We start from the raw sequence: 69,839 nt of genomic DNA on the forward strand, positions 1-69,839 counted from the left end.
CCCAGCCGCTCCGCGGCATGTGGGATCTTCCCGAACCGGGGCACGAACAGGCATCCCCTGCATCGGCAGGCAGACTCTCAACCACTGTGCCACAAGGGAAGCCCTGAGGTTGCTTCTTCATTTGAAAAATGATATACATCTTTCAGGATAGTTGGGAGGATTTGTTGAGACAGTGTGAAAAAGTTCAGAACTTAATAAATGTTCATTGTGTATAACTTAAATGTGAATCAAAATCACTCCTGTTTTTCTCGTAGCATCAGCTACTTACTGAACAGGGGAGATGGGCTATCTGGCCCAGTGTCTGATGAGAGGAGGATGAGAGAGCTGGAGCTCAGGGACTCTGCCAGGACAACTGTCCAGCACAACAAGACAAGGTGTACTCTCAAGGGGTAAGCCCAAAATACACAAGAGCATTAAAAAAGTGAAACATTCGTGGGTGACAGATTCATAATGGGATTATTGATTCAAACACAGATCCTTTCTCTTCCTTGCATTTTCCACCCTCCTCCCTCCAAAAATTGTTGCTGATGGCTGGGAGGCGACTCAGGGAAGAAGCTAGCAAGAGACAATGACTTGGCTGCAACTGGTGCTAAAAATGACCAGCATCACAGCAAAGGAAGGAGACGGCATCGTCCCTCATCCCTAATCTCCCTCCCTGAGCCTTAGTATCTTATCTGTAACAAGGGAGAAAGAACTTGAGAAGTTGAGTGGATTAAATGCCATAAGGGGTCTGACACCCATTAATAATAGTAGTAAGAATCGTGATGTCTGGAGTCCCCAGGGCCAGACACCATGTTAAATGCTTTAAAAACAGCAGCTCCTTCAATCGCTGGCCCGAACTCCACGAAGGCCGGGACTAGGTCTGTCTTGCTCCCTGGCATATTGTCAGTCCCAAGTATAGTATCCTCCTGCATGATGATGATAATAACCAACACTCCCAGGAACCTTATTTTGTAAACTCACAGTATAGCCTTCTTCACCATTTTCAGCACTGTACATTTCTAATCTTCATGACAGTTCTAAGGGGTAGGTACTACCATTATCCCCATTTTATGGATGAGGAAACTGAGGCACAGAAGGGAAAGAGAAGCTGGGTAACTTTCCCAAGGTCACCAAGCAAGTGATAGAGCTGGAGTCTGAACCTAGAAAATCTGTCTCTAGAGACCATGCCCTTGCCCCCCTGTGCTAACTCAGGGGGTCAGGGAATGCTCACAAGTCCAGTGTCAGGCTGTTTTATAGATAAAGCAATAGAAGCTAAGAGGGAAGTTAAATGATTGGCTCTAAGCCACAGAGCCATTAGGCGACAGACCCAGGATGTGGGTCCAAGGTGACCAAGCTAAATGCCTCTGAAAGGGTACAATTTACTCCCCCAGGCCAAGCCCTGGGGGCCAGCCTTTCCCTGTAGCCCCAGCCCTGCCCCCCGCGACCCCAAGTCCACAAATGTCCTCAGTTTTGGTCTGACCTCAGCTAGGCAGCTCAGAGACAGCCCTCCAACCAGGAGTCCTTCAGGAGTCCAATTCCAAGGGTGGGACTGGCTGCAGGCTGACGCTGGGCCCTCCCTTCATCTGTAGCCTCTGGCGAATGTGCCTCTCAGAGGCCCTGGGGTATTCCCCATTCCCAGCCTCCTAGGGCAGGGTGGAGACTGTCTCGCTGGGAGTGGGAACTGGCAGCTTCACACACAGTGTTTGGTCAAGAGATTTTTCATCCTCCTCTCCTGGCAAGAGCTGGGTTTCCATCACTCACATGCTTGCTTTCCATCACTCACTTCCTTGCCCATAGGCTGGCATCTGGCTCATGGTGGATGTCCCATGATAAGTCAGGGATATGACAGCTGCCGTTAACAAAACTTCCCCATTCAACTTCCCAGGGTAGGCTGGCATGTAGAGGAGTCCGAGGGAGGGATGGAATCAAAAGAAAACAGCTTTTGACACCAGACTCATTTGAGGTTGAGTCTGGCCTCTCTCTGCTGCTTACAAGCTAGGTAGCTTGGGACAAGTCACCGAACCTCCCTAGGAACTTAAGTTTCCATATTCATAAAATGGTGATAGAAATTCTTATCTGGAAGGCAAAGCCACTGCTCTGCACGGCTCTAGGGGGCATCATTAACACGGTTGTCTGTGTGAGTGGTGACACATGGAACCCAACTCCATAGAATAAAGGTGAAAGATGCCCCGAGACTGCAGATCCCTGAGTCTGTACCTTGCAAGTAAGAATAGGCCTGTGAACTTTCGAATGTGGAACCAAGATACTAACAGGGTCCTTGTGAAGACCTGATATTACGCTATGGAAAGGGGCTGGGGAGCGTGGATGCATGGTAGGCATGGCATTATTGTGGGATAAGGAGGCGGCCCTTGGAGTGAACAGTGCCCCGCTCCCAGACACCTGCCGCACTGAGGGATGTACCTGCCTAGTTCTGGATCTTGTGTGGACCAGCCCAGAGCAGATGAAGACCCACCACACAACAGCCCTTGAGGCAAGGCCTCAGCTTCCATGTCCTATAGGGTTTCTTCTTACTTCTCAGTTTGGCCTCACGGCAACCACAGAGGGCACTAGATATCCTGGCAGTGGGCTGGGAGAGTTAGGGGGTTTCAATCTATTTGGGGGGTTGCAGTTGACTAGCCCAGAAATTCTGAATGGAATTTCTCCCCAGCCTTGCTTTCCAGTCTCTGCCTAAAACAACTCACCCTGTCTTTATTTCCCCTCAGAGGGTGCCTTCAAGTCAAGACAGCTTTATTAGAAACCTACCACTGTATGCTATGCTAGGCACAGTGGAGAGGAAGGTGCCAAGGTAGATAGACAGTCCTTAGTCCCACAAAGCTCACAGAAGAATTAGCTGAGGAGGTGGAGTGCAGGGACTCCGGGGTCCATGGTGCACGTACGTGTGTGTGTGTGTGTGTATGTATAGAATCACCTTCACTTAACACTTGGACCCAAGGGAGCCATCCTCCCTGAAAGCAAGGAACCAGTAGCTCCACTGCCCACCTTTAGAATTTAAGCTTTTCTTGTTTCTCCAGGTGAGGGTCCTGCCTGCCTAGAGCAGTTCCCTGCAGCCTCTCACCACTTTTCAACTGGCCCAGCTGGCTGCACTTCTGCAGCTTCCAACACAGGAGTTAGTCAAGGGATCCCCATCGAATGGGCACAGAAGCTCACCTTTTAATTGCCTCTCACACCCTCCCTTCTCCCTCCTCCTTCCCTCCACTTCAACAATGCCATCCGCTTCATTTGTCTGTTCAGTGAACTCTGAGGTATAGCAGACCCCCTGACTTGTCTATCTGATTTACTGGGAACCCCTAGCTCCTTGCTCAGAGCTAGTAAGGGCTCAATACATATTAGTTGAGTGAATGGTTAGAAGAGTAATGAAATCTTTCCATGGAAGTTGGCAACCCTTCATGTTTATTCTAGGAAGATGTTCAGGTGTCCACCGGTGTTCTCCAAAAGAAGTCACCACCACTCTTCTTTCCCTCCAGGAACCCCTACTCCTGACCCCTTTATTCATTCATTCATTCATTGGGTATTTATTGAGTAGCTCTTCTGAACTAGGCATTGCATCCTGTGCTGGGGAGACAAGCTTTGAGCTCTCCCACCCCATCTCCCTCTTCAAATCCCCTTCTTTCTCCCCGTTGCCACCAAACACCCTGCCCAGGACACTTGCCCCTTCCTCGTTCTGCCTTTTTCGGAGTGGTCCCATATTTGGGTTTCTTTGACCCCGCCAAACCTGTATAGGATTGAGGGAGGGAGGGAGGGAGGATGGGAGGGAGGCAGCAGGACTCCCAGTCTCTAGCACCTGCCCTCAGTCCATCCCTCCACCCCACCCCAGGGACTGTCCAAGCCAGCTCTGCCCAGAATCCCCAGCCACTCAGCCTCCTGGAACGGCCCTGAACCTTGTTGTCTCATCTCAGCCTCTGGGGGCCCTGCCCATGGGCGTCCTGCAGAGCCCACCCGGTGCCTGGCCCCCAGCGCCCTGGCCCCTCAGTGCTGCCCGCGGCGGGAGCTGCCAGCTTTTTGGAATTCCTAATCGCTCCTGGCCCCGGTGATTGGCTGCTCAGCTCTGACCCCACTTGGGCTGCCGCCTGGTTGGATAAAAAGGGAATCTCCTTGGGGCTCCAGAGCATTAGACATCGGAGGGGGCACCTGGGACCAACTTCGTGAAGCGGGGAGCCCGGCGGGGGGGTGGGGGGAGCAAAAGACCTGCGGCCTCAGCCCCTTCAGAGAGCCGAGAGATGACGGGGAAAGCCGGGGAAGCGCTGAGCAAGCCCAAAGCCGAGACAGTGGCCAAGAGTACCTCGGGGGGTGCCCCGGGCAGGTGCACCGGGTTTGGCATCCAGGAGATCCTGGGCTTGAACAAGGAGCCCCCCAGCTCCCACCCGCGGGCTCCCCTCGACGGTCTGGCCCCCGGGCACTTGCTGGCTGCGCGCTCCGTGCTCAGTCCCGCAGGAGTGGGCGGTATGGGGCTACTGGGGCCCGGGGGGCTCCCCGGTTTCTATGCACAGCCCACCTTCCTGGAAGTGCTGTCCGACCCGCAGAGCGTCCACTTGCAGCCGCTGGGCAGAGCGTCGGGGCCGCTGGACACCAGCCAGACGGCCAGCTCGGGTAGGTGAGGGCGAGGCTGTGTGGCTGCCTGACTGGGGTGACAGCCGGGAACCCCACGCCGTCGACTCTCGCTTGCACCGCAAGGCCTCCTCCGGGTGCACAAGTTCGTGCCAGGCCGAGAGGTCGCAGAGCGGGCCTGGAGCCGGCGCGCCCGGGGCGGGGGCTCGGAGGATGCTCCCGGCTGCGGCCGGGTTTTGGCCTCCGCGTTTCCGGCGGCCGAGCTGTGCTGCGGTCCCCGCGTCGGGCCCGGCTCTGCCGCGGCGCCTGATTGGGGCCCCACTGGAAACAAGGCTTAGGGTGTCGGAGCGCGTGGGGCAGTCGGGGGTCTCCTTCCATTGCTCCACTTCGGCCCCGGCCTCTCGGAGGACCCGCGCTCCTAGAGCCCGATTCCGTTCCGGGCTTTGGCGGCCCGGGAAGCGGGTGCCAGCTTCGGGCCCCAGCCCTGGTGTCCAAAGTTGTCCTTTCCTTCCTCCTTTCTTCCGTTCCAAGCCTCCCGCATTGGTCAGCTGGGTTTTAATTTTCTCCTCACGAGCTTAGACCACCCGGGCACGGCGGCGGCCCAAGGGGTCGCAATCCGAGATGCCACCTAAGCGGCACAATATCTCGGATCCCGGCGCCTCGCGGGCTCGGGACCCCTGGACGACCCTGCCGCGCCCTCCGCGGGCAGTTTTCCCGGCCTCACGTCTCCGCCAGCTCGGCCCTCCGGCTCTGGTTCGCGCTCTGCGATTTCCCCGATTTTTCGCTCTCGTTTAATTAATTAATTTTTATTTGGAGGGGCAACGAAAAGTGGTGCGTCGCAGTCTCTCCAGTCCTGAGGGGGGGCGCATGGTGCGGGCACTGGAAAGGGGGTTGTGCCCGGGAGCCCCCAGCCCTTCCCGGAGTCCAGCTCTCCGCGCCCAGGCTCCGCTCCTGCGGGCCACCTTCCGAACCCCGGCGCCACGGCTGCTAGCGCAGGGCAGGGCGCCGAACCCGGGGCACCGCCGGGGGGCCCTGCGACCCGCGGAGGCTGTCGCGCCCCCCTGCTGTCCCTGCCCAGGCGTGTCTGGGCCTTTGCTTCTCAGAACGAAACAGAACGGAATGTGTTCACGACCTCGGGATTGCGGCGCCGGCGTGGGTAGAAACAGCCGCGGCTTAGGGATGGCGTAGACCTCACGGAGGGCTCTCCGGGGAGACGGAGCAGGCCCGGCTGCTCCCGGAGGCCGCCGGGGGTGGGGCCCCCGCGGGTTTCGGGAGCCTGACGCGCCCGGGTGCTGCGGAGCGCGTCCCCCATTCTGCCGCACGTGCCTCCGCCCGCTTTTCAGATTCTGAAGATGTTTCCTCCAGCGACCGAAAAATGTCCAAATCGGCTTTAAATCAGACCAAGAAACGGAAGAAGCGGCGACACAGGTAAGGCCCCTGCAGCGTTTTCTGTCACCTTCCTGCTCACCTATACCCTGCCGTCGTCCCCTGATCGGGGGTAGGGTCGCTCGGACCCGAATTTCACCGGCTCTAGATCTGAGGTCCGCTGCTGTGCCAGGACGGGGAGACCAGACATTGTTTGGGGACATCCGTCCGGGGCCCTGGCGTCCGGCCGTGCTGGGTGAGGACTTTGACCGTCCGCCGGGGAAGCGGCACCGTTTCAGGCTTTCTCCTGCTTCTCCAGGAGAAAGGAAAGCCCCCAACTAGGGCTAAACCCGAGCCAGACAGGAGCTGACGGCCCCCAGGCGCCAGCCCTGCATCGGCACATTCGGAGAGCCACGCACACCTCCGGGCGGGCAGATCGGCTCTCCCCTCCCGCCGGAGCCTGTTCCTCTGCCCTCTGCCCCGGCCCCTATTCCTCTCCCGCCGTCCCTGTCAGCGCCGCCAACACCCTATCTTTCTGCGCCCACCGTTCGCAAAATCTCGAGCGTGATACCCGCATGGATGGCAAATTTTCCTTTGGCTTTTGCTCCTCTGTGATCCGTAAGCTTCAGTTTCCTTGTCTGTAAAATGCGGAGGGAGGAGTGTGTGCACTGAAGGACTCCGCAAGCCCTCTCTGGAGTGGAGTGGGCTGCCTTGGAGGATACAGATTAAAGAGCGAGGGTTTTTTTGTTTTTGATTTTCTTTAAATATTTTAAAAATAGACATTACTTGCACAAAGTTAAAATACAGTAGGTGCCGAAAGGTATATCCTGAAAAGTAATTCCCCACACCAGACCCGCATTCCCTTCCGCAGCCGCTACCAATTCCTTGTGCAAATGTATGAGGAGGTTTTCAACAAATAAAGGAGTGAGAACCAAAAATCGACCTGACTTCCTGCGGGTGCTGTTTGCCCCTACGCTTACCCTAGCTTTGTTTTCCCAGATCTCTCTCCGCCCCAGTGCGGATGGAGCGCCCGCAGGGTTCCCGATCGCTGGGTGGACGTTTCCCCCGGGGGTGCTCTCCACCTCATCCTCTTCTCCCCAATTTGTTCTCAGCCTCTTTGCACACTTTCTCTGGGTGCTTTTCTGCGTTCCTCTCTTCCTTCACACCCGGAAATGACCCCCACGTTTTAAAACGGTTCTTCCTCACCTCTCAGGCCCCAACAGGTTCTGGCTTGAATGGGGGTGAACTTTGACTTGGTTTCTTGGTGATCTCGGTTTGTTCCCTTCAGGCGGCTGTTTGTTTTTGTTTTGTTTTGTCTTGTTTTATTGTAAATGGAAACGTTGTTTTTTTAGTCCTGATCCTGGGTCATTTTTTACATTCATCCGTCCAGCAAATATTCATTAAAACACCTCCGATGCATTCATATCATGCTGGTGGCAGGGTGGGGGTAATCCTGTCAGCCTCTGGAGCCTGGACAGGGACCTCCAGCAGGGACAGGGACCCGGAGGGCAGGCTGGAGTCCGGCTGACCGGCTTCTGTGCTGCTGACCGAATACAGGTGGGGGAGGGATTCCCACAGCCAGGAGAGCCCCGGACAAAGCACCCCCAGGAGCAGTGCTTCTGCATGGGGGCATCTCCTTGTGCAGCACTTGGAGCTGACTGACCCACGGCCGAAAGTCCATGCTTAAGTTTTCTAACCCTCTATCCTCACCTGATACCCTCTCCACCAGGGAAAATTGGGGTGCTTTGGAGGGTTCCCAGGGAGACAGGACAACAGCCCTAGGTTTCGGGCTATTTCTGGTACACGAAGGGAACAGATTATTGGAGAGAGGAGAATGGCTGCTGCAATTTTTAATTAGTAAAAAATGTGTTTTCCTGAGCCTGTCTCATTTGGGGAGTTCAGGTAAGAGACCCTGGAATATGGTGATGAGAGGCAAGCATCTCTCGATCACCCAGAAACACAAGAGGCTTAGCAGGGGTTAGAGAGGGGAGTGGGAATGGAGCAGCAGCCTTTGGAGTCGCTCAGGTTTTGCTCTTCCCTTTTCCTGGAAGGCTCAGCTCTGATAGACTGGTTACAATGGGAAACTGAAGGGTCTGGGGTTCTGCCTAAAGCCAGGAGCAGGGTTTGGGTCACGTTGTACGGGGCGCAGGGAGACTCCCTGGAGGGCACATCAGCATAAACACGTGGATTAGCTCTGAGGCAGGAACGAGGGGAAGTTTGGGGGATTTGAGGCATTGTTTCATTTTGTTTCTTTCTTAACTCCTGTCTTTTTTGTTTTGTTTGGTTTTTTTGTTTTGGGTTATTTGTTTGTTTTTAATGAGAGCCGAGGCTGACACTTGAAAGGTTCTGAATGACCTGCCATCCCCTTTCCTCTTTGGCTTTGACCACGCCCCAATAGCTGTGTGCCTCAGTTTTCCTAGTTTTGAAAAAGACTTGCATGTTTTGATTGTTTATTTTGACTGTTCAAGGACCCTTCGGTAAGTGGCAGGAGAGGAATAGAAAGCAGCAGATCTTCAAAATTCTGAAGAATTAACTTTCTGTATACATAAGCATTCTGTTCTCCCCAAGAGGATAGGAGAAACACTTTAGAATCAAACCAGTCATTTTCTATAAAGAGCAGAATCTTTCTTTCTCACACATCCCCCTCCCCCCCCCCCCCCCATCATCCTCCAAGACGTTAAAGCCAACACCAGCACAAGGAGTATACGGGGCTGACATTTGTACTTTTTCCTTGTGTTGGGAGAGGCGAGGGCAGCAGCGAGGGATTTTAAACCACACACCCCCCTCCCATGCTGTTTCCAGGGTCCAAATCCCGGAGACTCAAGCAGGGAAGGTACCATTGTTCAAGTGGAGTCTATGAACAAATCTGGACTATACTGCTCCCCAGCTTGTTGATGAGGGTGCAGGATAAAGGTCACCTAGAACCTGGTGAAATTCTGGTCTGAAAAAAGAATTTGTGTCTGTAAGTGGGTGTGTAGTGTATTTATTCAAGAAAGGGAGATATGAACCCCCTAATATTGGAGGTAAAACATTGTGTGTACTGGAGCATATCCATTTGCTAGGGTGAGAGGATGTGGCTTTTACTGGATTCTTAAAGCAGTTTATGACCCAAAATAGGTCAATGTGAACCGCTCTGTGGGCGCTGGGGGAGTGTGTGGGAAGGCGCTCTCGGGATGACCTGAATGAAACTCCCCTGAATGGGGCTCCCGCTGGGTGAGTGGCTGAGCCTGTGTGTGGGATGGCGGGGAGGTGACCCTTCACTTCTGAGCCCAAGAAGGGACAGAGCACCCCCTTTCCCATCTCCCTGCCCCCAAGACTGCGTGGGGCGGCTCTAAGGAGCCTTTAGGTCTGGGCAGGTGAGGAGAGTGGGGCGTGCTGAGGTAGGGTGAGCGGCTGCTAGAATCAGTTAGTTCTCTGCTGTACAGACGCTGGGGCTGGGGCGGCTGCTGCATTTGACCTTCTGGTGAATCTCTGAACTCTGAGTACGATTTAAAAGATCAACCCTCCTGTCTGTGGGAGGAGCCCAGGAAGCTGGGCCCGAGGAGGCTGAGGCACTTACTCACCTGGTGAGCCCTCCACGCTGTGCCTGGGAGAAGAGGGGCTTTCTGTAGTTTTCTAAAATTTGTGTCTGAACACCCTTTCCCCCCAAGCACTTCCAGGAAAATTCCCAGTATAAAATGTCACTGAGGGCTGAAATAATACTCCCCACCACCAGAAGGGTAGTGTGGGCCCTCAGACTTGAATGAAGAAGAGTTTAGAGGATGGGGGGGGCGGGCAGGGAGCGAGGTTGCATCCGATTGTGCTGGCCAAGCCTGGGTTTGGGGTCTGTCCAGGAGCCATGGGGGAGGGCCATTCTGTCCTCTCTGGGACAGCTTTTTCCATTTTTGGGGTCCTGACTGACTTTTTTTGCTCCCCTCAGGACAATCTTTACCTCCTACCAGCTAGAGGAGCTGGAGAAGGCATTCAATGAGGCCCACTACCCAGACGTCTATGCCCGGGAGATGTTGGCTATGAAAACGGAGCTCCCGGAAGACAGGATACAGGTAACAGCTCTGAGTTCCTCTCTCACACTTTCCTTACCCTCAGGGACATCGACTGCCCCAGGCTCCCAGACACCCATCTCCCACCCCGCAGCAGAGTGTGTGCTTGCCTGTAATCACGTCCTCATGCACAGCAGTTCATTTAAGCAGGCAGGTGTTTGCTGAATACCTACCATGTGAGATGGGCACTGCTGGGGGAACAAGAGACTTAGCGGAGGAGGCGAGGCCTGCTGCTGCACTGTGGGCTTCCTGAGGAGTATGTGAGACAAACCATGTGCCTGGAGGTGGCCCCAGGCCTCTCTGGGTGCCTGGGGGTGGGGGAGCATCTGTCTCCCTTCCTTCCACTGCTTTCCCTTGAGGAAGAGGTTGCCCCCTCCTTTCCTATCTACTCCCCACCACCTCCATCTACCTGAGCCTCCTGCCTCCTCACAACCCAACAGCTGGCCCTGCCCAGGGCTGCTGCTCCTTGACTTCTCCCAGATCTGGCCCATGATGTGCTCATTAAGCCCCTCCCCGTCACTGGAGAGTTTTGTGGCGGAACCAGCCCTGACCTGGACTGGGCTGTCCTCAGCTCTGCTGGGTGCCCAGCCTCCTTTCATCAGTGTCAGGATCCTCCCAAGTCCAGGACGCCCCTAGCTGGGCAGGAGTGGGCTGCTTAATCATTTCTTCGGGAGGAGATGAAATCTGATGATTCTCCAGACAGGGCCTCTAAGAGCAGGAAGAAGTGATGCGGTTGGAGGAACACTTCCAGAAGCTTTGGGGTTGCCTTAGTTGGATCAAGACCTTTAATCAAAGTTGCTCCTATCGGGACACCTGAGTGGCCCGGAGTAGTTGACGGCCCAGGCTGGAAAAGGGCAGAAAGGGTCCCGACTTCCTGAAACCCCGTCTGCTCCGAATCTCCTCCTCCTTTGTGTCTCCACGTGTGATGTGAGTTGGGGCGGGTAGGGGACAAGTCCAGAGGAACCGAATAAGGTGTGTAGGTTCCTTGCGCTCCCTCACTGGAGAACCAGAGAATGGGAAATGAGGCGTGAGCTCCTTTTCCAGAAGAGCCTGCCTCTCCACTGGAAGTCTATGGGGAATTTCAGCCAATGGCTTTAGACAGTGACACTAACAATAAGCTCAATTATTCATAAGCAGATTATCTGTTTGGCGTATTATCCATGGTGGCCTGGATCCATCATACCCCCCAGCTGAGTTCCAGTGGGAACAGGCTGGGTGTTGCTTCTGGATCTTGTGTGTGCGTGTGCGTGTGCGTGTGTGTGTGTGTGTGTGTGTGGTCATGACGAGCAGCGGGGGTGGGGTGAGACTCCCCGATTTCCCCGTTGGTTGGTCCCACATTTGCGCTACTGACCAGTAGGAAAGAACAGCCTGTGCCTTGCGGTGGCTCGTCCTGAAATCCCTTTGGCTGTGGTGGTGGTGGTGGGTGGGAGTGTCTGAAAGATCTGGGGAAGCTCGCCCTTGCCGTCGGCTGTCACTGCATTGCTGCAGATGCCCAGCCCGCAGACTCTAGGCTTTTTAAAATCGCCTGGGGCGTTGTCTACAGGGTGGTGTCTGAAGCCACCAGAACCAGCATGGATGAGCCAAGAGTGTGGAGTACATTGATTCCCTGGATTGTGAGGACTGGCTGTGGAATTTGCGGTTATGGGAGAACCAAGGCAAGGATCTCTCCAGCTCTTGCAGCACCGCCTGGTTCTTTGGCTAAATGATGCCCCCGGAAGGTGTTTGTGAGTTGTCAAATAGCCGTGCCCCCAAGCGTTTTACCAAGTGGCCTGGGAAAGGTCTTAACATCTATCGGTGGCAGTCACAGCTCTATCCCACAGAGCAGTTCTCATGTGCCCAGTGCTCTAACTATGGGACATGCACAGGAGAGGCAGGGTGGTGCAGTGGTTAGGGACACCAACTCTGGAGCCAGACTGTCCTGGCCTCACCAGTTACCAGCTGAGTGACTGTGGACAAGTTACCTCACCAGCCCGAGCTTCCCATTGCTCATCTGTAAAATGGGGATGACAGTGGCAGCTGCAGGTGTCATGAGCCATGTGTGTGGCGTGTTCCAGTGGGTCCGGCATGGGCCCAGCTCACTTGGTTTGAGCTCTGATCTCATTAAATCCTGGCGACAGCCTGTGGGGGAGAGAACATTAGCCTCCTTTTATAACTGAGGAAAGTGAGGCCAGACAACTAGTAAGTGGGGGGACACAGGGACCCACCTAAGGTCTCTTCAGGCTGCACCTAAAGCCCACTCATTCACCACCTGCCTCTTGGGTTTGAAGCCTTTGCTTTGACTTGAAGCTGGAGGAACAGAGATGATTTGATGTCAGGTGGGAGGCCTGTATCAAATCTTCTTTATTAAAAACCCCCCAATATTTATTGAGTACCAGATACTGTTCTAAAAACCCCCAAAACTCACTCATAACAAAATTATTCTTTGAATGAGCGAATTCAGGTACATGAGTTCAAAAGGGTGAAACGTGAGTCACCCTTGCCACTGTCCACCGGCAGTCCCTCCAGGGGTTACCAGTTTCCTTTGGTTCCTTCCAGAGATAGTTTATGTATATTCTTTTTTTTAAAAAAAATTTTTATTGGAGTATAATTGCTTCACAATGTTGTGTTAGTTTCTGTATTCTATTCCCAAAGGATCCTCAGAACGCCCGATGGACTAGGTACTATTACTATTCCCACTTTACAGGTGGGGAACCTGAGGCCCAGAGTTCAGACCTGAGTCCCTTTAGACTCCAGAACACTTACTTCACTACACTGCCACCCTTCCTCCTCATTTCCTCTCAGCATGTTGATTTAGTGGAACCAGTGCATCTAAGGATGGACCCTACCACTCAGAGCCAGTCCCCTCCACTCCCCCAGCTTTCAGGCCTTTGTCTATGTGTTGAGGCTTAAGGGGAAGGGCAGTTATTAGAGGCTCCAAGTCTGAAGTTAGACATTCTCAGGTGGAATGGAAAGGTTATTGGACTGGATATCCAGTCAGGGACCCAGATCTTAGTCCTGGCTCTGACACCCACCAGGCATGGCAGAGGCCAAGCCATCTGTAAAGGAAAGGGGGAATCCCTCCCAGAGAGCAGCCTCCTCAGGATCACCTCTCTCACTGGGTCCCTGGACTGCCATGGAGGAGTGGGACAGCCCCAGGTGGACAGCTGGGACACACACTTCTGCTGGGCCAACCCAAGTAAGCCCCTGGATGTGTCTGAGACCTACTGTCCAATGTCTAACGAGAACACAGTGTAGATGTGAAAAGTCAGACACACCTACTTCTAATCTTTGTTTCACTGCCAGCAAATCAAACTCTGAGCCTCAGATTACTCATTTGTGAACGAATAATAACAAAAAGTATCTAAAATAATTTAACAAAAGTATTGTTATTGGCATTATTAGTGCATAGCATTGTCCCAGATATTAAGTGCTTTCCATGCCCTTTTTCATTACATCCTCACAAAAGCTAGATGAGTTAGATGCTATTCTTATCCCCATTTTCTGGATGAGGAAACTGAAGGGCTGAGAGGTGAAGTAAGTGGTGGACTGGGATTCAAACCCGGTACTCAAGTACTATCTCAGGAGAGCAAATGAGGGAAACTGGAGCACCCATCTACAGAAACTGGAATAATTAATGCAAATTGCAGTGATGAGGGACCAGCCCCCTCAGTAGTGGCGATTCCCTCTGCCTTTGTGCTTTGAGGGCAAGCACTTCCTCCCTCTATATCTCTCTGGGTTGGAGTGTGAAGGGATAAGGTGCATTGCTGGGGGAAGAAGAGATTTCCAGTCTTCATATCAGACTCAGACATGAAGTCCTTTCTGTGTCTCTGAGAAATGCTAGGATATGGCATTCTGGAAGCCCCTGCCGATGTCAGCCCTGGGGAAGAGGAAATGGATTTCCAGATTGACTTTATTTCCTCTGTGTGGTCACTCATTCTCAGAGTTGTAAGACAGGAGAATATTAAGCTATTCACTTATGTTTACTGTATTTTTTTCTGACAAGAGTTGTATTTATTTAAAATGCCTCCATTGCAGAGATATGGAGGCACAAAGTGGACAGAGACATCTCACCTCCACTCTTAGCAGCCTGGTGTGTTTGGAAGGATGATATTTGGATTCTCTGACTAGCACTGTTCCATTCTGCCTCTTTTAAAGTGGTCCCCTCCCAAGGGTAGGGAACAAAGTTTTAGGGGATTATATTCCAGAAGTAAGAAGATAGCTGCCTGGATGGGAAAGGGTTTCCGTGTGTCTCAGCCCGGGACGTTTATGAGATCACAGGGCAGCTTTTTAAAATTACCCGTGCCAGCCCCCCACACCTAGCAATGCTAGGTTTGGTTTGATGTGGAGCCTGTACGTTTTTAAAGCTCTCCAGGTGATTGTGTGTAGCCAGTGTAAAAATGCTGGGTCAAGGGCTTCCCTGGTGGCGCAGTGGTTGAGAGTCTGCCTGCTGATGCAGGGGACAGGGGTTCGTGCCCCGGTCCGGGAAGATCCCACATGCCGCGGAGCGGCTGGGCCCGTGAGCCATGGCTGCTGAGCCTGCGCGTCCGGAGCCTGTGCTCCGCAACGGGAGAGGCCACAACAGTGAGAGGCCTGCGTACCGCAAAAAAAAAAAAAAAAAAAAAGCTGGGTCAGAGGCTCAGGAAAAGAGTTTCAGTGTTTCAAGTGGGTTAATATGAGTGGAAGAAAGTGGAGTACTGGGTAACCTGGTGGGATGACCTGTCCAGAGGTTCAGGGAAGGATGCTGCATGAGGCTGCCAGGAAACATGGGCAGAGCTGCCCCCTAGTGGACATCAGAGGCTACAGCAAGGCCAGGCTTTTCTGGGCCTGAAGCTGGGACTGGAAAGGGTGTGCTGAAATATGCTGTCAGAAGTGCTGAGTGGATGTGGAGTGTGAGGTCGTTAAATCACGCCAGCAATGAGCCCATATTAATCAGCTTCCAGTCAGAGGAGAGAAGAGAATCTAAGTGACTATGATGGCAAGTGCCACATGGCCAAAAAAGCCGGGCCCGATAGCCTGGGGCAAGACTGGAGGGCAGGGCCTGGGGTAGTCAAGGGGCCAGAGGTGCAGAGCATCTATCATGCAGGATGTCTCCTTTAGTGGGGCTATCCTGGAGGGACTGCAGAGGGAAGGAGGCCTGGGCACATAGTCCTGTGGGGATACAAGGCTGGGAACTCGTGAATGCAAGAGAAGCCCTGGTTACCCACAAAGGGAGAGAGACAGCTGACAGTGTTGCCTGCCGGCTCGATGGGTGCCCTGTGGCCGAAGAGCATCCATTTGGCGAGAAGCCCTTTCCTGGGTCCAGTCCATCCTTGGAGGCACAAGCTCTTGGGACCCTCTCTGCCAGGTGTCGACAGCCAGAGGCCTCCTACCTGGGCTCTCTGAGTGCTACTGGGCACCACCTGTGAGGGGAAGCGCACCAGGAAACCCAGGCTCTTTCCCGAGGTAGAAGATCTTCCCCCTCTCCTTTCCCTGGGACTACCAAGTTGGTGACCCTTGATGTCCCTTGTAGGCCGCTTCTCAGGCACTTGGAGGCCCTGAAGTGGAAGGCAGGGCTCTGGTCCTTGCTGGGGCCTGGACGCAGGCTCTCCTGAAGAGTTGCGGACCCGACTTCCTTGAGAGTGGAGCAGTGTCTTCCAGAAAGTACGCAGTCAGGAAAGTAGAGAGATTGGAGGAGTATTGTGGGCTTGCCAGAACCAAGAGACCACGCAGGAAAGGCCTAAATGCTGAAAAGACATGTCAAAGGTGGGAGATGGGAGGACCCGGCTTTATGGGAAAAGTGTCACTGAGCATATTTGCTTGAAAGCAAATCCTCATCTCGTAGCACATTTGTCCCCAGAATTCGCCCAGCATCAAGCCAACATTTTTCAGTTCTTACAACATGCCAGGCATTTCCCATGCACTATTCTGTTGAATTTTTAACAACAAACCTGCAAGGAAGTGGTACCATAGGGCAGAAGAAGAATCGGAAGCTCAGAAAGGTTAAGAAATGCACCCAAAGTCACAAAGGCAGTTGGAGATAGAGCAGGGGTCTCCAACCTAGGTCTTCTAGCTCCTGAGCATAGCCAGCTGCATGGGTGGTCTCTTGCATTTGAGCCTCAAGGGTCTGGGAAACATTAGAAACGCGGGAGAGTTGCAGGGGCATCTGTTTGGCCCCTAGAGGGGAAACTCGAGGCTATCTGCATTAAAATCTTACAGCCTGAAGGTTAGCTCTGTACCCCCATCACACCTCCTGGAGTTGTTACTGTTGTTATTATTATTATTTGTCAGTCCAGCCTTGCTGCAGAGCACGTGGAGAGGGCCAGGAGGGCAGGTAATGCCCCTGATTAACCTGACCCCTGCACAGACTCCCACTGACTTTCTGTGCCTCCACTGAAATAATAATAAGTAGCTTTTATTGAGCACCTTCTGTGTGACAAACACTGATTTTAGGCACTTTCATTAATCCCTGAAAAAGTAGGTATTCTTTTTTTTTTTTTTTTTGATATTCTTCTTTTATGCTTGAAGGGACAGAGACTGAGAGAGAGCAAATAACTTGCCCAGGATCACACAGAAATTTTTGCCACAGTTGGGAATTCCAGTTCAGGACTGGCTGCTTTCAGTGCTTCTTGAAAATGTTTAAGTTCTGCACACATGCTGGTTGCTTCCAGGAAGGGAAGAGAAAGGCAAACATGAAGAGTGGTTAGGGTTAATTCTAATTCCTTGTCCTCTTGCCTCCAAGGCACCAATGCCACAGCTTCCCTGCCAGCTGTCCTACAAAGAAATTGTTTTGGCTGTCCAGGTTTCCTCCATAAACTGGAGCAGCATCTGGTCTTCAAAGAGCCAGGCATTCCAGAAGCCCATAACCAAGGGTCTGGATGACTCCTGGTTTGAGCGACCAGCTGGCACCAATTCCCCTTGGAGCATCTGTGGGCAAAGTCTGATCTGCAGACCAGTTATTCATTTGTCCAAATTAGGAGACTGAGGAAAATGGTTCTGTTTACAGGCCCCGGAGATGATCTGAATCCCAAGTCTGCACCCTCTTCTTCAGTGTTCCAAGAAAGATGCTGTTTCCATCTGAGAGCCCTGCCCCCCCTCAAGCTCATGGAATCCTGGGGAAGCCAGGGCAATGCACCTTTCCAGGCACCCACACTTGGGGGGGTGGAGGGAGTGGGAGTGGTAGCGAGCATCTCTTCTTTTGTTTACTCCACAATCCCTTCTCCAGAATACCTGATGATATTTATTTTTATTTATTTATTTTTTTGCTGTGCCATGCAGTATGTGGGATCTTAGTTCCCCTCAGGGCTCGAACCCTCGCCCTCTGCATTGGGAGCTTGGAGTCTTAACCACTGGACCACCAGGGAAGTCCCCAGAATACCTGACTCTAAACCGTACTGAAAACAGACACTTCTTTCATCAGTTTGTCAACAGAACTCATTCTTGGCAAAAACCAGATCTGACCTCGTGCTCTTTATTTGTCCCTTATGAATATGTGTATGTTTTGCTGCAGAAATCAAAGCTGGTTTGACTATGGGGTACCACTGCTGCTGCTGCAGGATGTTACATAACATGTAATATATGCATCACATATTTTTTCTAAAATCCAAAACATTCTGGAGTCTGGTCCCAATGGGTTCCAGTTAAGGGCTTGTGGTCCTGTTGTTTTGTAATGCACCGTATTCAAGCAGGAAGGTCATCTCCTGCCCAGGAGGCAGATGGCTTACTTAGATTCATAAAGATAGCCTTCCCAACCCTCTGTGGTCAGACTTGGAATTCCACCTTAGAATTCCATCGCCAAGGGGTTCATTCTTTGCTGTCTTCTCTGTGAGGTGGTTGAAACCAGAAGTCACTTACACCTTTCTGTGGCTTAGTCCTTTTAGATTTTTCCTAGGTGCAAAAAAGCTTGAGACGAGTACTTGTAGAGGACGACCAAGTGCTAACGGGAAGGAAGATAGAGCAGGACAGAGGTCTCAGACAAACTTCAGGCTTTGGGTAGGGCAGAGGGCCTGCGGGACAGACAGGGCCGCAGGGGAGAGATCTAAACACACCGCAGAGCCAGGCCAGGCCGATGGCCGAGTTAGCCCGAACTCGCATGGTGCACCTATTTCCGCTCTTTAGTGCACGGAGCGCAGCCATCTAGTAGCCTTCACATTACATAAACCCGTTCCTTGGCCAGGTTCGCTGAGTGCGATTTGGGTCTAGACCAGAGGGAGGCCTTGCATTAGCTCCGCAGCTTTCCAGCAGGGACGGCAGGTGCTAAACCCGGTGGTGGCAACGGTGCGGCTCACCGGAGGCGGCGCCGCCCAGGGAGGGACGAAAGATCGTTTTCTAACAGCGCGGGCGCGGGTCAGTGTGAGGATTGAGAGGCCCGGGGTGTCTGAGGCCGCATCTCTCCCATTTTTAGAGTTTCCTAGTTATTTACAAATGAAGAAATGCCAAAACAGGTTACACACATTTGGGTCAACTTAAAGGTGTGCGAGGACCGTGCGGTCTGGAAGCAGCCCCGCAGAAGTCTGTGACCGCGGGGCTCTGGGCGCCTTGTGGGTGCGGCCGGGGCGCTCCCTGCTGGATGTGGCCGGCCGCGCTCCGCTGCAGACTCGGAGCTGTCGGGAGCTGCCAGGGAGCTCACTCCGCCACCTGGCGGCGGCGGTGGGAACCGCAGGGGCGCGCGGACTCCGAGCCCCCGCCGAGGCCTCCCCGCGGCCGAGGCAGCAAAGGGTTAAGCTGTCAGCGGCGCGATGTTAAACAGGTGTCAAAGGCTCCCCATATATCTGCAGATTGAAATCAAATTCTTTGCCGTATAAAAAGATAAATTACCCAGGCGCTGCCGCGCGTCCCACTCATCACGCCAGCGCCAGACGGCAAGCAATTTTTTTTTTTAATGTGCTAACGACCTAATCAAGCAATCAAGTCGGAGAAGATTGCAGAGTGACCGGGGCAGCCATCTGCCGGCAAGCCCCGCATTCATTTCCCGCGCCCCCGCGTGGGGAGCGGGCCGGGGAGGGAGCTGCCGTGGGGGAAGAGGGGAAAAAATCCTAAACAAATTAACACCCAATTTTTCCTGTCTAATTAGTTAAATGAGAAGCGTTTGGGGTCCCCCGGGGAGGGGGGGCGGCTTGCGGCGCGGCTCGCTCTGCCTCCCCAGCATTAATTAGTGCGGGTCAATGCGGCGGCTCCCGAGAGAGCAGCCGCTTTAATTTCCCGTGATATTTCAGTGCTTGAGGCCCATCGATTCAAACAGAAATTAACTTATTTTTCAATCAGCCCAGGGCTGCCCCTGGGGGTGACTCTTCTTTTGCCGCCTCCTGAATAGAGCTGGAGCAATTTTTCATCAAAAGCTGAAACCGCCGCCGCCGGGGGCGGGGGAGGGGGCCCGGAGGGAAGGGCGGGGACCTGGCCGAGGTGAGGGAATGGAAATCGCCCAGGAAACTAATAGATTCTCCCCGAACCCGCCTCTGCCCTCCCCCCATCCCCCCACATCACGGGGCGCTTGGGTGGCTCGCCGCCGCCGGGGTCAGGGCCTGGAGAGGCTGTGAGGGGACCAGAGGGGGCTGGCGGGCCTGGGGTCCTTCCAGAGACCCCCGGTCTGCCACGGGCCTCTCACCTGCTTGAGGGACAGTGCAGCTGTCCCTGGCTCTGCCTCCTGTCAGCTGCAGGAAGCCTCAGGAAAAATGCTTGGGGGGACCAAGAAATTCCCCCCTCCTCCATGCATGAAAGGGACCCAAGGATCTCCTCCCCAAACCAGGCTGGAGTGTTGCAGATACCCCCAGCCCACCCCATGCTCTTTCAGACCCTGCACCAGTCAGCTTTGGGGCCAGAGAAGCATCCCCTAGAGTGTCCCCTACCGCACTCTTCTAGGTCCCTACCTTCACATGCTCCTCACACCAGAAGCATTTTGTCTTCCTTCCCTGACTGAAGGATGGTTGCCCAGCTCCCCCAAATGTCATTCGGAGTTAGGTCCAAAATTGTGCACAGTGGGTGCATGGCAGGGCAGGACTTGGCCAGGACAGGGCAGAGAAGGGAGGCTGACTCAGGCCTCTTGGGAGTGTCCCCTGCCCTGCTCTGCAGCCGTTCCCAGGCTTCCTGACACCTGGATGAAAAGGCCTGTGCTGCCTGAGTCCACACTGACCTCGCCTGCTGGGACTGCTCTGGCCTCTGCAGTTCTGGTGGAGACAGAGCCCTGAACCAAAGGCACTGGAAAGGACTTTGTCCTGTACGAGCCAGAAAAGGGATTCTGTTTGTATGCTGGAGGTGTGAACACTTGCAAGAGAGCTATGAGGGTCGGGCTTCTCGGCTGCAAACTGAGGACCACATGGGGAACTGCCCATCTGCCAGACCCTGTCCAGGAGGTGTCCCTACTCCATCACCTTAAACTGCTTTGATTTAAAAAAAAAAAAAAAAGACCATTTTGCCCATCATGTTCTCACAGGACTTGTGTCTCATTCTGGACACGCTGAGCCTGGAGGAACCCCAGGGGTACTTCGGGGTAGGTGAGCTTAAGTAAGGATGCCCTGCTGGAGAAAGCGAAGTCACAGGGGAATGGGGCCGTTGGCAATCAAAGAGGCGGGTCCCTTAACTCCAGGCAGACACAGCGGGGTAGGGGCCTGGCCTCTGCCTGGTGGAGGACGCCCCTGACCTGTTCGTCTGCACTTACAGGTCTGGTTCCAGAACCGAAGAGCCAAGTGGAGGAAGCGAGAGAAGTGCTGGGGCCGGAGCAGCGTCATGGCGGAGTACGGCCTCTACGGGGCCATGGTGCGCCACTCCATCCCCCTGCCGGAGTCCATCCTCAAGTCCGCCAAGGATGGCATCATGGACTCCTGCGCCCCGTGGCTGCTGGGTAAGAGCCTGCACTCTCCCTGGGGCCCTGCCCCCGTGGTGAGGGGAGCGGGCTCCCTGGAGGAGGGGACAGAGCCCTGGAGCAGGGACGCCTGGCCACAACGCCTGGCGGGAGAGAGGCCCTCCAGAGCCAGTCTCCCGGTCTCCCTTGGGGGGCTCAGAGGGCAGGCTGCGCCCGGGGCTTGGTGTCTGTTCCTCACACCCACCTACTGGGTGCCTAGGACTCTCATCCTGGACGGATCCCCCCTGTGAGTTCTTTTGTCCTGTGAGCAGGGGATGGCTATTGCCCCAGGGTGTGTATCCTCCTCTTCCCTTGGCTGGAGCTGGGGTTGTGGTGAATGAAACAGCCCCTCTTGGGGGTTGAGGGGACCTCTAGATCCCTTTGGCCACCATTCTGGCTTTGCCCAAAGGACTTCTTCCCCCTAAATCTCTCCACCTGCCATCCTCCCCCATCTGCCATCTGGACCTGTGTCTGACAGCAGCGCCAGCTTATCTTGGAGTTCTGAGATCTGGAATCCCAAAAGGGAGGGCTCGGGAGCAAGTGCTGTGCTCAGGAAGGGACAGACAGGACTCCCGGGGGCCAGGTGCCCAGGGACTTGGCTGGGAGAAGCCCTCTGCCGACCTGGTGCCCCGCTGCTGCTCCGCAGCCTCATCCCCGGCCCCCCTCCCGCTGCCCCGGCCCCGACCCCGACCCCTGGGACTCGCGTGACTGCGGTGTATGAAGTAAGGCTTTCTGCTCGTCCTTAATTCTGGCCTCTCTCTATCTTTGCCGTTTTCAGTTCAAGATGGCTTTCCCAGGCGCTTTTCTAAACCCGAATACCAACAATTCTTTTTAGGGATGCACAAAAAGTCGCTGGAGGCGGCAGCTGAGTCGGGGAGGAAGCCCGAGGCGGAGCGTCAGGCCCTGCCCAAGCTCGACAAGATAGAGCCGGAGGAGCGGGGTCCCGACGCCCCGGCCGCCATGTCCCAGGAGGAACTGAGGGAGAACAGCATCGCCGCGCTCCGAGCCAGAGCGCAGGAGCACAGCACCAAAGTGCTGGGGACTGTGTCCGGGCCCGACAGCCTGGCCCGGAACGGCGAGGAGCCGGAGCGGGAGGAGGCCCCGGACGAAGACAGGCCAGCGGAGAAGCTGAGTCCGCCGCAGCGCGAGGACATGGCGTAGGCAAGGGCGCGCAGACACCAGAGCCCCAGGACTCTGCTCGGCTCTGCTCGGGGCCTGTGGTGCTGGGAGGTGTTCTCAGAGGCGGGGCCCAGGCCTGCTCTCTGCCACCCTCCCCCACCCCACAGGCCCTCTGTGACCCCCAGGGGACTTCAGGCACAACTCAGTCCTGGCTGAGGCTTTGGGCCACGCTGAGACATCCCTACCTAGTCCTGACCTGGCCAGCACCCTCCTCCTCCAACTAACAGACCTGCCTCAGAAGCCTTCTTGCCGCCCCAGACCACCCCCTCAAGCTGCTTTCAACTCAATCCTTTGGCGGCTCTCCGTGTCCAAATCCACCTCTTACTCTCTGTTCTCTTGCTCAATAGCGCCCTCCTTCCCAGCGCCACACCCCCTGTGGACTGTGCTCTGCCCAGACCCAAAGACCGCTGCTGCAAACACACTGGCCGCCACAGCGGCGACACGGATGGAGGACCTGCACTCCAGTGCCGGTGTCCTGAGCGCCCCAGCCCCCAGCGAAACTCTGCTCCCCTGCCTGCTCCTTCCTCAGTGTGGGTGATGTGCTGCCCTGAAGGCCCAGGCACAACCCCTGCCGGCCCCCGGCGCTGGGGCCCAGATTCCAGATTCAACTTGGAAAGTCTCAGCCTGGGCCCCTCGGCCAGCCTTCAAGTCCTGCCCTCCACAGTCAGACTCAGGAACCCACGCTCCACACCCAGCCGGTCCCACCGTTCCTCCCTACACAGGTGCCAGTGCCGCAGGGGGCAGTGTACAGTACCTGCAGTGAGGCCAGGGTCTGCCCTGCAGCCAGGGGGCACCTCTCACAGCTGCTGTGACTCACTGCACCTTTGGGAAGCCAAATCCTCCACCCAGGGCCCTTGGGTGTGTGTTTCTAGAGCATCCTGACCACCCCCTCCACCCCCCAATATGCTGCCTGTGACCCTGACTTGCTGTGCAAGGCATCCTTCCCCTAAAGATTCTTGCAAATCACTGGTTCGCATGTGCCCTGCCTTGGAGCAGCCCAATCGAGCTGTAAAATGAACACATAGGAAACCACAGATCTTGACTCAACTTGATCCAGGCCATTCCTGGAGGGGGCCTGGGGCTATAAATAGCCGTCACAGTTGATCACAAGAAGAGTATGAGAAAAGGCTAGAAGGAGAGCAAGGGAGGAGCCAGTGTTAGACCCAAACTAAGCTACAGGCACACGTACCTTCCCGCTGGGTGTGAGCCGTGGTGCCTGTTCTCTAGAGTCAGACAGTGATGGGGTAGGAATAGGGGACGGGGCTTCTTCCTGTCTGCTGATGGGAGGACCTGTCCATACTGATGGCCTCTCTGCAGCTGCCCCTTCCACCCCCAGGCCAGGCACATGTCCCCCTCACCCCCATGGCATTTTCCTCTACTATCCCACCCACCCTTGCAGGGGATCCCTTGCAAGAGAAAGGCCTGAGTCAGTGAGCTGGGATTTTAATTCCATAGCAAAAGTTGATTTCTTCTTCATTCCGTCCATGGACCTTCCCCCCAGTTCTTCCTGTCTCTGTCTCCCATTGGTTTGAAGTGTTAGACTGTAGTCCCTGGTGTGTACATAATGTACATAGAATCAGAAGAAAGAAACTTGATATTGAAGTGTTTGAAATATGGAACTGTAATAACTTCTAGGTATTCGAAACCCGTGATTTCTGTGCCATTTTCTGTAAAGATACAAGTAAGAATAAAATTGATGTAAAAATGGCGGAGGAGGGATCCAGGAGTCCTCTGTGGTGAGCACAGTGTGTTTGTGTGTATGGGTAGCATAAAAAGTAAATCCATGAAGTCATGTTTAGGTCAAAATTACTAGATTCCTATTTTAAAATTATTCCAACTGGAGAGGCACAGTGGTCTGCCTTTCTCCACTAAGCTGATGTCACTATTTGTCACTACAATATGGAACCCTCTTCCATTACAGGCATAACTGAGATGTCCCAGCCAGTGAGCCCCTAAGTTATTACCTGTGACTCCTTCCTGCTCCCCACACAACAAATTACATTGACCTTTCCCTCTGGTCCTTACTTATAAACAACCCTAGTTCCTTCGCATCTCAGGTGAAGCCCACAGCCCACCTTGGCCCCCGAGAGTACTGACACCCTGCCTTTTGTGTACACATGTGCACTCGACTATCTCACCTACAACTCAAACACAGCAACAAATGGAAAAGGCAAAGTCATCTGGAACTGAAAGTCAGATAAACCTATGCTAAATCCCTGGGAAAGAGGAGAATAAACAAGAGAAACAGCATAAGGGAGACCCCCTGAGATCGCTTGAGGACAGCTGCGCCCCGCTGACTTGATGATGTGTTGGGTGGAATCACAGGATGAAAGAGCAGATGGAATGGACTTACACAGCTTATAGTTGAGCTTTTGGCTCGAGAAATCTCATAAGATTGTTTCCAATTGGCTCAGATATGGAACTCGTTGTCAGAAGAGGTTTTTCTGGCAGCCAGTCATGAAACGAGAATGACAGGGGGTCAGTGGTCCCTGTACCCCAGACTGGGCCCAGGTACAACTCTCCTGGACCCAGAGCCTGGGGGATACATGTGGGAGATCTCCGACTTCTATGTGCTGAAGGGAAAGGCCCAAGAGCCTGCCTTCAAGTTCTGCCCACACAGTGCTCCCCCAGGCCACCCCTGAGCATGTTGGGTCCCTGCAGGACTCACTGTCACCCCCGGCTCTAGGAATGCCTTGCGCTCACCCTGCTCACCCCCAACACTCCAGCAAATGCACAGCCTCTCATCTTTCATGTCCCTTCCTACCTGGAGCCTTCCTGACTCTCCAGGCAGAGTCTATACCCTCTGTTCTCTCATAGAGCACATGACACATTCCTCCATTTCTGCACTCTATGCATTGTGTTGTAACTTTTTATTTACAAGTTTATCTTCCCCACAAGACTGATTTCTTCAAGGGTGGCGATGGTATCTTTTTTTTTTTTTTTTTTTTTTTGCGTTACACGGGCCTCTCACTGTTGTGGCCTCTCCCATTGCGGAGCACAGGCTCCGGACGCGCAGGCTCAGCGGCCATGGCTCACGGGCCCAGCCGCTCCGCGGCACGTGGGATCTTCCTGGACTGGGGCACGAACCCGTGTCCCCTGCATTGGCAGGCGGACTCTCAACCACTGCGCCACCAGGGAAGCCCTGGCGATGGTATCTTATTCATCTTTTATCCCCAGGACCCATCAAAGGGTCACTCAAGCCACTGTTGAATGAATAAAGGAATGAATGTTCTTTCTCTAACTCATCCATTTATTTAACAATTTCAAACGTTTATTGAGCATCTACTGTGTACCAGGTAGTGGGGCAAGGCACTGGGGACAGAGTGGTGGGCACAGCAGTCCTATTTGGGGAAGTAAGATACAAAATTGCAAGCGTCCTAAGGCCTCAGAGGCTCTAGATGAGGGACCATGGAAGCATATCCGTGGGACTTGGGTCAAGGCGTTTAACCTCTGAGCCTCTCCTGTGTTCTAAATTGAAATAATAACCCTGGGTCCTTCAGTCTCGTACTGTTGAGAGGAAGAAGCAAGGACAATGGCAAAGGTACCACATGAGCAGGAGAGAAAGGTGGCCACACCATGCGGCCTCCTCGAGCTGGGGGGCCGGCTGGGGGGAGAGGGGCTGGCAGCTGCCCCGCCCTCAGTTAGATCTTGGGGGACAAGTGGGACACTCAGAGGCTTGGGAGCTGCCAGAAATCCTCCTGGATGATCAACCCAGGGGATTTACCCCGGGAAGAGGCATGCAGCTCTCTGCAAAGGGACATACACATAGGCCTCCGGGCAATCAACGAGGGGAGAGGCTGTGATGCCACAAGGGAAAAACAGGACAGGGAAGGAAGGGCCTGAACAGCCGGGGCCCTAGGGTGCAGAGCTAAGAGAAGCCCTGCTAGGTGCTGACTGCACCCCAGGAGGGCCTTCTGCTGGAGGATCCTGTGGAGAACGAAAGGGAGATTTTATTCCAGGCTCCGCAGGCCCCACGGGCTGCCGATAGATGGCTGCGCACACCAAGAATAGGCAGAGAGTGATAAAAGGACATGAGGGACTGATTTTTTAAATCGACTAATTAATTAACTGATTGATTTTTGGCTGCGTTGGGCTCCGTTGCTGTGCGCGGGCTTTCTCTAGTTGTAGCGAGCAGGGGCTACTCTTCGCTGAGGTGCGCAGGCTTTTCATTGCGGTGGCTTCTCTTGTTGCGGAGCACGGGCTCTAGGAACGTGGGTTTCAGTAGTTGTGGCACGTGGGCTCAGTAGCTGTGGCTCGCGGGCTCTAGAGCGCAGGCTCAGTAGTTGTGGCGCACGGGCTTAGTTGTTCCGCGGCATGTGCGATCTTCCTGGACCAGGGCTCAAACCCGTGTCCCCTGCATTGGCAAGCGGATTCTTAACCACTGCGCCCCCAAGGAAGTCCATCCAGAGCAGTTTTTACCTTCCCAGAAGTAGAAACAAATGATGAAAAGCCAATTCCGGGCTCAGCCAACAAAGCTTTGCAGTTGAGATGATGACACAAGAATTAAATAGATGGATACATTTAAGAACAGGAGAATATTAAGTGCTGAGCTGAATGGCAACAGATACAGGAGCGTGTTTGGAGGACAAGAGCGTCCTCTAACAAGAATGCCTCCCTGGGCTTCCCTGGTGGCGCAGTGGTTGAGAGTCCGCCTGCGATACAGGGGACACGGGTTCGTGCCCTGGTCCAGGAAGATCCCACATGCCGCGGAGCGGCTGGGCCCGTGAGCCACGGTCGCTGAGCCTGAGCGTCTGGAGCCTGTGCTCCGCATCGGGAGAGGCCGCAACAGTGAGAGACCCGTGTACTGCAGAAAAAAAAAAAAAAAAAAAGTTAAGAGTGCCTCCCCCTGCTCCTTCATATGTTTATCTTCCGCAGTGCCTTCTGTTCAGACGTCAGTCCACCTGTGGTTTCCATGCAAGAGGAGCAAGAGCCCAGGAAGCGGGGGCAGGCAACGTAAAAGGTGGGAACAGACTCAGGAGCCAGGCAGATTGCCCTCCTTCATCTGGGGACCACTCCTGTCTGAGCGCAAGGCTCCATCGCCCAGACATGACAGTTCCTGATGAGAAGAGTGCAACCTGAAAATAGGGAGAACATCAAAGTGGATCTGGAAGACCTGCTTTTAGGTGCAGACTCCGCTACTTTCTTAACTTCCTCAAGCAGTGGTACATTCATCGACACGACTGCAACTGTGACAATTCCTCACAGGGATGCTGTGAAGAGCCAAGGAGATGATGAGATGGTTTGCACTAAACTCTATTTCTTCTTGAGTCACTTTTATTAAGTTTTTGCTGTTATTTAAAAAAATTTCCCACCTTCTGCTAACTTCTTGAGTTGAACACATCTCATTCATTTTTAAAAACTGAAGTAGAATTAATTTACAATGTTGTGTATCTCATTCATTTTTTTTTCTGCATTGGGTCTTTTATGCCTGAATTTTTTAAAAATTTATTTATTTTTAATTTATTTTTATTTTTGGCTGTGTTGGGTCTTCATTGCTGTGCGCGGGCTTTCTCTAGTTGTGGCGAACGGGGGGTACTCTTGATTGTAGTGCGCGGGCTTCTCATTGCGGTGGCTTCTCTTGTTGTGGAGCATGGGCTCTAGGCATGCAGCCTTCAGTAGTTGTGGCACGTGGGCTCAGTAGTTGCAGCTTGCGGGCTCTGGAGCGCAGGCTCAGTAGTTGTGGCACACAGGCTTAGTAGCTCCGCGGCACGTGGGATCTTCTGGACCAGGGCTCAAACCCGTGTCCCCTGCATTGGCAGACAGATTCTTAACCACTGCACCACCAGGGAAGTCCTGTTCAAATATTTTATATTGCTCCTCTTTTCTGTTTTACTTAGTGACAGTGAATGTTAAAAACCTTCCACTCTGGTTGTGGATTTGCCAGTTCTCCTTGAAATTCTACTTTCTGTTTTTGCATTTGCTGACTCATGGTATATTATCTGCCTGTGCATTTTGTAAGTTAATTTGACAAGCTTCTCTTTTTCTGTGAAAATACTTGGGTTTCTTAACTGTTCTTTCCATTCCTCACCATGGGCCTGGTCTTCTGTCCCTGCCTGGGCACTTAACATGCAACTTCCTAGTCTACAGTCACCTGCTGCCCCCACACCCTGTCACTGTTGTGGCTCTCACACCTGGGATTTCTCCTTCTGGCTTCCTAGTTCAGTCATGCATTAAACTTGTCTTTGTTGTATTTTATTCATCTCTAGGTGCTCTTTTTAAAAAAATTTTATTAATTAATTAATTTATTTATTTATTGGCTGCGTTGGGCCTTAGTTTCTGCGTGTGGGCTTTCTCTAGTTGTGGTGAGCAGAGGGCTACTCTTCATTGCAGTGCACGGGCTTCTGATTGTGGTGGCTTCTCTTATTGTGGAGCACTAGCTCTAGGCATGCAGGCTTCAGTAGTTGTGGCACATGGGCTCAGTAGTTGTGGCTCGCAGGCTCTGGAGCGCAGGCTCAGTAGCTGTGGCACACGGGCTTAGTTGCTCCACGGCATGTGGGATCTTCCTGGACCAGGGCTCAAATCCATGTCCCCTGCATTGGCAGGCGGATTCTTAACCACTGCACCACCAGAGAAGTCCCAATCTCTATGTGTTCTTAATCAGAATTGTTTCACAAGTCTAGTCCACCATTTTCCCAGAAGTTCTTTGTAAACTGTAAAGGGCTGTAAGATGTGAATAAAATGATCACCTCTCAAGCCATTGGCTTTTGCGCATCCTTCCCCACTGTTAGTGGTCCCTGCCCCACCTGGTTCCCCATTGGGATACTTCCCCCAATCCTGACATCGGGTTACCTGCTTGCACTTGTTTCACTTGGTTCTTGTCAACCCCCTCCAACCACTGGCACCTTCCTCTCCATTTCTGTCCTCTTTATCCAGAAAGGTCAAGTAAGCAGAGAAAGAGGGAAAAATATGTGATATGTGCTTGGTTAGGCAGAGAACCATGGACACTTTAAATGGATTTTCTTCCAGTCTTTTGTTCTAGCTGGTTGCAGTTATGGCTAGAAGAATGAAGTTCTCCAGAGGGAGTGCAGGCCATATATTTGGTAGTCAGGTAGCAGTGGGAAGGACTTACTCTTTTACTAGTTACTTCTTTTTTTTTTTTTTTTTTTCGCGTTACGCGGGCCTCTCACTGTTGTGGCCTCTCCCGTTGAGGAGCACAGGCTCCGGACGCGCAGGCTCAGCGGCCATGACCGGGGCACGAACCTGTGTCCCCTGCATCGGCAGGCGGACTCTCAACCACTGTGCCACCAGGGAAGCCCCTAGTTACTTCTTTTTTAACTGTTAATTTTGAATTGTTAATTGTGATTTTTAAATTTGAAAATGAAGAGTTGAGCTCATTGACTTATTCTCTCTCTCTCTCTCTCTCTCTCTCTCTATATATATATATATATACACACACACATACATATATATGTAGTGCATTTTTTTCTAAATCATTTGAGACCAACTTGAAGACATGATGACATATAACTCCTTAACACTTCAGTATTTATTTTTTTTAAATGAGGATACTCTCCCACGTAACCACTACACAACCAATCAAATCAAGAAATTGACACTGATTCAGTACTTCCATCTAATCCTGAGAGTTATGTTTTATTCAGTATCCTTACTGAGGACTACAGCCCAGGAGACAGATAGCTCTGAGGAACTGTTACACAGAGGTAAGGGAGGAGCCAGGATATATAGGAGTTTTTGCAGAAAAAACAAACAAACAAACACGTAGTTGAACATCAAAAGATTACTGCTAATCACAAAAACAGACATCTCAAGTTAATGATTTTAGCCATTTTCTGTGTATGGAAAGAGTCTGGGCTCATTGAAATTATTCCTTTGATATGCATCTTAACTCTCTAGGGCCAGTGTCTTGTTTTTCTCCGTTCTGAATTCCCCCTTAGGACACATCATGGGGTGGAGGTGGAGGGGAGGCTGCAGTGGTGGATGGCTTGATGGTAGGCAACATTCTTTGTTTACCGAAATGGCAGGCAACATTCTTTGTCCACAGAGTTTCCTCTTGGTCATAAATTCGACAAAGGTTTGGGAGGCATTTCATGACCAATTTGTCCCAATGACCTAGGCTCATTCCTAGATCAGGTGGGAATTCTGTTGATAGGCTACTTAATGTGCTAATTTTTCTTTTTTTATAAATTTATTTATTATTTATTTTGGGCTGTATTGGGTCTTCGCTGCTGCACGCGGGCCCCCTCCAGTTGAGGGGAGCAGGGGCCACTCCCTGCTGCGGTGTGTGGGCCCCTCACCATGGTGGCCTCTCCTGCTATGGAGCACGGGCACCAGGCACTCAGGCTTCAGCAATTGTGGTATGTGGGCTCAGTAGCTGTGGTACTCAGGCTCAGTAGTTGTGGCACACGGGCTCGGTCACCCTGCGGCATGTGGGATCTTCTCGGACCAGGGCTCGAACCCGTGTCCCCTGCATTGGCAGGCGGATTCTTAACCACTGTGCCACCAGGGAAGTCCCTAATGTGCTAATTTTTGAATTAGTCCCTGTTGATAACCTAAAATTCTCTGGATCACCTGTCTTAGTAGTCTACTACGATCCAGGAAATGTTTTTCCCTTGCTCCTTTTTCCTGTATCTAGAGATCTAGCATTGCACTATTACAATTATTGTATATAGAGTTATATATATGATCAACTGCCTCAAGACGTTTAGCCATCATTAATTTTGCCAGAGCCCTGGTTATACATTGGGTAATGTAAGAAAAAACAGTCTTATAAAATAGACAGGGGAATTCCCTGGTAGTCCAGTGGTTAGGACTCCATGTTTCCACTGCAGGGGGCAAAGGTTCGATCCCTCATCAGGGAACTAAGATCCCGCAAGCAGCGCGGTGTGGCCAAAAAATAATAATAATAAAATAAATAAATAAATAAAATTAAATAGGATATAAGGATACAAGTAATTCAGCTAGTAACAGTAATCAAGTCATAGTACGGCAGAGAGAGGCACAAGGTATAAATAATTTGAAAACAACGAGAGAGAACACATTTAAACAATAATTAGCATAGCTAGTTGTAATCTGGTCTCAATAAGCTATCAAGTCCACATGGGAGCCAGCTGGAGAAGCCAAATCCTGGAGGGATCAGGTAGAAAGAAAAATGTTGCATCTTCGTTTACAAAGGTATACTTTATCAACTTGTTGTAGGTCATAGTTAGTGTAAGAGGAAAGGTTTTCTGGAAAATGAAGATTAAAAGCCAGTATGTTTCAGAAAAAAGGTCATAAAATTATAAATCATATTTATCAGTTAATTCAACCCATGTTCTTGTTGATCTGGATGAAGGCATAAAGTTTTCTGTCAGAGTTTTGTAATTTCTTACGCAGTTCAGTGGTATGACCTAAAAGTCATCAGAAACTTATATTTGTCAAAAAGTCCTTTTTATGAATCTTCTTAAAGATCTTCATTTTATAAAAGCATCAGAGTAAAGCAATGATTGTCTATAAACGACAAAACAAAAGACTTAAAATGGCATGGTTACAAAGCAATTAACAAGTAATTTGTATATTTCTGTGACACACAACACTTTTATATAATAACTAGAATTATGACTGATAACATTATACCAGGACATATTAGATTTTTAGGAATTCCATATAAATTTTGGAATATCTGTATTAATGGCATTTACTCATACCATATAACCTAAAAAGGTTAGGGCCACGTATTTGACAATGTTTCCCATGTAATTTAACTTACCAAATAAACCTAATTAGTTTAATATCTCTCTTCAGGATGTTTTGAGGGTCTTTTGAAGCATCCCAAAGGTGGCTAGAGAGCAAAAGAACTTTATTTAGAATTTGACTTGGGGAAGTTCGTCAAAGATATCAAAAGTATTTATTTATTTATTTATTTGGCCACACCATGCGGCATGCGGGAGCTTAGTTCCCCGACCAGGGATCGAACGCATGCCCCCTGCAGTGGAAGTGCATTCAGAGTCTTAAACACTGGACCACCAGGGAAGTCCCTCAAAAGGTTTTAAAACACTTAGTCAAATAGGATCCTTGGTCACTGTGAAACAATACTTGTTCATTCAACCAACGAGACAATAAAAGATTTTTAAGGAAAATACAGATCATTTAGAAGGCAAAGAAACTTACAATCTATTATCAAAAGTAGCTCAACATTTCAAGAAAACTTTGTTCTCTTTTTTTTTTAAACATTTTGTCTTTTTTTTTTAAGATTTATTTTATTTATTTATTTTTGCCTGCGTTGGGTCTTTGTTGCTGCACGCGGGCTTTCTCTAGTTGCAGCGAATGGGGGCTCCTCTTTTCGTTGCAGTGCACGGGCTTCTCACTGCGGTGGCTTCTCTTGTTGCAGAGCACGGGCTCTGGGCACACGGCCTTCAGTAGTTGTGGCACCTGGGCTCAGTGGTTGTGGTTCATGGGCTCTAGAGCGCAGGCTCAGCAGTTGTGCTGCACGGGCTTAGTTGCTCTGCAATATGTGGGATCTTCCCGGACCAGGGCTCAAACCCGTGTCCCCTGCACTGGCAGGCGGATTTTTAACCACTGCGCCACCAGGGAAGCCCAAAACTTTGTTCTCTTAATACAGAGAGAAAACCAAGCTCTAGTCCTGCACCAGCCCACTCTCAATAACAAAATTAATTTACCTAATTCAATTCAATTCCAATCCCAGCCTGACCATGCACAAAATTATTTCCTCAGGGTTCCCTTTCTACAAACTGTCTACAACTTTCTGTATCTATATTAGTTTAGCCCTTATTTTTCTTTCCCATTTAAAAATAACCAGCTTTGGGACAAAATCACTTTCTTTCCCCTTAACAAAATGCATTTCCATTCCTCATACCTTCTATTGCTGAAAACACACATCCTACTTTCCTTGCATACTAAAATGTTTCCCTTATTATCCCAGTAGCTTTAGTTATATATATTACAATTTTAACCCTTAAAAATCTTAATCTCGGGCTTCCCTGGTGGTGCAGTGGTTAAGAATCCACCTGCCAATGCAGGGGACACGGGTTCGAGCCCTGGTCTGGGAAGATCCCACATGCCATGGAGCAACTAAGCCCATGCGCCACAACTACTGAGCCTGCGCTCTAGAGCCTGCGTGCCACAATTACTGAAGCCCGTGCACCTAGAGCCCGTGCTCCGCAACAAGAGAAACCACCGCAATGAGAAGCCCGCGCACCACAACAAAGAGTAGCCCCCGCTCGCCTCAACTAGACAAAGCCTGTGCGAGCAGCGAAGACCCAACACAGCCAAAAATAAATAAAATAGGGCTTCCCTGGTGGCGCAGTGGTTGAGAGTCCACCTGCCGATGCAGGGGACGCGGGTTCGTGCCCCGGTCTGGGAAGATCCCACATGCCGCGGAGGTGCTAGGCCCGTGAGCCATGGCCGCTGAGCCTGCGCGTCCGGAGCCTGTGCTCCGCAACGGGAGAGGCCACAACGGTGAGAGGCCCGCATACTGCAAAAAAAAAAAAAAAAGAAAAGAAACAATAGTGCAGAGGACTTCTCTGGTGGTCCAGTGGCTAAGACTCCACGCTCCCAATGCAGTGGTCCTGGGTTCAATCCCTGGTCAGGGAACTAGATCCCACATGCTGCAGCTAAGATCCCGCATGCCACACTAAAAAAAAAAAAAAAATCCTGCATGCCACAAGGAAGATCCCGCATGCTGCAACTAAGGTCCAGTGCAGCTAAATAAATAAATATTAAAAATAAATTAATTAAATAAAAAAGAAACAATAGTGTAGAAATTAAAGCAGGATCCTGAGTCCTCCTCAAGGGATATATATAACAATATCTTTGAGTTCTTCTACAGGAACTAAGGCCCCCACCCAGGTGGAGGATGGTAACTTCAGGCTGAGCACAAGATTCCTGGAACATTGCCCTGTTACCTCACCACAAACCAATCAGAAGAAAGTCACACACACCCTGTAGCACTCACCCCAAATTTTGCCTATAAAAATTTTTCCCTGATAATTCTAGTTATTACTTTAAAATGTATATCTCAGAAATAACTAAATTTCAAAAAAAAACAAAAAACTTTTCCCTGAAAGCCATCAAGTAGTTTGGGGTTTTGAGCACAAGCTACCTGTTCTCCTTGCTTGACCCTGCAATAAACCTTTCTCTGCTCCAAACTCCGTGATGTTTTCATGTGTTTGGTCTCATTGTGTGTTGGACACATTAACTTGCATTTGGCAACAAAGTCCACTCTGGATCCCTTTGCTGGTTGCCCAAACTGGCAATTGAAAAGAAAAAGCACGACTTAATAGTTGAGAGAAATGTTTTATTCGGAACTTTACTGAGGACTATAGACCAGGAGACAGCCTCTCAGATAGCTGTGGAACTCTTCAAAAGAAGTAAGGAAAGAGCCAGGATATAAAGGTGTTTTGCTTAAAAGAAAAAAGAAAAAAAAAATGTAGTCAAACGTCAAGATTACTTCTAATCTCACAAAACAGACATCTCAGGTTAATGATTTTAGTGACTTTCTATGTATGGGAAGATGCAAGAGCCTGTGTTCATTGAAATTATTCCTTTGATATGCATCTTAACTATCGAGGGCCAGTATCTTATTTTGCTCCATCCTGAATTCTCTCAGGGTGCACTGTCGGGGTCAGCTGCAGTGGTGAATAGCTTGATGGTGGGTAATATTTGTTGTTTACTGAAATGGCAGACAACATTCTTTGTCCACGTGATCATTCCAATAATGTCCTTTATAAGTGGTGGATCCAGTCCAGAACCACACTTTTTTTTTTTGGCTGCATCGTTATGCGGGATCTTTTCATTGCCGTGCGTGGGCTCCAGAGCACGCAGGCTCAATAGTTGCAGCACGAGGGCTTAGTGGCCCTGTGGCATGTGGGATCTTAGTTCCCCAACCAGGGATCGAACTGTCCCTTGCATTGGAAGGCAGATTCTTAATGACTGGACCACCAGGGAAGTCCCCAGAACCACACATTGGATTTAGTTGCTACATCTCTGTAGTGTCTTCAGTTGGGAACAGCCCTCAGTCTTTCCTGGCCTTGCCTGACCTTGATATTTTTGAAGATTTCAGGATAGTTTCTTTATAGAATGTCCTTGAGTTTTTCTGGTATTTCCTCATGATTAGGTTGTATAACCTGAATTTAATCATAAGGAAATATCAGACATAGACTCACCAAAGCCCCATCCCAGCTCTGCTTGTGCCCCCGCCCCCTTCACCTGAGAGCGGGGGGTGGGGGTCCCAGAACAGGAGGTGTGGTGGGCAACCTGCTTACGAGTCTGCCTTGAACCTTAGTTGTGCGTGCTCAGCGGCACATGGGACTAGGGCAGGCTGCTCCCCTGCCCTTCAGGTACCCAGTGTCATTGGGAAGATGTGACCACACGCTGTGTACAGAGAGTAAGGCAGCACCTCAGCACACAAGCTACAGGTTGAGGTGCCATGAGTGCCCTGGGAGTGTTTCCTGAAAACTGGGTTCGCCTCTCGGTAGGTGTCAAATCAAAACACACAACCAAGCCAAAGCACAGGAGAAGGAAGGGTTTATTACTTGCAGCAAGTAAGAACACCAGGGAATCTTTCCCAAAGCAGTGTCTCCTAAAACAGCAAAACTGGGGAAATTTCAAGCTAAGGGTACATGCATATTCATGAAAAGGCTTGGGTGGTCGACAGAGTCCGAGCTTTAGCTGAAGTCAGGAGGGTCAGAAAAGGTCAACATCATTCCTCAGGTTCCAGTTGATCTGGTGGTTGAGAACTTCAGGCTAATCTTTACTACTGAAATAGAACCGGGAGTCTTTACAACTGATATGTTATCTTTGCTATTGTTACTTTTCTTGTCTGATAACAGTCATTTGTTTCTGCATTAAAAAAAATATTTTTATTGAAGTATAGTTGATTTACAATGTTGTGTTAGTTTCAGGTGTACAGCAAAGTGATTCAGTTTAATATCTGTCCATCTCTATCTATAACTATCATCTATTATCTATCTATCTAATCTATCTCTTCCTTTTCAGATTCTTTTCCATTGTAGGTTATTAAATGTCTCTGCATTCTTTTGTTTCCTTACGATAATTAATTACTGAGACCTGCTCAAGGGCAGGCATAGTGGTCAGGCTTAGATCACAAGATGGCTTAGGCCAAAAATGGCTTCTCTTATGTCAAGAAAGCCATGCCTGGTTCTTTCTCCAGGGACTCCCCTACCCTATCTGGTTACAGGAAGACTGGGGCAAGAGGACAGACTCCACGTGTTTTCTCATCCATTAGATATCTATGGAGCCCCTACTATGTGCCAACTCTGTGTAATGAACAGAGCAGACACAACCCCTCCCTGCCCTCGTGGAGTTAACATTCCAGTGGGCGGGGCCCAGGGAAGACAGACAGAGAAGTATGTCAGGCTTTCCTGAAGAAGGGGAGAGTTGGTCAATCATTTATTGAGAGCACCCTATGACCGAGGCTCTTTGCTAGCTCCCTGCTTGGTGACAAGGCCTGCTATTGCCAGGATGGCCAGAGCGGGGCTGGGGATGGGATGGGGCAGGTCTTCGGAAGGGCAGGGCCAGGTGTAGGAACCCAGATCCCTGCAAAGGTGCCGTAGGAGGCAGTGTGGAAGGAAAGGCCAGGGCTCTGACTCTGCTACCTGCCCTCCTACCTGAGTGCCATCCCCTCCATCTTAGGCACCTGGCTGGACAGTACTCAGAGGATTCCTGTCAGCCTCCAGACTTGCCCTGCATGACGCAGCTGGTGGTCTTTGTGTATCATCTCAACCCGGCCAACTCGGACCTGGAGTGCTGTGCCCAACTTGTCCAGAGCCAGCTCCAGTGCCAGCTGTAACACCAAATCCACAGCTAGAGATGGCTCTGGCACCAGCTCCAGCTGTAGACGTATAGCCAGAGCCAACTCTAGAGCTAGAACAAGCTCCAATACCAGCTCTAGAGCTAGAGTCAGCTGCAATGTCAGCTCCAAAGCTAGAGCCTGCACCAGCTCCAGGACAAGCGTCGGCCCTAGCACCCATCCTAGTTCTAGCTCCAGAGCTAAAAACAGCTGTGGCACCTACTCCAACACCAGCTCTAGAGCTAGAGCCAGTGCCAGCTCCAGAGCAACATGCATTATCAGCTCTAGCACCTGCCCCCAACTGAGAGCCATACTGAGTGTCAGCTCCAGAGCTAGAGCATCTCCTGCATCAGAGCCAGAGCCAGAACCAGCTCTAGGACTAGAGCCAGCTCCAGAGCTATAGCCAGTACCAGCACTAGCTCTAGCACAAGGTCCAGAGACAGAACCAATGATAGAGCCATTGGCATGTCCAGAGCCAGCGCCAGCTCCAGCCCCAGCTCTAATAGCAAAGCCAGAGCTAGGGCCAGCTATAGGGCCAGAGCTAGTTCAGAGGTACAGCCAATTCCTAGACCAGCTCTCACACCAGTTGTGGGGCCACATCCAGCTGTAGCTCCAGCTCCAGCACCAGTGCCAGTTACAGATGTAGAGCCAGTGCTAGCTGCCAGCTCTAACACCAGAGCCAAAGCTAGAACCAGCTCTAAGGTTCCCATTAGCTAATTGAGCATATTTAAGACAGTTGATTTACAGCCTTTGTCTAGAAAGTCCAACGTTTGGGCATCCTCAGGGATGGTTTCTGTCCATTTTTTCCCCTTTGAATGGACCACAATCCTGTTTCTTTGTATGATTTTTGTTGTTGTTGTTGAAAACTGAACATTTGAATATTATAATATGGTAACTCTGGAAATCAGTTTCTCTCCCTTCCCCAGAGTTTACTGTTTTTGATTATTGCAAACTGCAGTCATCTGATAACTTTCTCAAACTATTTTTGTAAAGACTGTCATCCTTGTCATGCGTGTTCATTTGAAGTCTCTGTTCAACTAGCATTTTCACAGAGATTTCCTTGAATACCAGGAGCTAAAAGGAAACAAACACCCCATCTCTTCCAGTCTGTACAGACTGGCTCTTTTCCGGCCACTCCTTTAGCACTTAGCCAGGCAGTTTAAAACTCTGCCTTAGCCTTTATTTCCCGCTTGAACCAAGCCCAGTGACCTGCCAGAGGTGAAAGCTTAGGGTCTTCTCAGGTCTTTTCCAAACATGCATCCTGTCCTAGCCATGCCTGTGGCTTTCTAAATTCTCTAGTACACAGGGTCACTTTAGAATACCCCAATTTCCCAAAGAGACTCCCCAGTATTTCTTCCCAGGCTTTAGGTGGTCCTGTTGTATGTCTTAAGCATAATCTTTGCTTCAGGTGGCTGCAGGATTTTGTTCACCTTACAAAGGTTGTTTGTTTTTTGGTGTTTGGGAGTTTTTTTGGCCATGCCACACAGCATGTGGGATCTTAGTTCCCTGACCAGGGACAGAACCCACGCCCCCTGCAGCGGAAGCACGGAATCTTAACAACTGGACTGCCAGTGAAGTCCCCCACCTTACAAAGTTTTTGAGCAATGCCTACTATTTTTCTGCCCTGAGTGAGTTCCAAGTCAGGCAAGACAGAGAAGAGCACCTGTCAGCCTTTCTAGCCCCTGATAGGTTAGAACAAACAGTAATTTGTGAATAAGGTCTGCTCTGCGTTCTCTGGAACCAGGGACTGGGGTCCCATACTGAGAACATGGGCTGCTTTCTTCAAGACTGCCACCAAGCTGGTGAAGAGATGAGGCAAGGCAAGTAAAAACACCACACAGCTTTCCTACCTACCATATGGAAGTTGTCTTGATGCAGTCTTCGCTATAAATCTATGACTGTTGTCCAGTTCGGACAAAGTTGGTTCTGACAGTTTCTGCTTGTTTTTCAACGTTCCTTTTGAGGGATGGGTGTTTGGAACTGCCTGCTTCGCTATTTTGCTCTCTCCTGCTAGTGTCCTTTGATGCACAAAAGTTTTAATTTGATGAAGTCCGATGTATCCATTTTTCTTGTCGCTTGTGCTTTTGGCATCATATTTAAGAAACCATTGTCAAATTCAAGAAGTTCTGCCCTATGTTTTCTTCTAAGAGTGGTTTAGTTTAGCTATAAAATTTAGTTCTTTGATCCATTTTTAGTTAATTTTTGTATCTGGTGTGTGAGGTAAGGGTCCACTTGCATTCTTTTGCATATGGATTTCAAGTTTTCCAGCACTATTTGTTGAAGACACTATCCCCACTGAATGGTCCTGGCACCCTTGACAAAAATCATTTGACTTAGATATATGGGTTTATTTCTGGAATCTCAATTCTATTCCACAGAACTTTATGTTAGTCTATTTTTATGCTAGTACTACTACACTGTTTTGATTACTGACTTTGAAGTAAATTTTGAAATCTGGAAGTGTGAGTCCTTCACCTTTGTTCTTCTTTTTCAAGACTGTTTTGCCTATTTGTGATCCCTTGTAATTCCATACAAATTATAGGATCAGGTTTTCAATTTCTGCAAAAAAAAAAAAGCCATTGGAATTTTGATAGGGGTTACATTTAATCTGTGAGCCAGTATTTCGTTAGGAAATACTGCCATTTTATCAACATTAAGTCTTCCAGTGACTTCCCTGGTGGTCCAGTGGTAAAGAATCTGCATTCCAATGCAGGGGACGTGGGTTCGATCTGTGGTCTGGGGAACTAAGACTAAGACCCCCACATGCCATGGGGCAACTAAGCCCACACGCCACAACTACTGAGCTCACGCACCTCAATAAGAGAGCCCGCATGCTGTAAACTACACAGCCCATGCGCTCTGGAGCCCAAGCACCACAACTGGAGAGAAAAAAAGAAAAAAACCCTGCACACCACAACTAGAGAGAAACCTGCACACAGACACAGCCAAATAAATAAATAAAATATTAAAAAAAAATACATAAATAAAGAAGTCTGCAAAATATCTAAAATAAAGTTTTCCAATCCATGAACATGGGATGTCTTTCTATTTATTTAGGTCTTTAATTTCTTTCAGCAATGTTTCGTATTTTCAGAGTATAAGTCTTGCACTGCCTGGGTGAATTTTATTCTTTCTGACGTTATTGTAAATATTGATAGGATTGTTTTCTTAATTCCTTTTTGCTTTGTCTATTGCTAGTATATAGAAATACAATTGATTTTTGCATGTATCCTGCACCTTTGTTGACTTTGTTATACTTTGTGTTTTTTGTCTTTTTTCTTTAGGATTTTCTAGATATACGATCATGTCTTCTGCAAATAGTTTTATTTCCTCCTTTCCAATTTTGATGCCTTTTCTTTTTCTTGACTAACTGCTCTGGCCAGAACCTCCAGTACAATGTTGAATAAAATTTGTAAAAGCAGTCATCCTTGTCTTGTTCCTGATCTTAGTGGGAAAGCTTTCAGTCTTTTACCGAGTATGATGTTGGGTTTTTTATATGTCTTTTTAGAAAATTTCTTTTTAGAAAATTCCCTTTCCTTCTAGTCTGTTTATTGAGTGCTTTTATCATAAAAGGGGGTTGGATTTTATCAAATACTTTTTCTGCACTAATAGAGGTGATCAGGTGGCTTCTCCCCTTCATTCTACTGTGGTGTTTTATGTTGATTTTCATATGAACTACCCTTGCATTCCTGGGCTAAATCTCACTTGATCATGATGTATAATGCTTTCAATATACTGCTGGATTCTGTCCACTAGTATTTTGTTGAGAATCTTTACATCTATATTCATAAAGGGTATTTGTCTTCAGTTTTCTTGTGATGTCTTTATATGGCTTTGGTGCAGGGCAATGATGACCTAATAGAATGAGTTAGGAAGTGTTCCCTCTGCTTCTATTTTCTGGAATATTTTGAGAAGGACTGATATGAAACATTCTTTAAATGTTTGGTAGAATTCACTAGTGAAGCCACCTGGCCCTCAGATTATTGGGGAGGGAGGGAGGATTATTGGCTGGGAGGTTTTTGATTACTGATTCAATCACTTGTTATAGAACCATTCAGATTTTGTTTCTCCTTGAGTCAGTCTTGGTAGTTTGTGCGCTTCCAGGAATGCATGGGAACAAGGCTCTCAGCTGGACCAGCTTGGCCCATCTCTGATGACAGAGGCCAATGGGCTCGAGGAGAGGGATGGGAGTGCAGCCTTGCAGGCCCAGTATTTTGGACTTTAATGTAGGGCACAGCTAATTTGCATTTTTAAGGTCCTTCAGGCTGCTTTGTGGAGGATGTGGGGGGTTGGGAGAAGCAGCAGGGAGACCAGGGACAAGGCTGCCACAGTTGTCCGGGTGGACTTGGTGGTGGCCTCGGGGGAGGGCAGAGGTGGGCTTCAGATATATTTTGGAAGCAGAACCCATGGGATGTAGTGATGGGTTGGATATGGGGAAGGAGGTCCGGAGGGTCTCAGGTCTCTAGCCTGAGCTCAGGGTGGACAGTGGAAGTGTCATTCCCTGAGATGGGCAAGATGAATGCAGCAGGTGGGGGCGGTTCAGAGGCTGAGGAGTTCTGTTTTGAACTTGAGATTCCTAAGCAAGTCATTTCAGGTCCTGGAGCTCAGACTCTTCAACTGGGGTAAAAAGGAAAGAAAAGGAAGCATCTTCCTTGCAGGGTTCTTAAGAGAATGTGGCAGGAGCTGGGCTTCCCTTAAGCATGCAAGCTCTGCACAAATCTCTCCACCAGTTCAAGACAGACTTGCCTTTGTTTCCCCCTTCACTCCCTCGTGGGCTGGCAGTTTTGGGCCTGGGGTCAGGGTCTGATAGCATGTTAGGTAAGTCTCTGCCCTGTCTTTGGATTTTCCCAGGGAAACCTTCCCCAGAGGCATCTGACCCTCAGAACCCTTAACTACTTACAGATGGGCAAATCCACTGGCCAGTTGTCCAGCCTCACCCTGCCAGAGGCTTGAGGACAGTGTTCCCCAGCACATGTCCCCTGCCTGATGCCTGTCCACACTTTACCCTACTTCCTGGTAGGACAGTCTCTGCAGCTCCCCAGTCCAGGGCTCCCTTTCAGCTGGCTTGTTCTCCAGGCACCAGTTCTCCTGACAACTCCCTGTGCCTCCAGGGGTTCCTTCCTGGCCCAGGGTTTAGCCCAGGGCCACCCATCATTCTGACACCTAGACAGGATGTCAGAAGGAAATAGCACCAACAAGACAATGTTTCTGGAAAGGCAGTCTTTACAGAGGGCAGCTGGCATTGCTCTTCTTTGGCTTCCTGGGAGACTGTCCTGGATGCAGAACACAGAGCACAGCTCCCTGTGGGCTGTGGCAGAACAGAGACTAGTTTGTTATTCTCCACCCCAGAATGACTGGGGTGGTACACAAGTTGATACGGTAGGTAAGCGGACACTTGATGGAGATAACAAAAGGTTGCTTTTCTGCCCTGTCCCATGGCTCCAGGACTCCTCAGAGGAGTGATGAGAAGGATATAAGGACAACATTTCTAGGTATCATCCACGTGGGTCTGTGTAGATTCCTGGGTGGCAGAACAAGACTTAAGTTTGGGAAATTATTTGCCTCGCTTATTTTAAAACACTTAAAATGAACATTTTGGTCCTTGTCATCCACTGAGGACACATAACCTGACTTCTCCTCATGCAGGTTTGTATCGATTCACCTAAAACCCTCGAGTAGCCACCATCTCTGAGATGAATGATGGATAAGGGTACAGTCTGCCTCTAAGAACAGCCTTCTCTTGGCAGAGTTTCTGCAAGGGAGGACACTGAGTATTTGAGTATTAAGAACAGAAACAGCACTGGGAACATGTTTGAGGCACAGGAAATGGCAAGTGCAAAGACTCTGAGTTAGGAACAAACTTGGTCTCTATAATAATCTGCAGCAGCAGCACTTGTGAAAAAGGCTTAGGAGTTGAAGGAGCTTGTGAGTCTGAAGCAAGTCAGTGAGGCAATGCTATCACCAAAAAGGCTGAGGGGAGCTTCAGCTATATTGATGAAAGTACAGAAATTAAGCCAGAGAGGGAGTCTTTCCATACCCGAACCCCACAATTTAAAACATGCCCAAGGGGTGGGAGTCAGGGGGATCCTGAGGGAGATACGTTTCCCCTTGGCCTAAGGAAGAGCTTTCCTCAGAGGGGTCTGAGGACGGATGGCCCCCAATGCTAGAGGTGTCTGAACAGAGGCCAGAAGAGCACCTGGCAGGATATGGTTGGGAGATTCAAGTATGGGAAGGCTCGTGAAGCAGATGCCGACCTTGACGGTCCCTTTCAGCCCCATGAGAAGGGCTGCCACGGGCCTTCCCGATGCTGACATCCTGTAGGTCCCTAAGGAGGCTTCACCGGAGACTGGACACACCATCAGACCTGGTCAGGTGCCCACCCCAGAGTTCTCTCAGCTCAGCACCTGGACACACTGCTTTAGCACCCGTATGGGGCAGAGCTGAGAATAGGCTTGAGGCCTCCATGCCAGCCACGCCATGGAGGGAGGGGGTTAGACATGTTATCCAGGGCGACATCTCCCCAGGTCTGGAGCTCCACCCCGCATCTAGGATCATTTTCAGTGGTATCAAGAGACATTAAAGAACCTCGTCTTAGAGAGAGAAAATCACTTCCCTTGCGGTTCCCATTCCATTTCCCCAAATCTATTAAGAAGATTCTCAGTTGGGTGCTAGTATGTCTAACTCCTCTGTAACACCCCTAACCTCCCTTTGTACAGAGAGCAAGCCTCAGGTGTAGAGTCTTTGCAGGTGCAGTACACAGCTGCCATTTCATAACATTATTTGTATTAATTTTTACAGTTACTTTCTATTTATATCAAGTGTAAAGTTTCCTTTAAAAATGCATTTAGGGGGCTTCTCTGCTGGCGCAGTGGTTAAGAATCTGCCTGCCAATGCAGGGGACATGGGCTCGAGCCCTGGTCCAGGGAAGATCCCACATACAACGGAGCACTAAACCCGTGAGCCACAACTACTGAAGCCCGCGTACCTAGAGCCCATGCTCCGCAACAAGAGAAGCCACTACGGTGAGACGCCCGCGCACCACAACGAAGAGTAGCCCCGGCTCACCACAACTAGAGAAAGCTCGCGCACAGCAACGAAGACCCAACGCAGCCAAAAATAAATAAATTAAAAAATTTATATTTTAAAAAATGCATTTAAGTAATGAATTAACTTAAAAATATTACGGGATTTATTTTCATCTGGGTTAAGAAAAGCTGAAGGGCCCTCGAGGTTAGTGGCTGAGGGACAACTGGCAATGGGTAAGTGGGAGATGCCAGTGAAGTGAAGAACCTACGGGCAGAAGGTTCCAGCACAGTGGAGAGTGCTGCTCCCACCCCCCCAGGCTCTCAAAGACAAGCTCGGAGAGTCAATTAAGAAGATTATCTTAGGGACTTCCTTGGCGGTCCAGTGGTTAAGACTCCATGCTTTCACTGCAGGGGGCACAGGTTTGATCCCTGGTTGGGGAACTAAGATCTCACATCCTGCATGGATCCTGCATCCCGCATGGTGTGGCCAAAAAAAAAAAAAAAAAAGATCATCTTATGATGAAGAAGAAAGAAAAAAGGGGAAAGCTGCAAGTTTAAAAACATGTTTATCTTTTCTTTTAAAAAAAAGTTATAAAATTTAAATAGTTGATTAAAGTTAAAAATCTACTGTTGCAAAATTGATGTATTCTAAAAGATTCCTGGATCTCTTGACTCCAAGTCCGATACACTCTCCATTTTGACCCTGCATTTCTTATAGATCTCACACTTTCAGGTTTTCTTTAGAAAACACGATCTGAGGTCATATGTGAAGTAATCAGCACGTCAAGTGTACGAAGCTCTGGCTGAGGCAGCAGGAGGCACCCTGGCAGGATGAGGGTCCTGCGGAGGGCCACACGTGGGCTAAGTCCACTGCTGCTGGTGCTACCCACATGGGACCTGTGAGGCAAACCTGGAGCTCCTTCCTTGCCCCATCAGCCTTCCTGGTCTCTCCTGGGGACTCGATCTCCTGGGCTTGGCTCTCCTGCCGGTGGCCAGCCTTGGCTTCATTCCACTTTGATTCTGGTCAGCTCCCACCTTCCTTCTCCACAGAGTTTCAGAACCAAGGAGTGAAACTACAAGAGACCACCACCACGCGGAGATCAGGCTGCCCCGGCTGTGACAGATTCCCTGCCCTCTCTGCCATCCCCACTCTCCATTTTGAGGGGGCTCTGGCCCCGGCCAGGCCCAGCCTTGGCATTCTTTCTCCTCCTCAGGCCATCCTGCGGGCACAGGTACCTTCTCAAGGCTGCGCCGATGGCCCACGCTGACGAACGTCATGCCCAGCTGCTGGCCAATGCGGTAGAGCTCGCTCTCCACCTCCTCGGTCAGGGCACTGGTGGCTTCATCAAGCACTGAGGACAGAACTCAGTGGGAAGAGATGAAGTCCTGCCCCAGACCCACCTCTGCCACTCCTCCAACCCACACCCACCTTCGCTGGGACCTGGTGGGAGGCTGAAAGCTGTTCTGGCTTACAGGGGCCCTGCCTTAGGGAGAGCGTGGGCCAGAGGAGCGGAGGGCTAGGCTCCATCTGGGAAGCCTTCTGCCAGCTGCAGGACAAAATCCCTCAGCTTCCTACCCTATCCCTAATCCACCAGCCACTGCCTAGGACCACTCAATCCAGGGAATCCTAGTTCCCCCAAGATGTCAGTCCTTAGAAAAGTTCACACCTCTGCCAGGCACAGCAGAGGGATGCCCATTCACTGATGGCAGAGCCTGACGGCCATACCATGAGAAGCCCTCTCAAGGCTGGCTCCAGCTGCCGCACTGGCACAGAGGTTAAGAACTGGCAGTTCAACATATACCTGAGGATGCCAAGCACTGCTGCCTCATGGGCAGAGCCCTGCCATCCTCTCCTGCAGGGACAGAGATACCTGGCCAGGCACAGGTGTGCTCTCCTATCCATACCAATGCCTCTCCAGGTGCACACGAACACACGCTGCTATACCTGTGAGTGCAAACGTTGCCTGGCTAGCATGTGTACCTACAGGGCGAACCTCACCTGCATACTTCGGCTGCAGGTAGAAGAGCCGGGCAAAGGAGAGCCTCTGCATCTCTCCTGGGGACAGAACATCATACCTGAGAAAGGGGAACGAGAGGCCCACTGGAGGAAGGAGGCTATAGCTTGGCTTTTGCACAGAATGGTCTGGGCAGGAAAAGGCTCCCAGCGCAGACAGGCTGCCCCAGGACGGATGGATGTCACCCCCCTTTCCACCACAGCCCCGCTGCCTACACAAGGCAAGGCCAAAATTCTGTACCACGGACATGAACCAGGTCCCCAGCAGCCCAGCAAACCCCTAGAATTTGGGGTCAGAAGTCACTTCATCCCTTGCCCAGGCCTCTGGGACCCACTGTCTTTGGGGGAGCTGGCTCTGGAGCACCTCAACCTCCTTCTTACCAGTTCCAATCGACCTGCTGGTCCAGACCCTCTGTCCTTGCCACCAAGCTGGACTGTAACACACCCAGAGAAAACGATGTCCATGAAAGGGCCCATCCCTGCTTCCTGCTATCCTGAGGACCTCCTCAGTCCCACCACACACACCCAAGACACAGCTACCTCTGGTCGCGTACCACGGTGGGGCTGGGAGAGCAGTCCGCCAGCCACACTGTTGAGACTTGCTAGAACGTGGTGACCAGAAAAAGCAGGCTGATGTAGTCTTATTATTGTTTTAAAATTTGCTAGAGAGTGGACGCTGCTTGTTGCCTGTACCTGGCCAACAGCTCCCACTGCCGATTTATACACCCATCACCCTGCCCAAGGCTCAGACTTCCAGTCCTGGGGCAGGGACAGTAGGGCCAGCTCCGCTGGGCCTGCACCTGTGGTCAGTGCCACCAGGTGGGCTTGGACCTCAGGGTCCCTGCCCTCACTCACCAGGCCTGCCAACTCCAGGAACCTTATGATCCTCTCATCATCAGCAGAACCTGCAAAACACAGAAGGCTTCAAGAAGTCAGCTCCTCTGGGTAGCCAGAATAGATGGGGCACATCATGGCCAGGGGCCCCAGAATGTGGGCCAAGGCTCTGAAGCGACAGGTTACAGCACTTAATAAACACGGGAAGGACCCAGTGAAGGAAGTAATCCCTTCCTTTCCTCCAGTGGTGTCTCTCCTCCGGAGGGGGAGACAGAACAAGATGAGGTCAGGGTACAGACCCCCGAATAGTAAACAGTCAAAGGAGGAGGTGGAGGGGACCCCACCTGAAACCAGCAGCCTGGCTGGGGCCTCTTCCAAAAGGTACAGGTGAGGCCACAGTCAGACAGAGAAGAGATGGTGGGATGGGAGGTTGCGTCCTCAAGAGGCTCAGCTCACCTGAGTCCGGGTAGATCTCCTTCAAGGGATATATCACCTGATAAAAGAAGAAACCACATGGGCCTAGGGCAAGGGTCAAGGAGAGGTGGGGCTGCACACAGCTATCCTCCCTCAGAAACAGCCCCAGGAGCTGCCAGAGGCCAGGCTCCTCTCCACCCGAGGAGAGCAAGGAGCGTCCTGGCTGAGGGTCCGGTGGGAGAGGCGGGGCTGGCAGACAGCAGGGCAGGGCCCCCAGAATCCAAGCTGGTGTTCAACAAACACATGTGATATTTGGCTTACGGCCTCCACAGGTTAACCTGCTCCCAGAAGTTGCTCTGAGTACATGGCCTAATCCATAGAAGTGAATAAAAAGTCCTTAGAGCCAGGGAGTTCCTGGGCTTGGTTCATTTTATACCCCACCTGCTGTCCCATAGCTCTCCAGGGCTGAGACCTGTCCCACCACCAGGGTCCAGGTTGGGGGGAAGGGGTGGGAGGAGTGGGCCCCGGCTAACCTGCTCCCGAAGGGTCCCGTCAGTGAAGAATGGCTTTTGTGGCAGGAACAGCACCCCGTGGGGTCCAAAGTCCATCAGCATCTGCACTGAGCCTACAGAAAACACCATTTTAAGATCTCCCAGAAAGGTAATTGCCCCTCACTCTGATTTTCCAACAAGAGGCTTGATTCTCACACACATACGCCCCACAGGCCAAGGCTGGCTCAGAGCAGGGAAGGCTGGCTCTCACCCCATGTGCTCGCCCAGAGGCCACCCAGAACCCGGAGCAAGGAGGTCTTGCCGGTGCCCGTGTTGCCTGTGATAAGCAAGCTCTGCCCCTCAGAGATCTTCAGGCTCAGATCCTTGATTAAGGGTTTGTTAGAGGAGGGGGCGGAGATGCAGACCCGCTCAAGAAGAAAAGCTGTATCTGTTCGCTCTGTTGCTGGCCATCCTGGAGTCCTAGGGTGCAAGAAGCGAAGAGATGTTGGGAAGATAAGCGGTGTCAGTAGTGCTGGGGGCAGGGGGGTAGTTCTTTCTCCTTGGGGGCATCACCTCTGGACTGGAGGGTTGCCATGGGCTGAACTGTGGCCTCAAAAATCACATACTGAAGTCCCAACGCCTAGTACCTCAGAAGGGAACTGCATTTGGAGACAGGGTCTTTAAAGAGGTGATTACATTAAAATGAGGCCTTTAGGGTAGGGCCCCAATCCAGTATGACTGGTGTCCTTTTAAGAAGAGGGAGAGACACCAGGGGTGCACACGCATAGAGAAAAGGCCACGTAAGGACACTGTGAGAAAGCGGCCATCTGCAAGCCAAGGAGCAAGGCCTCAGGAGAAATCAACCCTGCTGACACCCTGATCTTGGACTTCTAACCCATAGAACTATGAGAAAATAAACTTCTGCTCTTTAAGCCGCCCAGTTTACAGTACTCTGTCATGGCAGCCCTAGCAAACTGATAGAGATGGACTGGGCACCTGCTCTGCGGCAGGCTGGGCAAAGTCCTGCCCACGACAGATCTTAATCAGTCTTATCAGCCATGAACCACAGCTATTATCCCCACTGGGCAGATGAGGAAACTGAGTCAGGTGGCTGAGTAACCTGCTCAGGGGCACAGAGCTGCATCTGTCCAATTCTAATGTTTGTGGCATTACATGCATTTTCATGGCATCACCGCGTGACTGATGTAAGAATGGGAGTGGAAATACTAACACAGTTTTGGAGCTTCTGGCTCTCCACGGATGCCCATCTCCCCCACAGAAAAGCATCTCCCGTTCCCCACAGTCCCTGCACCACCAGCGCCCCCCCCCCCCCACCTCTGGGCTCAGAGCTGCATGAAGCTTTAATTCTGAACAGAGGCGACAGTTAAGGCATTAGCTCCTAAGAAGACAGTTGAGTGTAGACCCTGAAATTCAGCCTGTTTCCATTTTTGAAAGTTTACTCTGTGGCCTCCGTCCAAGCACCTTCTATGAACTATGATATCTAATCCCCTCAACAACCCTAAGACGAACGTTCCATTAACGTCTTCTTTATAGAGACGAAGAAACTGAGACACAGAGCAGTTAAGTAGTTTGCTCAAGAAAAGTGAGGACATGAACAAATCCTTGGTGCACAGAAAGGTCAGAAACATCACGGAGCCTGCAAAGATACAATAAAGACACCTCTGGGCCTGAGTGGGGACAAACAATAGACATGCCCCAAGGAAGGGGACTGGTGGCAGGGCTCAGCGAGGAGGAGGGAATAAAGGAAGAGGAGGGATACAATTCAGATTTTTGTTTTGTTAACTCAGGCCCAGGCTGATTGTACTTTGCTTCCATCAGCTGGGGGATGGTGTAAATAAACACAGATGCCAGAACAGCAACATTGATGGTGAACATTTACAACGTGCCTGGCATAAGACAGAGCTCAGTTGCTCTGCCTAACTCTGCTGCCCGGCTGGGGCTGGGCTCCAGGGTGCTTCCAGCGCCTGCATTCTCCACCACCAGACTGCACCGCCAGCAGAGCGCTCACCTGGCCAAGTCCCACTCGCTCTCGTCCAGGATCTCCCCATCCCGTGACTTCAGGGTCATGTCCAGCAGGGTCTCCTGAAGTTCCCCGATCCTGGGCGAGAAGTGAAAACCTGAGGAGGGTCTGGGCGCCCAGGTGAAGGCGTTACTCCTTTTTCTCTCTCATGCCCACTAGTATACGGTGAGCTTTTCTGCTCCTGTTTTCACTCTGCTACTTCTCCCTGAGGTACACGCTTTGCTCAGGACCTAGAGGGGCCAGACGCAGCCTCACCTGTGGGCGTGCCTAGAGGGGCCGGACGCAGCCTCACCTGTGTGTGTAGCCTGCCACATCGGAGAGTGTGGTGGAGAGATCGATGAGCCGGGTGAAGCAGCTGATGAGGTACATGCATACAAAGGCGTTCTGGACAGGACAGAGGGCAGTGCGCGCGGGCCTTGACTCCAAGGCCCTGGGTGCTGCGCCAAAGGGCAGGGGGGATGGCATGAGGGGGTCCCCAGAAGGGATTCTCACCTTGCTGACCAGGGTGCTGAGCTCTGTGGGGCTCAGGTCTCTGTAGACGCCGCTGAAAATGGGGATTGAGATCACGACGTAACTCAGGATGCTGCCCAGATAGTCAAACATGTTGACGCCGACTGCGGAAGACAGAAAGACCTAGGGTGAGAGACCTGGGAAGCAATCCTGCGCTCCGAGGGGAACGGGAAGCCAAGCATGGTCAAGCTATTCTGGGGATCCTCACTCTCCTGAGGTCACTCCTGGCAAAGGCAAACTGATCAGTGCAGAGAGGGAGGAGGGAGTTGTGGGGAGGGAAGCAGGCTCCCCCCCACCACGGTGGTTCCTGCCTCCCGGGGCTCCCTGCACCTACTGTACAGCCAGAGCTCCTTGGACATCAGCTCCCTCTGGGTCTGAAGGAGTCTCTGCAGCCTGCGGTCTGTCCTCATGTGCTCCACGTGCCCAGCTCTGATGAGAAAGGCCGGGATGTCCACGGGGCCTGGAGAGCCTGAGCCCCCCTCCTCACACTCCCCTTTAGCGACCAAGCCCACCCAAGGGATCTTCCCCTCAGACCCTTTCGGCCACCAGCAGCCAGCCATTGCTTCATTCAGTCAACATGGTATTGTCTGCGGAAAGACCATGAACTCTAGACTGGGCAGACCGGATTCAAATCTGGTCTGGCTCTGGCTCTGGCCAGTTACTAGCCAGGTAACACTGACAGGTTATTAAGCCTCTGAGTCTCAGTTTGCTCATCTATACAATGGAGCTTATAATACCTACGTAATAGGCTAGAGTGAGAATTTCTGAATGTAAAGCGCCAAGCACATGAGGGGCTCCCAATAAAAAAGAGCTGCTATTATTAAACAAATATACACGCAGCAGTCACTAGGCGGCAGGCTTGGTGCTAGGTAGCCAGCGAAACAGTTTTGGACAAAAGAGCCCCTGTCCTCAAGGAGCTCCCAGTTCAGGGGGGCAGGCAGACGCGCTGCATTCTTCACCTGGAACATGGAAAGTGTTACGTAAGCCGTGTGTCTTCAGGGCTATGGAAGCAAACAGGCGTGACCCCTAAGGGAGTCTGGAAAGGCGCCCAGGAGGAGGTGACTTGGAGCTTCAAGGATGGGCAGAAATTCTCCAGGCAGAAAGGTTGGGGGAGGACAGAGGAAACGTTTCAGATTTTGCATGAAGGACAGAGAGGCTGCAGGAAAACACACTCGGAGCTCCAAGCATCAACCTGCTTTCCCCAGGGCCCAAAGCTTCATGAGCAGTGACTGCAGAATCCAAAAAAAACCTAGCGCAGGCCCAGCCCTACCTGGCCCCCACGACCTGCCCCACTCATAGGTCCCCGGTATCCTTGGTGCCCCCAAGTGGTGGCAGCTACGAGCTGCAGCAGAGACGGACAGAAGAGCAAAGTCCCAGGGCTATTAGATCCAGGTGATCCAAGGAGTAACTCCTACTCCTTAAACACAAACCTCTGGGCCCTTACTGTCAATCCAAATACCGAATCCAGAGTACTCATAGGAGGCAGAGTGCAGGGACCTACCCTGGCCCCGGGGGAAGGAATGGGGTTTCACAATGCTGCTGTCAGGAGACCACTTTGCTCCACTAGGACAGTGTCTGTGGCGAGCAGGTCTTCTGAGCTGAGAGGCTCCATTCCCTCCCACGCTACAGAGACAACGGATCAGCCTTGGACGTCAGGCACTGGCAGAAAGCCATTTTACAGACAGAAAAGCAGAGGCAGAGGCAATGCCTCAGTCATTAGTAAGATGATGAAGCATTCACTCATTTCATTCTTAGAACAAATTTAGGCCCCATGCTAGGCCACGAAAAGGAAGAACCAGTTTCAGAAGCAAATCCATGGACCTAAGGATGAGGCAGACGAGGACAGTGAGAGATAAGGGGAGGGTCACAGCCAAGTGTGAGGACGCCTGGCCCCTGGCCTTGGTGATGGTGGAAGGGTTGTCTACTTCTCCACCATCTCCACTGTCAGCTCTGACAAGGCAGAAGGGGAACCATCCCCACTAGACTCACCTGAAAAAAGCAGCAGGCTCAGCATTCACCCGGATCTGCATGTGCTTGAACCTGGGAAGACCAAAGGCAAATGTGTGCTGACAGTGGGCAGGACTGGCCCGTCTCCTTTCAGAGTCCTGGATCAAGAAGACCTCCAAGCAAAGAGGAGCCTGGCTCCACTCCAAGACTGTGGCTGCCTCAGCCCGACCCTTCCCTGGCCTGTCACAGGGTGGGAAATTCCAGGCCCGGGAGGGATGGCAGGAGACCTGCAGACACGGCAGCCACCTGCCTCTCCAAAGAGGACAGGTGCAGGCCTGCCACAGCTCCTCTTCTTTCCAGGGCCGGGTCTGAAGGAGGAGGCCAAGAAGCACAGAGTAGGGGCTGGACCCATCGGCTGACCAGAATAAGGGTGGTTGGAACAGAAGCATGTGAAAAGGCCAAGGGGTGATGATGATGATGATGATGGCGGCCAGCCAGTCACCGTTCTCAGTGCTTCTCACGTATGATCTCATTAATCCTTCTTACAATTCTGTCAGCACCATCCCCATTTTACAGATGGGAAAACTGAAATTGAGAGAGGTTAAAGACCCCGCCCAAGACCATACGGCTAGTGACTGGCCTAACTGGGATTTAAACTTAGGCAGCCTTTCGCCAGATCCCATTCCCTAACCATTATGCCTGGCCCAGAAACCTCAAGCAAGGGAGACACACCTGAAATCCCCCTCCAGCTTCTCCTGCTGCACCAGTTTTGCCACAATGGGACCCATCAACATCTTGTTCACCACGGTTCCCAGAATGAAATACCCAAAGATGCTCACAGGCCCGAGCCAGCCGGTGCTGAAAGGCAGAGAGAGGGAGGGTGTGGGGAGCGACATATCCCCACAGGCCTCTGCTCTGACTTCTCCCCCTTTTGGGCAGCCCCCTGTCCCATCTCAGAGCCCTGTGCGGCTTCTGCTCCTGTGCGGGGGCATCTGGTACCTTGACACTGACACACCACAGGGCCACAGGGAGGGCAGGGGCCCAAGCATGCAAGACAGGAAGACTTCCTGGGGTGCAGGTGGGACGGAGGGAAGACCAGCCTCTCGTGGACCCTGACCAGGGAGAGCTGACTCCCGCCCAATGTGTGAGTGAGGGACTCTGGGGAACCACCAGGCAGGGGAGGAGGAAGGGCTCTGGCAGGAAGAGAGCCTTCACCTCTGGAAGCACTGATAGGTGTAGTAGATGAGGGTGAAGGGGGAGACGATCAGCTTGCTGGCCACGCTGCTGAGCTGCCGGCAGAACCGCTCCACGTCCTGGCTGATGCGCTGGTCCCTGGAGCCAATGACACAGAGCGACTAGGCCCAGGGAGCTGGGCTTGAGGGTTGAGAGAGCTAAGGCATTTCCAGGCTACCTCTTATTCTGACCTTGCCTTTCAGTGCTGTCAGCAATGACCCTGTGGGAAGGTGGACCCAGACAAGGGCTCGTTTCCTAGAGGCAACGAGACCCTTAGGACTTTCGAACAGGGTTCTGAAGAGCTGCTTCCTATGGTGCCTCAGTCTACCCCTCAGAAAAAATGGCAACTGAAAGGTCCAGCACACAAGGGTTCTGAGCCAGCTTTGAGCAGAGCCAAAGAAAAACCCGAGGGTAGGGGATCCAAGTTTCCGGATGATCAGGAAAGCTACATCATTTACCTCACTCCTCCCAACCTCTCTCTCACGAGCCTGAGCCTGCCCCCATTCAGCTATCTGGCTGTGGAAGTTTTGTACAGGTTGAGCCATAGAGAAGAGCCCTAGGGACTTCCTTGGTGGTCCAGTGGTTAAGACTGTTCTCCCAATGCAGGGGGAACGGGTTTGATCCCTGGCTGGGCAGCTAAGATCCCACATGCCTGGTGCGGCCAAGGGAAAAAAAAAATGTGGAGAAGAGGCCTAGAAGAGAAGGTTAAGCAGCAGCAGCAGCCTCCCAAGAGTCTTTGCTGCAAAGCCCCACTTGAGCTGAGGAGAGGTTGCGTCAGGCAACAAAGTGCTTGGGACGGTGCGAGGCGGGGAGGGAATGAGGGTGAAGAGAGACTCCACGTGTCCCATCCCACCACCAAGGCCACAACGACTCCTATTCCCAGTGAGACGTGAGCTTTGGCAAGTCACTTGCATTCTCCGGGCTTCAGCTGCCTCACCTGTAAGGGAACCTGGGGCTTAGTGAACCTAAGAGAGGTGATAGAATGGTGACTGGAATCCCAGACTGAGTCCTAGACAGCAGTAGTTTTTTACTGCTGAAAACTGGAGCGCTGCTCTTCTAGCTTTTTCTAGCAAGGACACTGTCTTCAGAGGGTGCCTTATCTGGAAGCCCAGGATGTGAAGTGGACAAAAGGGAGCTGCTCTTGGCCTCTTCCTTTTAGCTCCCTGACCTCAGCCCTGCAGCCTCTCCGGGGTCCTCTGCAGGGCACCCTTCCCCCTCGGCTCTGGGCAGCAACATTTGCAGATAATGGTGGATGACCTCATGGGGTCTGCCGCAGGGGGTCTCCAGGGCTGTGTCAGCCCAGGTGGACGAACCACGCAGAGGGTAGCAAGGACTGAGGGGGGGGTGCCTACGGGTTATCGATGTCATCCCGCAGCACGTTGAGGGTGTAGTACACGCGGCCCCGGAAGTAGAGGCGGTGGAGGTGCTCGGTGAGGTCCTTCCTCCAGCTCACATACAGCAGGTTGCAGGTGAACTGGTCAAAGCTCTTCAGCTGTGCAGCGGGGGAGACAAGGGGAAGGGAGAGATGCAAGTCTCTTTCTACCAAGTCTCAGCTCCAAGCTCGGGCTGGCGGAAAGCCTCTGCTGACCAGTCCCAGCCCATTCGGCTGTCCACTCAGCACTTGAGCCTGTTAGAGCGTGAGGTCATGGGATTCATCCCTTCCTCATTCACTCATGTGTTTACTGACTGCACCAAATATTGAAGGGCTTACCAAAGGCAAGGCCCTCTAGCCTCCTCTACGGGGTATTGCCTTACATCTCCAGAGCACATGAGCTTCTGGAGACTGGGAACAATATCTTCTATTCCACTTATGTTCTTACTTTTCTGTCCCCCAGAACTTGGCACAGGGTTTGAATCCATAGGTGCCTCCTGATCGAAGACCCATCAAAAGTGCCAAAGTGTGATGAGAAGTGGCTTCCCCGAGAAAACAGGTAGTGCAGCCTGACAGAGAGCATTAGGCTCGAGTCCTAAAAGAGCCCTGACGCTCATCATTCCGTTTATGGCGCCCCTGAACACTAAGCACGAGGGAAGTAACAACGAGCTCACAGTCTAGTGAGGGCACAATCACAAGGGTGTAAGGATTGTTAGAGCAGAGCTGAACTCAAAGGATCAGGAGTCGAAGGGGCAGAGTTTGGTGGAGGAAACATGAAGGACAAGTTGAGGAGGACTTGAAGGAGGTGACAGCGGAGGAATCGTGAAAAGTGAGCAGGTGTTAAGCAAGTGAACAAGGGGTGGGGGAAGGAGGCCATTTTGCAAGAGAGCAGCAGGTGCAAAGGCTGGGAGATGTGACAAGTGCCAGGCTCAGGCACAGCCCCGGCCCCCCCAGAGGACAGCAGCAGCTCTGGCTGCTGAGCCCGGTTTTCAAGTGCTCTGAACTCCCTGAAGCAAGAGTTCTGGGAATGGAAGGGACAAGGATCATTTCCACCAAATGCTGGATTAAACCAGAATCCTGTGGCCAAGCCCTAGGAGCTCGTAACACTCTGGGAATTGGTCCCATGTGGGCCAACAGCAAGATCAATGCCCTGCCTAGAGTTTTGACCCCATGTTCCCAGAAGAGGGAGGGAACACACATCCACAGCTCGGTTCCTGCTTCCTGGTGGCTAAGTCCACTGGGCGCTGGAGAGGAAGAGAGACACAGGCAGACGACCTTACCATGGAGTTGAGGACGATGAGCACAACAGCCAGGAACGTCAGGGTCTTAAACCCATTTAAATCTTTGTTTCCTAGGACCCCAAAGTACTGACTGGGAAGCAAGCCAACCCGGTAGATCACCAGTTGTTCTGGGGGGAAGGAGAGGAGTCAGGAATCAGTGATGAGGGGTGAGAAAAGACAGAGGGAGGCTTCCTCTCAAGTCCTTGCCTCATCAACACCCCACAGAAGGAAAAGGACCTCAAACCAGGGCTGTCCTCCCCCCCACCGGCCTGGGCTCATTCACTCACCCAGTAGGGCCACACACAAAAGAGTCAGGAACATCAAGGCATTCTGTGATGACCAAGAGGGAAACAAAACCTTCTGTATCTGCAGGAACCGCTGGAAAAATTGCAGATCTAACCTGGGCCTGAAGAAGAAAAGCAGGAGAAGCAGAGTCCTAAAAGGACAATGGAGCCTTAGAGAGCAGTTACCAAGCTTATCTACAGCTGTTGGTGGGCAGGGCGCAGGCCATGCAGAAAGAACGGTTTATGAATGCTGAAGATGGTAGGAGGGAAACAGACCAGGGGATAAAAAGGAATTTAAGTTGATAAATGCTATGAAAAGTTATTTACTAAAAATCTATAGCTATATTAATAAAGAAACCTTAGCCACATCCTCTTTTTTGGTCATAAACAAGACAAGGAAACCCACTACATCAAGGATTTTAAGATCCTGACTAAAGCAATAAAGAAAATAAAAGAAATGAGGTAAAAGGAATGAAAGAAGAGATTAAATTGTCATTATTTTCAGATGATGTGATCATTTACATAGGAAACACAGCAAAGCTATAGACAAAATGTTAGTGGGACTTCCCTGGTGGTCCAGTGGCTAAGACTCCACGCTCCCAATGCTGGGGGCCTGGGTTCAATTCCTGGTCGGGGAACTAGATCCCACAGGCATGCCGCAACTAAAGACCCCGCACGCTGCGATAAGGAACCCGCACACAGCAATGAAGATCCAGCATGCCTCAACTAAGACCCAGCACAGCCAAAATAAATATTATTTTTTAAATAGACAAAACGTTAGAAATAAAAGGAGTCCAGCAATGTTGCTAGATACAGGGTTAACACACAAGTATCAATAACCAACAATAACCAACTAGCAAATATAAAGAAAATAAGATGTCATTTACAGAAGAAAAGCACAGAAAAACCATAAAATATCCAGAAATTAACTTTATAAAAGAATGTATAAGACATTTTGGAGGAAAACCCGAAAACTCTATTATAGGATGTGAAAGAAGACTTAAATAGAAAGACTTCATTTCTAATAGAAGTCTGTAACTGCAATGCAATACCAGTCAAAACCAGGAGTTCTTTAAGGAACTGTATATGGAAATATAAAGGTCTATGAATAGGTCAGGACAACTGTGAGGAACAGGAAAGGAGGAGGAAGAAACCCACCTAAACCATCAGGTTATTAAGACATATCATATTACAGGGTTGGAGTAATAACAAAGTGTGGTATGAATACAGGAACAAAAAGACCATGGAACAGAAAGACCAAAAAGAAAAAAATTCACCTATGTTTACGTGGGCACATAATAGAGATTATATCACAAGAAAGGGCATATTAAACACACATTATATGCCAAACCCACACTACGTGCCCAGTACTGTTCCACACATTTTATGTGTATTAATTCATTTAATAATCACAACCCTAAAGATGAGGAACTGAGGGTAAAAAGGTTAAGTAACTTGCCTTGTCACCCACCTGGTAAGTGGCAGCCTTAGGGTTTGAACACAGGTAGCCTGGCTCTGTGCTCTTAACTATGCTATACAGCTTCTCTAATTTTTAATTATTAATTAATTTGTCATTAATTGAAGACGGTAGAGGAAAATTTAGGTCATTACCTCAAACTATGTATAAAAATAAACTTTAAAAACTCCAAATGGATTAAAAATCTAAATGTGAAAAGTAACATTACTTAGTTAATAGAATGTAGAAATATCTTAATGAAAATATAATGGTAGGTATTTCTCAAATAAGACCCCCAAACCACAAACTATAATGCAGGAAATCTAACAGATTTAACTTAGAATTAAGTATTTTTGTTCAACATAGTGCCACAGATTAAAAGACTTGGAGAAGTTACTTGCAGAGTGGAAAATAAGGTAATAAAATCTAGTCCATATAAGTAATGACTGCATCAGGAAGACAGGAAATCCATAGAAAGTGGGAAAAGGATATAAATAAGGGGAAACCCAAATGCTTAACAGAGGAAAATTAACACAATGGGACACCACCTTACACTAATCAGGTCGATAAACATTAGAAAACCAAACAATACCAAACATTGGGCGGCGGGGTGGGGTGTCGGTCGTTAAGAAGAAACAGGAACCTTTAAGCAATGCAGTTGAGAAGTTGGGTGCGACCATTCCAGAGAACAAATTTAGCACAATTAAGTGACCTAGCATCCTACCCTGGGATGGATACTCCAAAGATCACCCATATCCACAAAGGAGGCAAGTGGTACTTAAAAACTGGAAGCAATCTAATTGTCCGTCACTAGGGTAATGTATACGTAAACTGGGGTCTAACGCACTTAGGTAGCACCATGCAGCACTCAGAAGTGAAAACTAGATTATTATACCATGGATGATCTCAAAAACACCATGTTGAGTAAAAAGTTAAAAAAAAAAATCACAGTATGTTACGAGGGCGGAAGGTGCTCCTTCCGCACATAGCCCCGAGTAGGACGCCCCGAGGCCCGGTCCTCCTCCCCAGCCGCCGTACTCACCGGGCGCTAGCCCGGGGCGCGGGCCCCCGGACCGCCATGACCCGGAATCCGACCGACGCGAGAGCCCGGTAGCCCCCGGGTCCGCTCAGGGTAGAGTCCGAAAAACTCGCTGCCGCCGAAGAGGGGAGGGGCCCCGGCACCCGGCTACCACAGAGACGGGCGGATAGAGAGGAAGGCGCAGGGAGACGCAGCCGCTCCCGGAAGCGACCGACTTCTCGAAAAGAACCACAGCGCTGAGTCTGTTGACCCGGCGCCTAGAGCGCCCCCTCCTGGATATGGGAAGTTTCCCCTTTGGCAAGAAGTAGCCGAGAATGTGACTGAAGTATTTTAAACTCTGAATATAGATGTTTCATACATTCTCCCAAAGAAGCCAGAGTGATCTTTTAACAACATGTCAGGCTTCCAATTTCAGTTAGAATAAAATCCAAACGTTTCCATGGCACAAGTGATCCGGCCCTCTCCCCTTGGTCTTCACTGAACAGGCCACTCTATTTTGGCCTCAGGGTCTTTGCCTGGATCAGTCTTCTCCCTAGCCTAGAGCTTTCAGTGGCTGGCACTTTCTCATCATTAGTTCAAATGGCAGCTGCTCACCCAACCTAGACCATGCTGTCCTTGCCCAATCATTCACTGTTGCATTATACTTTTATTTTCTTCATAATATTTATCACTGTCTGAAATCATCTTGTTTCGTTGCTTATTGTTTGTCTTCCTTTATAGGAATAAGTTTCATTGAGCAGGGACTCTGTCTTGCTCATTGTTGTATTCCCAACATCAAACACTGCTAGTACATAGTAACTGCTTAATAAATATGCTAAATGTTGAATGAATGAAATGCTTATCAAGTGGCTGATCACAAGCAGCATGATCTCACAGGGCCCTAAATTTGAACCTGGATGTACCTTCCCACCTTCTTTCAATCCTTATTAAGTGTCAACTATATTCCAAACACTCAACAAGATACATGTATCACCTGTCTTCTTGGAGTTGCCAGTCTAGCTGGGAAGGCCAACCAGTTGACAGTTTTGGTTGTCTTTATGAAGCGCTATGACAAAGTGCTATATAGCAGGGTTTCTCAACCTTGGCACTATTGACTTTTTGGGCCTGATAATTCTTTCTTTGGCGAGTGGAGAGACTGTCCTGTGTATGGTAGGATGTTGAGCCGTATCCCTGGCATCTACTCACTAGATTCCAGTAGCACTGCCCCAGATCCAGTTGTGCCAACCAAAAATGTCTCCAGACATTGCCAAATGTCTCTTGGTGGGTGGGGGTGGGGAGGAGCAAAATCCTAGCCTTGTCCCAGCCCCCAGCACTGAAAACCACTGTCACAGAGCCATAGAGAGGGCCATCCGACTCAGGATGGGGAAAAGGAGAGAGAAGATAACTGAGTGATTCCTCGACGTGGCAAGAGCTTAACTATTCCCAAGTGTGATTTCCTAAGTATGTCTTTGTTACTTTGAAAATCAAACAAATAGGGCTTCCCTGGTGGCGCAGTGGTTGAGAGTCCACCTGCCGATGCAGGGGACACGGGTTCATGCCCCGGTCCGGGAAGATCCCACATGCCGCAGAGCGGCTGGGCCCGTGAGCCATGGCTGCTGAGCCTGCGCGTCCGGAGCCTGTGCTCCACAATGGGAGAGGCCACAACAGTGAGAGGCCCGCGTACCGCCAAAAAAAAAAAAAAAAAAAAAAAAAAAAAAATCAAACAAATAAACACATCAGGATACTATTTCCGAAAAATTAAATAAGGCAACAAGAGTATCAAGACGAGCAACCTCACCTTGCTAGGGAAATCCAGGTTTGTAGCTCTTGTTGCCTTTCACTCTCAATAGTGTTCTGCTTTGGGGTTTGTCCCAGGGTTCTTAATGCTGTCTATTACTTTAAACTTTACAAAATGCTATATATAACATATTGTTCATTAATATTTCAGTTTATATTTCTAAATTATCTTTTGAATAATTTCCAACACTTTAATCCTGAAGCGGAGTAGTGGGAAACCTAATGAAACACCTAAAATTAAAAAAAAAAAATTCTTGGGATTCCCCTGGCGGTCCAGTGGTTAAGAGTTTGCCTTCCAGTGCAGGGGGTGCAGGTTTGATCCCTGGTTGGAGAGCTAAGATTCCCTATGTCTCGCGGCCAAAAATCCAAAACAGAAAACAAAACAATATTGTAACAAATTCAATAAAGACTTTAAAAATGGTCCGCATCAAAAAAATCTTTAAAAAGATTTCTTAATATCAAATATCCTGTTAAAATTTCCAAATGTAACTCTGATATTTCCCTTTTTTTTTTTACTTAAAAAAAAATCAGGATCTAAATGAGGTCCACGCATTGCAGTCAATCAATATGTCTTTTGAGACCCTTATAATCTATAGGTTCCTCCTCCATCACCTTAGATTAACCACTGTCATCTCTCTCCTGTCTTGCAAAAACCTCCTAATTGGTTTCCCCACTTGAATTCTTGCTACTGTTCTAATGCAGTTCCTACACAACAGCCAGGGAGACTGCAAAAATCAGATCAATACCTCGCTTAAAACCCTTCAGTGGTACCAAAGGCTCTAGGTGCCCTCGCTCCACCAACCACAACCTTTTTAGGTGCTGGGAAACAACCTAGTGCCCTCCATTCTTCTGTTGATCTCTACTCTTCCTTCATCTCCAGTGTAATGTCCCTTCCGGAGAAAGCCCTCTCCTGACCACTTTCTCTAAAGAAGGACTCTATTATTCCTTCCAATAGCACCACATTTTTTTCTCCTCATGGCACTTATTGAAGCTTGTTATTATATTTTCATTTTGTGAAAATGAAAACTTTCACATAACTTTATTAATGCCTCTCTCTCCACAGACTATCAGCTGCATGAGGGCAGGGACCATGTCCCCTGTATTCACCATTGTCCAGAAGCACTTAGTAAGGGCACAATAAATATTTGTTGAACAAAGATGAGCAAGACAATTCCTAACCTCACAAAACACACAGGCCATTGTCTCTGCTCATACTGTTTAATACTAGGACTGAAATTCCCCTTTTCCAGCTACCAGACTTGGGGCTACTTCCTCTCTCATACAAAGACAAAGGGTTTTTCTTTTTGGTTAAAGGAAAAAAAAAAGGAAAGCAATTTGATAATAACTATCAAGCTTTAAATGATGCCATGGTTTCACTTCCAGGTCTTCTCTTATAAATATGTTTACACAAGAGCACAAAGGTTAATCACGAGGGTGTTTCTGCAGTGTGGTAGGTAGGTAATAGCAAAACCCTAGAAACAACCAGAATTTCTATCAAGGAGGAAAGGGTAAAAAAGTATGACAATCACTTTATGGAATACACTTTGCATCCCTTAGCAAGAATGAGAGAGGCTGCATGGCCATAGTGGTTCAGCGTATGGGCTTCAGAGCCAGGTTGCACGGGTTCAAATCCCTGCTCTACCACTTAATATCTGTGTGACCTTGGGCAAGTTGCCTCAGTTTCCTTATCAGGGAGCTGTGGGAAGTATCTAAACAGCACCTGGCAATGACCAGGGCAAAATGGTGTATTATATAGTAGCATGGGAGAAATGCCTATGTTGTATTGTCTCACTCATTTTTAATTAACTAGTTTAATGGAAAAATTTAAAAACACATGATAAAAAAATTCACACAGGATCATTAGGCATATAGTGAAAAATAAGTGTGTCTCCTGCTCTAGAGACAACTACTGTTCACAGTTTCTCAGGAATCTTTACAAAAATGTTTCATGTAAATGCAAAGTTATATGTGTGATTATTTTTCACATACACACACACACACACACAAACACACAGCCTTACCTATTCCTTTTAAGCACTCTGCCTTGAAGCTTGCTTTTCAGATTTTATAGTATATCTTGGAGATACTTCCATATCACACAGACCTACCTCATTTTTCCCCACTGCATAGTACTCCACTGTATAGAGAAACTTTTTTTTTTTTTCTTGGCCGCACAGCATGAGGGATCTTAGCTCCCCAGCCAGGGACCAAACTGGTGCCCCCTGCAGTGGAAGTGAAGAGTCTTAACCACTGGACCGCCAGGGAAGTCCCTAGAGAAACTATCCAGTCCCCTATTGCTGGACATTTTAGTGGTTTATAGTTGTTTGCTATTACATAGAATGTTGAAATGAATATCCTTGATTAATTTTAAAAGATGGCATACTCCATATTTCATTTGAAAAAAAGCATATTTGTGTGTGCATGAGCATATACCTATGTAAAATGATTAGAATCTGTAGGAATTAGGAATTCAAGGAATGGAGAGAGCAAAAGATGTTTGAACGAAAGAGCCTGTGCATTTAAATGGGTTTTTTTTTTTTGTTTTTTAAATGTGACCTGCACAGTAAAACCTTCCCAGAGGTTGTCTCTTAATAAGAAAAAATTACTTCATCTTCTGACCCTCGCAGCTCCTGGTTCACACCTCAGTAATAGACAGAGTTCTTCCTTCTCATCTCTCCTGCTAGCCTGCCAGTCATCTTCATGTCCTGTAATACTCAGTCCAGTGCCTGGCACGTAGGTGTTCACTAAACCGTTCTGGAATGAATGAAGCTACTCCTCTGACCCCAGTTTGCCTGCATATAAAATTAGGATGGTAAAGTGGACCCACAACTCATGGCCGTCATGGGAAATTATTGAGCAATGTGAATGCTCTTGAAAAAGATGAAACAGTGTGTAAAAATACTCAAGAATAGCCACTGAGGGGCTTCCCTGGTGGCACAGCAGTTGAGAGTCCACCTGCCGATGGAGGGGGCACGGGTTCGTGACCCGGTCCGGGAGGATCCCACATGCCGCGGAGCGGCTGGGCTCGTGAGCCGTGGCTGCTGAGCCTGCGCGTCCGGAGCCTGTTGCTCCACAACGGGAGAGGCCACAACAGAGAAAGGCCCGCGGCCCGCAAAAAAAAAAAAAAAAAAAAAAAAAAAAAAAGCCACTGAATCTGAAACTTATCCTATGGGCTGACCAGGTCAAAACACCTGCAGTGTAGCGGGTTCAAAGGCTCATGGCAGCTTCCCCACAAGACCAGCCTGTTAAATTTATTTTCTGACAAAAGGAGGACAGAGCAGGAGGGATCGAGTTGTTAGCCAAGCAGAGCCCTGCTGTCAGGTCTTTTAGATCTGAAATCATCTGGGCCTGTTCCACTCCAGAAGTAAATCATTTTGGAAAGATTTGCCCCCTGAGCTGTACGTCTGTTAAAAAGTTGAAGTTTTCATATTAGAAATCACCCAAGGGTTGATTTGATTTCACCCAAGGACAGCTCCTTGATTGTAGAGTAAACTTAAAGGAGTGAGGAGCTGAGGCGGACGAAAATAATTCATTCAACTTTCAATAAATGTTTACTGAGCACCTAATCTCTATGCGCCAGGCATTGTTCTAGGTACTAGTGATACAGCAGTTTCAAAACAAAAAGTCCCCGCCTTCAAGACCTTAAGCATATACAAGGACTTCCCTGGTGGTCCAGTGGTTAAGACTTCATCTTCCAGTGCAGGGGGTACGGGTTCCATCCCTGGTCGGGGAGCTCAGATCCCACATGCCTCACAGCCAAAAAACCAAAACATAAACAAAGCCCAGAAGCAATATTGTAACAAATTCCATAAAGACTTTAAAAATGGTCTACATCAAAAAATCTTTAAAAACAAAAGAAGACCTTAAGAAGATACATATGATAAACCAAAAAAATGATATGAAATGTAAATCATAACGTTAAGAAAACCATAGCGGGTGGTTAAAATCCTTTGCGATGCACACCCTGAGATGTTTAGCACCTCAGTGGCCAGAGAGAATGTTCTAGGATCACATGTGTGGCAGGGTGGGGAAGGAAGCAGGATTGGGCACAGGGGGAAATCAGGCTGAGAGGCGGCTCGGATGACAGCCTCAGCAGACTCCATGGGGAGCTCCAGGGCTAAAATGGCCCATCTGAGTTGCCTCCTTTCTGCTTAGCCCCACTCAGTTCTTGTATGCGGGCTGCCTAGGGAAGGTCATGACCTTGGGCAAGTCCGCTCTGTGGCTGAGGCAATCCCTGAAGGGGCTGACAGCTGAAGGCTGTCTGCTTACTACACTCCGAGCAGCTGGGGTGACAATCTTTCCTCAAGGAAGGAACTCTGGGCTGCACACCTCTGTGTCCGTCACACAGGCTGCGGGGATCCGGGTGGCAGTGCTCCTTGGGAGAGAGTGATCAAGGAAGGTGTCTCTGGTTGGGTTTAAACAGCAACCCTGAGTGAAATGAGGGAAGGAGCCATGTAGATTCTGAGGGAGCTGGAATGCAAGTAGGGAAACCAGTTAAGAGGCAATTCTGTATTTCAAGTAAGAGGTAGTAATTGTTGAGATTACAGAGTAGAAGCTGTAGAGAAGTGTTTCTCAACCAGGGTGTTTTTGCCCCACCCTCTCCACCCCGCACTACCCAGGCCAGGGACTTTTGGCAATATCTGGAGATATTTTTGGTTGTCACCACCAGGGACATGCTCCTGGCATCTACTGCGTAAGGCTAGGGATGTTGGTAAGCATCCTACAGTAATGCACAGGACAGCTCCCCAGAGCAAAGAATTACCTGTTCCAAAATGTCCAAAGTGCCGAAGCTGAGGAATCTTGCTTTAGGGAAAGTGACAAGTGTTGAATTAGGGATGTATTTTGAAAGTAGAGCCAACAGGATTTGCGTTTGGATGTGGGGAATGAGAGAAAGAGGAGTCGAGGGATTCCAAGGTTTTTGGTCTGAGCAACGGAGTGAATGATGGTAGCATTTACTGAGATGGGGAGCTCTGGGGGAAGAACAGATTCTGGGTGGGGAACAGGTGGTAAATCAAGAGTGTGTTTATCAACAGTTAAATCTGAGACGCCTATTGGTGATGTTACTTAGGCAATCGTCTGTTTGAGTCTGGAGCTCAGGAAAGATGTCTGAGCGGGAGCTGTAGATATGGGGTCATCAGAAGAAAGGTGGGATTTTAAATCGTAAGAGAAAGAGATCACCTCGTAAGAGATCACCTAAAGAGTAAAGGCAGGTAGAGAGGCAAAGAGGTCAGAGGACTGAGCCCTTTGGGAATCCAATATCTAGTTGGAGAGGAGGAGGGAGAGCCAGCAAAGGAGATGGGGAAGGAGCAGCAGGGAGGTAGGAGGAGAAACACGAGTGTGGTGTCCTGGAAGCCAAGGAAAGCAAGCACTTCAAGAAGCATGGCTGGCTCAGCTATGTTGAATGCTGCTGAGGGGATGCAGGTGAGCTAAGAATTGCCCACTGGGATTGCATCACGGAGCTTGTCAGTGACCTTGACAAGAGCAGGCTCCATGGAGTGGGTTTGGGAGAGAGAAAGAGGTGATAAAATGGAAGTAGGGGTTACAGGCAATTCTTTCAAAGAGTTATGCCATAAGAGGGGAACAGATAATATACCAGTAGTTAGAGGAAGATATGAGGTCAAAGAAAGATATTACAACACATTTGCAGGCTGAAGGGAAGATCTAATGGAGAGGGGAAAATCGTTGATGTTAATCTCTGTTGCCTACTTACTACATCTCAGGAGCTACATTAGGCATTTCATATGGAATTTTTTTGGCCAAGCCGTGTGGCTTACGGGATCTTAGCTCCCACACCAGGGATTAAGCCTGGCCCTCGGCAGTGAAAGCGCAGAGTCCTAACCACTGGACCGCCAGGGAATTCCCTGTATGTATTATTTAATTTAACCTGTACATCAAACCAATGAGGTAGACTATAGTGATTTCCCCACTTCACAGAAGTTAAAACTGAGGCATGGAGAGGATCGGTTGGTTACATGGTCACGGTCACATGGCTAGTAAGTGGGGGAAGTTGGATGTAACCAGGATGTCTGGCTCTGGAGCCCAAGTTCTCACTTTCTTCTTCATCTGAATTCATTTCTTATTGCAGATTGTAACCACTGGCTAAAGTTTATTATCATTTGTTTCCCCCTTCAGAGGAAAACAAAACTGTTGACCCTTCAATACTCAGCTGAAGCTGATCTCCTGGGTTTTGTGTCTGACTGCTCCCACCGTGAGCCCCTCTGCTTCTGGAGCAAACCTCCATCTATCATAGTCTCTAACACAGCCCACCCAGACCATCACCCACCTAATTGTGTCTGTTTACTTGTCAGTCTCCTGCAGTGAAGCAGGAGCTCCTCAAGGACAGGGGCTGTGTCTAATTTGTCTAATTCATCTTTCTATTCTTAGTTGGCAGGAGAGGCCCTCAAACAATAAGTATTTGTCAAGGAGTTGAATGGATGGATGATCGAACGAATATAAAAACTTATTAAGAATATTGGAAGCCATAAGACAGCTGAGTATGGGCATCAGAATGTACAAGCTGGATACATACAAAAGTGATCTCAGTTCAGAGGAGTGGGGGCTTAAGGGTGAAGATGCTTGTTAAGAAGACCTCACGTCCATACTAGTCAGTATGTCGAGATGGAGTCCAGGAGTTAGCACAGGAGGTTTCTTCCCTTTTCAAAGAATTCCATGGTCTTACCACTGGAAGCCCAGAGAATCAGGAAACTTGGGGTCCAGTCCACATTCACCCCTTACCATCTGGATGGGATTGCCAGATAAAATATTGCATGCAATATTTGATATTTGCGATACTAAAAAAAGTCATTATTTATATGAAATTTAAATTTAACTGGGCTCCTATATGTATATTTGCTCAATCTGGCAAACTTCCAGCTGGTAACCTTGGCCAAGCTGCATAAAACCCCCTTAAGCTTCAGTCTCTGTATCTATAAAATGGAGAAATTTGAGCTTTCCTTACTGGCATGAGAATTAAATAAGGTCTTCAAGTAGAGTACTTAACACAGCGAACGGCACATGGTAAGTGCCCAATAAATGAGATAGTCGGCTTCGTAACGTTTGTTTTAATTTCCTTCTCTTCTAGAGCATTAACGTATAATCCATCAAATTAGACTTACGCAGAGCTTCTCAGGAAGGCGTCAGTTAAGTGGTCAGTTAATGTGAGTTTGGGCAACTGGCTAGGATGGTGAAGTATAGAGAGTTGGAGACTCAGTCCTGGGCCCCAAAGAGGGTTAATGGAGGATACGAATTCTCATTCAGCCACTCATTTCTCAGTCAGATCTTGGAGTTTCCCCACATCAGCACACCAGTAAAAGAAAGATGTGATCCTTCCAGAAACCAGTAGAGGGCAGAGTGTGTGCGTTTTGGGATAAAACTGGGATACAGCAGGATCAGTCAAGTAGCACCAGCAGCAGGTTTTCACGTTCCTTTAGAGAACAGCGGAGGGCCCGAGAAAGCCCTGAGGAGGATACTGGCCAAAGGCAGTCAGCAAGACCCCCAAACCTCCAAGCAAATCAGCCTATAGAGGACCAGCCCCTAAGGGCGGTTTTGGGCATACACTGTGTAGAAAGAAAAAGAGACTCTGTATGTTGAAAGATACCAAAAAGCCAAAAGCAGGTGACAGCCAACAGAAAAAATTGCAAATTGTATAACAAAGAATTCCAGAATGCATAAAGGTGTCCCATCAATTGTTAAACCAAAGACAAAACCAAAAACAAACAAAAAACACACCGAAAAAAGATTAATCTCTCTAGCAACAGGGAAATAAAAATTGAAACAACATTGCAGGGAGTTTCTGCCTTATTTTCCTATGGTTATTAAAGGGAATAACCTAATATTCATTGAATACCCATTCTGTGCCAGGCATTGTGCTAAGAATTTCCTAAACATTAACTCAGCACTTAATTTGTCAAAAACCTTTAGAAGCAGAAACACAGTATTCCCATTTTACCTATAGAAAACTGCTGCTCAGAAAGGTTAGTAACTTGCCTGGAACGCACTCAGCTGGGGAGGGCAGAGCAGGGTTCGGACCCAGGTTTGCATGCTTCCAAGTCCTTCCTCTCCTCACACTGGTTTTTTTTAGGACTTCGGTTCAAGCAGTATCTAATGCTTGAATATGGTGCTTTGGAGAAGGCCCTGGAAGTTGTGAACCCCAAGCAGCCAAATAGGAATGGAAAAGTAAAAACAAACAGAAACCTCAGAAAATCCAACAGCCTTACGAGCAGGCCTGGGGAAACAGATTGGAAAGTGGGGATTTGGGGAATGGACGAGATGGGAGTTCGGAAGCCAGGTTGGGGGGTGGGCAGGGAACCAGTTGATGGCCTCAATTTTAAGCGAGATGGAGTCTGGCAGGCCTGAAGGTTCACAGCCTTAGAGGCTGGAACCCAAGGAATCTGTTTGTCGTCCACTGCATGCTGAGTTGTAAATTCTCATTTCTAAACCTTCCAGGGCGGAGTCTGCAGCTCCCTCCCCCCTCTCGCACCTGCGGGCAGCGGGGGCTCCAATGAATGGACAAGTTCCACGAATTCTTGCCCCTTCCCCCACCTTTTACATAGCCAAGCCGCGGGACAAAAGGCGCCCGGGGCCTGGGGCTCCTTCCCCGGGCTCCTGCCAGCTCCGGGGAGTGTCAGACGGCTGGAGCCGCTCCACACCGCACCATTTACATTTTTTACAGCCTCCCTCCCACCCCCCACTCCCCTCTCCCTTAGGGCCATGGCCAGGGCCACAGGTCCTCTAGGCCCCGGGACTCTCCTTATAGTTCCCTGGAGGTTGAGGGCAGTTGCCTGTGAAGCAGAGAGCCAGGGCAGCAGGAATACAGATGGGGCTCCATGCTGGGTCCACATCCTAGAATCTAGGGCTGAAGGTGCAGGCCCTTTGTTCGGGACGATTTATTCCACCCGCCCAGCAGCAGCAGCCAGAATTTGCTTCCCGGTTCCTTGTAAGCCTGATTCCAGGCCCCACAGAGTGACTTCCTCGTAGGATATGGGTCCCTATCTTTCTTGCATAGCTCCCTAATCCACTGATAAATGCAGCTACTATTTATTGAGCACCTACTGCGTGCCAGGGACAGTGCAAAATGCCTGTGCATCTGTTCCTTCATTTAATTCTCACAACAACGCTGGGTGAAATAAGTGTGGACCCTATTTTCCAGATGAGGAAAGAGGCTCAGACAGGAGAGGTGTGTCCCCCCCCCGGGCCTCCACGCAGTCAGCGGCCTATCAGTTGTCAGCAGTAGTGCCAGGATATGAACCCAGGTCTCCTCATACCCCCAACCTTGACTGTGAGTCTGAGGACTGACTGGGCAACTCCTTCCTCAAACTCTCTTGCACAGTCCCTCAGTCCCTGCTGTTTACCTGTTTACCAGGTGGCTCTAAAATCGGACAGACCATCATCCTGATCTTTCCTGATCCTTAGGGCTGGCGCCACCTGGGCTCC

The 69,839-nt window shown here is 50.0% G+C and overlaps 2 protein-coding genes across 17 annotated transcripts; one reads left to right on the forward strand and one right to left on the reverse strand.

Moving 5' to 3' along the window:
• The first annotated feature begins 4,220 nt into the window (after window positions 1–4,220).
• VSX2 (visual system homeobox 2) lies at window positions 4,221–21,906 on the forward strand. The gene is made up of 5 exons (XM_027120825.1): window positions 4,221–4,590; window positions 5,892–5,976; window positions 9,833–9,956; window positions 20,565–20,745; window positions 21,581–21,906. Exons 1-5 carry the CDS (start codon window positions 4,221–4,223, stop codon window positions 21,904–21,906), a joined length of 1,086 nt encoding a protein of 361 aa, XP_026976626.1.
• A 22,357-nt stretch (window positions 21,907–44,263) lies between these two features.
• On the reverse strand, window positions 44,264–58,781 carry ABCD4 (ATP binding cassette subfamily D member 4). Of its 16 annotated transcripts, XM_027119993.1 has the most exons (20): window positions 58,635–58,778; window positions 56,140–56,288; window positions 55,853–55,980; window positions 54,553–54,692; window positions 53,183–53,299; window positions 52,700–52,825; window positions 52,010–52,060; window positions 50,355–50,449; window positions 50,003–50,124; window positions 49,803–49,894; window positions 49,499–49,588; window positions 47,741–47,949; window positions 47,512–47,603; window positions 47,021–47,057; window positions 46,586–46,635; window positions 46,285–46,332; window positions 46,112–46,164; window positions 45,716–45,792; window positions 44,953–45,068; window positions 44,599–44,789 (listed from the first exon to the last, which is right to left on the reverse strand). In XM_027119993.1, the coding sequence occupies exons 1-20, from the start codon at window positions 58,670–58,672 to the stop codon at window positions 44,721–44,723; spliced, it is 1,899 nt and encodes a 632-aa protein (XP_026975794.1). In that variant the 5' UTR covers window positions 58,673–58,778; the 3' UTR covers window positions 44,599–44,720. The 16 variants fall into 16 exon arrangements, 15 of the variants coding, with proteins under 15 accessions (XP_026975788.1, XP_026975790.1, XP_026975793.1 ...); XM_027119987.1 differs by having other exon boundaries at window positions 44,264–45,068; window positions 58,635–58,779; XM_027119989.1 differs by having other exon boundaries at window positions 44,264–45,068; window positions 56,140–56,258.
• Between the last annotated feature and the right edge of the window lie 11,058 nt (window positions 58,782–69,839).

This window comes from Aethalodelphis obliquidens, unplaced genomic scaffold, assembly GCF_003676395.1.
Source record: "Aethalodelphis obliquidens isolate GAN/ISIS:26980383/991018 unplaced genomic scaffold, ASM367639v1 scaffold21, whole genome shotgun sequence".
Classification (NCBI taxonomy): domain Eukaryota; kingdom Metazoa; phylum Chordata; class Mammalia; order Artiodactyla; family Delphinidae; genus Aethalodelphis; species Aethalodelphis obliquidens.

What these genes read in the sequence shown, in the direction of transcription:
- VSX2 (XM_027120825.1), top strand. Translation starts at nt 4,221, where the DNA reads ATGACGGGGAAAGCCGGGGAAGCGCTGAGCAAGCCCAAAGCCGAGACA. An exon ending in TCCCGGAAGACAGGATACAG is followed by an intron (nt 9,957 to 20,564) that starts GTAACAGCTCTG and finishes CTGCACTTACAG; the next exon opens with GTCTGGTTCCAGAACCGAAG. An exon ending in CTGCGCCCCGTGGCTGCTGG is followed by an intron (nt 20,746 to 21,580) that starts GTAAGAGCCTGC and finishes AATTCTTTTTAG; the next exon opens with GGATGCACAAAAAGTCGCTG.
- ABCD4 (XM_027119987.1), bottom strand. Translation starts at nt 58,672, where the DNA reads ATGGCGGTCCGGGGGCCCGCGCCCCGGGCTAGCGCCCG. An exon ending in GGAGATCTACCCGGACTCAG is followed by an intron (nt 46,636 to 47,020) that starts GTGAGCTGAGCC and finishes TGTGTTTTGCAG; the next exon opens with GTTCTGCTGATGATGAGAGG. An exon ending in TCCTGGAGTTGGCAGGCCTG is followed by an intron (nt 46,333 to 46,585) that starts GTGAGTGAGGGC and finishes ACCACGTTCTAG; the next exon opens with CAAGTCTCAACAGTGTGGCT.